The following is a 72089-nucleotide window of genomic DNA, read 5'->3' on the forward strand; positions in this document are numbered from 1 at the left end:
TCCCCCAGTTCTCCCATTATTAGTCCCTTCACCGGGTCCTCTTTCTTGGTCCACACTTTTAACGTTAGAGTGTCCCAACATTCTTATGTCTTTTCTCTTTTGACTTTTCTGCCTACCTGGGGTCATTTTATTCCCTCTCATGGTTTCACCTACCTCCTCACAATGAGAGATTCGTGAACCTCTATCACTGCTTAGGCTCTTCTCCTGAGCTCTAGTCCTTGATATCCAACTTTCTTCTGGATGTTTTTAACCTCAACTTCAAAATATTCATAACTAAGCTCATCTTTCCTCCAAATCTGATTTTTCTTACCTTTCTCCTAACTCAATGGATGATATGACATCTTCCCAGTAACTTAAAATAGAAACTTTGTTATAAATTATCTTAAAATCATTGGTCTCTAATGGCCCTATATCTAAGTTATGTCAGCTCTATTTCCTTTATATTATGTGTGTGTGCATTCCTCCTTTACTTCTCCACTATTATTGCCTTAGTTTAGGTCTTTATCATATTTTGTTGCTCTGTTCCCATAGTTTCTTAATGATTATCCCAATCTCTAATCCATTTTCCATATTGCCATGAAGAGAATAAAGAGCATAGTTCTTTCTAAAAAGCATAATGGATCTTGACTTTCCCTAGCTTTGTCAATTCTCTTTGTCAGTTCTCCATTCACCATAGATAAAGTTAAACATGTTTAGTTTGGCCTAAGAAGCTCTTTGTGATTTGATCTCTTCCTAGAATACATATCTCAGTACGTTGTTTCATGTGGTGCTCTTTCTTTCTGGAAAGGCCCAGTCCAAATCTGTAGTTGCACCCCAGTCATCTTTCAAAATTCAACTCAGTTTTCTACCCATACCCCTTACCCAAGGTAGAATTAAGTGCTCTGAACTTTGTGGATTGTATAGAACAGAGTTTGGAATATATGCTCTGGAACCATGCTTAGGTCTGTATTCTGACTCTGCCGCTTGTGATCTGTCATATTTTGGATATATGTCTTTTATTCCTCAGTGCCTCAGTTTCTTCATCTGTAAAATGGGGATAGTAATTGTATCTACCACATGGCACTATGAGGCTTGAAAGGAAACACTCATTTAAAAGCACTTAGAACAATTCCAAGCAGTTACAGAAGTTTACTCATTATTTTCTGTCTCCATGGTGTTCTGTGTAAACCACTGTGGCACTTTTTTGCCCTCAATTGTTTACACATATGAGTCTCCCTGTGATATTTGAAGATATTTGAGGACAAGGACTATGTATATCTCACCTCTGGGTTCTCAGAGATAAGCACTCTATCTGGCATACAGGAATATTTCCATATACATTTGGGCTTGAATGAGTATGGGAATGAAGGACAGTGGAAAGGCGTATGTACATTTGCATTGTAGGGAAAAATTTGTGCTTCAGTGGAAATCTCTGCTTTGGTTAGAACATTTCTTTCTGGGTTATCTAATTCTGATTTTATGAAAGCACCCAGCCTTTTATCGCCTTTGAATTATTTTACAATTCTGTAAATTATAGATGATTGATAACAGTGCATGATAGTTCTTGTTTTAGGCATGCAAATAAATTCAGCACAGTAGAGACTCAATTGATTCCTGTCCCTCACTATGAAAGCAGCTAACTTTTCCTTCACTTGCATATTCATTTCAATACTCTTGACCTACATATTGTCTTTGGAGTCATCTTTAAGCTGCTTGTAATGTCTTATCAACTCTTTCAATAATGACTAATTAAATACAATCTTCAACACATGCTATTTGATATCTACATGAGCATCATGCCTTTATCTTTTTTTAAAAAAAAATTCTTTAATATTACCCAAAACTTGTCTTGGACGGTTGTCTTCTCTAATGATTATCTTGGATATTTTAAAATATTCTGTGAGATGGTCTGAATAAGACACATTCTAGAGGTAATATGAAACCATCCTTCCTATGGGACATCAAGATTATCATTCAAGGTTAAAAAAACACATGAGTCATTTAGGGCCAAGTTTAAAACTTTTTGTCTAATGAGAGGCCTGACTTCAGGATCTTGGTGCTAAAACTTGCAAAACTTTTCTAACAATTCATCTCCTCCCATGAGGCTGAGAACAAAGACAATTTTTTTAAAAGTATGTAAAGTATCATATGGGGCCCTTATGGGGTTCTGGACATATGGAATCAGAGATGTGGAATAGTCTTGAGGATTATAGAAAGGAAGATTTGGCAGAATAATAAAGGAAGGAAAATTACATCTTGAACGCCCTTTCAATCTTTATCAAATTATAAGTATTATAAAAATCATTTAACCATAAAAGAGTATACCTTAATTGGATCCACTAACTTCTGGGAAATGGCAAGGTATGAATTATAAAAATCTACTAAAGGAAAGCAGGTCAGTTTGGGACTGGCCACGCAGAGAACTCTAATTTGGACTAACTGAAGAAAAGAATGTCTCAGTTAGTGGTATACTTTATTTATGGCAAACTTTGACAAAAAATATAAATTTATGAAGGTCAAGTGTTACAGAGTAAGATTTTAATGGGTCTTGCTTTCATGAAAAAAATCCATCATTTGTAATCAACACATTAATTGTATGCAAATGTATGTGGTTAAAAATCTCAGAAACAACAGGTTTCCTTAATTAAACAATCCGCCTCCTTCCAGTTTGATTACATTATTTGTTTGCTTCACAGAGCAAATGTAAAATCCCTAATTATCAGCATATAAATTAGTGAGGTTTTGTCATAATACAGAAATCCAGAGAATGACTAATCAAAGAAAGAAGAGAAAAAGGATGCTGAATTTCTCATGAGATTTTCTCTGCTTTGTAAAATTTTCTATATATTTCCCTCTTGTTTAAAGATGTAACTGCTGATGCTTATTGAGTGTCTGCTAGGATTTAGATCACTTAGCATTCTGTAGGCTTTTATAGATTGGCTACCAAGTATATAAGGTCAACAGTCATAGCAATTAAAAGAATGATCACTTGCTGAGCATTTACAAAAAGCAGTCCTATTCCAAAGATTTTATATGTAACCCTCTTGTGAAAGAAATAAAACATCTTTCCTCTTCTGAATAATTCCCCCCACACACTCTTTATATGATTGGCTCCTTATTTTTCACATCAGCTAAAATATTACCTCCCAAGAGGTATCTTCAGAGTATCGATAGGTTCTCACGATCATTGAAATTCTCGACACCTTGTCCTTTTCCTTCATGACACTTATCTAATTTTTAAGTTCAAATTGATTTGTTGATTTCCATTGTGTCTACGCCCTGCTAGATTGTAAGCTCTACCAGGGCTGTGACTAGTGACTATCAGATACCCAGAATCTAGCATTTTATAGGCACGTACAATATTTGTTGAATAGACAAAAGAACAAAGTTCTCTGAATTGGTAAGAAGCAAATTCTTACTTTCCAAACTCAGGACTCCGTGAAGGCAAAGCCCATGCTTTTGCCAAGAGCATGTGGTTTGTACCTCCTTCTCTGCAGATCGCTCATGGTCTCCCCCTTTTTTTCCTTTGTCCCTTTACCTTATAGTCTCTCTGATGGGGCCTTCTTGTCTTCCCTGCAAGCTGAGCTGCCTTGGACAATCCTGTTTCTGGGAAAAAAGTTGTTAACTGTTCATTTTTAAAAACATTGTGTTATTCTGATGTCAGTGGACGCTGTTTTCAACCTGCTGTCTGTTAGCTTAATTGAAACCTGCCTTCCTCTTGGGAGGGCTGGGCTGTGCAGGTTGACTTCATGATGGGCAGTGCTAGCATGAAAGCACTCAAAGTGTGTCAGATAGTTAGGAAACTTGGAGGGGATTTTAGTTAAGAGATAAAAGGAATAAAAAGAGGGAAGTTGACAAGTCAAAATGCAGTTTCTGGTTTTGCTTTGCTACTCTCACATTAGGTTAAAATATTACAGCAGATTGAATAAAAAGGAGCACTGGGTTTTGTGACAAAACCACCAGAAAGTCTAAAACGTATCTCTAATTATGGTGATGGTGAGAAAAAGTTGGTGACTTGGGAAACAGTCGTTTCATTGATAAAAGGTGATAGTTTTTCAAAATCACAGCCTCTGCTCTCCATAGAAATTATTTAGGGAGAAAAAAATCACAACATTTATTTACTCATTCATACATTCAATATTCATTAGATATGGATCATAGTATGAGAGACACAAAGTCAAAGAATATAGACCCTAGCTGCTTGCACACTAGTAGAAAGAAAATACAAATAGATAGCTAAATCTAGTAGGGAATGCTTAAATTGAGTCATGGGGGAAATACTGTAAGAGATGAGAAGGAAGAGATCTATTTAAAAAACATGTCATGTAAGAGGTATCATTTGACTTAAGAGTTGAACAGATCTGATTGTATCAGTGATTGCTGTTATGGGGAGAACATTTGAGAAAGGAAGAATGGAAGGAATGAAAGGGTAGATAGAGCTGGTAAAGGCAAAAAAGTCCATATTGGTTAGCATGGATGGTACACATTGCCAAGTCTTAGGAACTAATATTAAAAGGGGAGATTGGGAGACTGGTGCTGAAGGGCCTTGAATGCTCTTCTAAGGAATTTATATTTTGTTTAGGAAATAGAGACCTATTAAAGATATTTTTGTTACACATAAGGAGTTTTTAATTGAATCCTTTTTCTGACTGTCCACCATGAACTGGAGAGATAGAAAATTATTTGGGGGAAAATTCTCCATGGGTCTCTCACACTTCGGCATATCTTCTGAGCAGACATTGAAAGCCTTTATTTCAGATAGCTTTTCAAGAATATCCTTGGAAGATATTGTGATTTCCCTTGTGACAGAGGGAAGATTTTAAAGGGGAAGGAGCCGCTTTAAGAAATCGGAGTTTCTTAATGTGATACACACTTTCTGTGTATTGGGCATCCAATACCTCAGAGTTTCTCAATGTGATACACACTTTCTGTGTATTGGGCATCCACCTGGGCTGCTGGGTATCTCTCCTTTGGAACTTGGGGAACAAAAAGAACCAATACAAACGAGCCTCATAGAGCTATGAGTTATAAAGATGCTCGTTTCTGACCCAGGAATTTCATGTCTTCTGACAACAACCACTAAGCTGCAGCAGGCTAACTTGTTAGTTTGGAAGTCGGGTAAAATCTCAGAGCCTTCACAACTCTTAATAGACTGAAATCTTGATTTCTCAGGAGACAGTTATTGTAGTAATTTAATATTGTACAATTAGGTGTTGGCAGTGGACATGAGGCTAGAAGTTTTCAGAGAGGGAATTAACAAAATGTGTCTGTAAATTGGAAAAAGAATGTCAAGAATAATGGATTTGGGGCCTCAGTTTCCCATGGAATGATGCTTGTCTCACTAAAAAGCAAATGAGATTAAGAGAATGAAAAGACAACACAGAATGGGAGAAAATATTTGCAAAACATGTTAGCTGATAAAAGACTGTCTCCAAAAACTTAGCAATAAGAAAACAAACAACCCAATTAAAAACTGGGCAAAAGATCTGAAAAACACCTCACAAAAGAAGATATACAGATGATAAATAAGGGTATGAAAGAAGATTCAAATCATCTGTTATTAAAGAATTGCACATTAAAACACAGTGAGATACAACTACACACTTATTAGAATGGCCAAAATCCAGAATACTGACAACACCAAATGTGGCAAGGATGTGGAGAATCAGCAAGTCTCATTCATTGCTGGTGAGAACATAAAATCGTAGAGCCACTTTGGAGGACACTTACCAGTTTCTTACAAAACTAAACATACTCTTACTACATGATCCAGAATCTGTGCTCCTTGATATTTAACTAATTCAGTTGAAAACTTCTGTCCATATAAAAACTTGTTCATAAATGTTTATAGCAGCTCTATTCATGTTGCGAAAATTTGGAAGCAATCAAAATGCGCTACAATAGGTTAATGGGTAAATAAACTGGTACATCCACACAATGGAATATTACTTAGTGTTAAAAAGAAATGAGTTATTGAGCCATGAAAAGTCATGGAGGAAACTTAAATGCACATTCCTAAGTGAAAGAGACCAGTCTGAAAAGGGCACTTTAAACTGCTTTTACTCACGACACTTCTGATACCAAATATGTGTTTTTTTCCTCCCTACATCAACCAGTTCTCCAACTTTCCAGACACTAACTACATATGTCCTACAACTCAATTCAATCCTGACACTAACTAGAATGTAGCACAAACCCCAGGGGGTTTGCACTTCTGAGGGACTGGCTATAAATTTGGGGGTTTTCACACTCCCTCTTCAGGTTCTATAATTTGCTAAAGGGACTCACAGAACTTAGAAAAAAACTTTACCTAAAACTACTGACTTGTTATAAAGGATACAACTCAAGAACAGCCAAATGGGAGAGATACATAGGAGAAAGTGGGGGAGCGGGGTTGCTGTACCCCAGAGCTTCCATACCTGCTCTGGTTGTACCACCCTCCCAGCACCTCAAAATGTTCACCAACTCAGAGGCTCCCTGAACACCATCATTTAGGGGTTTTTATGGAGGTCTCATAAGATTGGCATGATGGATTAAATCCTTAGCTGTTGATGATTAATTCAGTGTCCAGCCTCTCTTCCCTCCCAGAGGTAGAAGGGTGGGGCTGAAAGTTGCAGTCATGCCTCGCTCTTTTTGCCAATCAGCTACCCTAACCACCAGTCATGTCATCAGCCTACAAAAGACACTGTTATCCTCCTGGAGGTTCTAAGGGTTTTAGAAATTGTCTGCTAGGAACTGGGAACAAAAGCTAAGTATATATTTCTTATTATGCCACAGATACAAACTGTATAGTTCCAACTCTGCAGCATTTTGAAAAAGGCAAAACCGTAGATACAGTAAAAAAAAAAAAAAAAAAAATCAGTGGTTGCCAGGAGTTGAAGGGGGAGGGAAAGAGGGATGAGTCAGTGGAGCACAGGAGATTTTAGGGCAATGAAACTATTCTGCATGATACTTTAATGGTGGGTATATGTCATAACATTCGTTAATACTCATCGAATGTACAATACAAAGAGTGAACCTTAATGTGAACTATGCACTTTAGTTATTAATGATGTATTAACACATCCATTGTAATAAATGTACCATACTAAAGCAAGATGTTGTTAATAGGGAAACTGTGGCGGTGTCAGGGGTTTTCTCCATTATCTCTATCTTGGTGGCATCACTGTCCACCACGTTGTTCACATTAAGATCTGAGTGGCATCCACAATCCTCTTTCCCTCACCCTCAACATTGACTTAAGGGTGTATCTTGAGATCCAACTGCTTGAAATCCAACTGCTTCTTTTCCTCTACACTCTCGTCCTAAACCAGCCACTAGCATCTTCTGCCTGGATCACTGCATCATTTCACTTTAATTGCCTAAAACCTGCTATATTAATTTGCTAGGGCTACCATACCAAAATACCACAGACTGGATGACTTAAACAGCAAAAATTAACCTTCTTACAATTCTGGAGGTTAGAAGTCTAAGATCAAGATGTTGGCAGGTTGATTTCTTCTGAGGCCTCTCTCCTTGGCTTGTAGGTGGTCTTCTCTTTGTGTCTTCACATGGTCTTTCCACTGTGTGTCTGTGTCCTAATTTTCTCTTCTTATAAGGACATACATCATATTGGATTAGGGCTTACCTTAATGATCTCATTTTACCTTAACTACCTCTTTAAAGAGGTATATCCAAATACAGCCACATTCTTCTTTTTCTTTCTTTCTTGTTTTATTGTGGTAAGAACACTTAACATGAGATCTATTCTCTTAATGAATTTTAAGTGTATAATACATTATTATTGAATGAATATACAATATTGTAAAGCAGATCTCTAGAACTTATTTATCTTTACTGAGACTTTATGCTTATTGATATAAAATTTCCCATCCCCCACCCCCCGCCCTCAGTCCCTGCTAGCCACCAGGCTTTGATTTTATGAATGTGACTATTTTGGATACCTCATATAAGTGGAACCATGCAGTACTTGCCTTTCTTTGTCTAGCTTACTTCACTTAGCAAAATGTCCTCAAAGTTCACCCATGTTGTCATGTATTGCACAATTGCTTTTCTTTTTCAAGGCTAACTAGTATTTCATTTTATGTTTATACCACATTTTCTTTATTTCATTTATTCATCTGATGATCAAAATTTAGGTTGCTTCCACATCCTGGCTATTGTGAATAGTGCTCCAGTGAGCATAGGAGTGAAGATGTCTCAGTGAAATCCTGATTTCAATTCATTTGGATATATACACAGAAGTGGGATTCCTGGTTATATGGTAGTTCTATTTTTAATTTTTTGAGGAGCTCTGATACTGTTTTCCATAATGGCTACACCATTTTCCATTCCTACCAACAGTGTGCAAGGATTCCAATTTCTCCACATCCTCACCAACACCTGTTGTTTTTGTTTTTTTGATAATAGCCATCCTTACAGGTATAAAGTGATATCTCATTGTGGTTTTGATTTGAATTTCCCTATGTTAGTGACCATAAGCATTTTTTTGTATGCTTGTTGGCAATTTGTAAGTCTTCTTTGGAAAAATGTCTATTCAAGTCCTTAGCTCATTTTTAAATTGGATTATTAATTTTTTTGTTATTAAGTCATATAGCTCCAAGTCAGGCAGGGCAGAGATCATTCCTCTGGGGAGCTTCTTCAAGGAGGTGGGGGTGCTGTACACCTGGCTCTACTCTTTTGCTCCCTGGGGGAAGCTGAGAGCTGTTCTTTTTCACTGGCTCACTCTGTGCTGAGCAGGAGATAAGGCTATGATGTGTCTGTGATCCCAAGCTGCTGTTTCCATTTTCCTTTAGGCTACTAGGCTGTGGTGGACCCATCTAACCTCCAAGACTGACTGGACTGAGGTCAAACTGCTGGGGAGGAGCCGGGAACTAGGACATCTCTCTCTGACCATATGACTCTGCACCAGGGGAAGGGACTCCAGGAAGAGGATATCCTGAATCCCTTTACTGGCTACAATAAATCTGTTAATCTGTTTTCATAGTCACCGAGTGTTTAGGAGCCTTTCACTTAGTTTCTAGATGCCTCATAAAGGGAATTTGTGAACTATTGCTTATTTGGTGTGTTTGTGGACAGATGGAAGGTCCGGGGCCTCCTATTCCGACAGCTTGCAGATGTTACTAACATAGCCACATTCTGAGGTATTGAGGGTAAGGGTTTTAACATATGCATTTTGGGGAGGGGTACAATTCAGCCCATAAAGCTTGCCTACACATCCAATGACATGTAAATACACTCCATTCTTTTTCTCTTGGCTTACAACTCTCCACAGCATCTGACCCGAAGAACTGCCTCTGATCTCATCTCAAACACTGCTCCTCATAACTCTTGATGCTACCTACACACCAGCCTTTTTTCTCCAGCATGCCAAGTTTGTGTTCACCTGTGGGCCTTTGTACTCTCTGTTACCTTGGCCTGGAATTCTCTTACCCTAGCTCCTAGCATGGCTTGTGCCTGCTTATCATGCAGGACTCAGCTCGTTTGTTTACAGTATATTAATTTTTAATAATAATAGATATCACTTGAAAGCTTACTTTGCATTAGGCATTATGTTAAACACTTTAGCCCTATTTGATAGAAGCAACATGGATTGTGGTTGAAAGGACATAGTTTGGAGCTAGACTGACTGGGTTCACATCCAGGCTTTACCACATACTATGGGATCTTGGGAAAGTTATTTAACTTTTCTGTGCCTCAATTACCCCATCCCCCCCAGAGACCATTTATTTATAATCCAAATAATTTCAAACCTACAAAAAAGTTGCAAGGACAATATCAAGGATCTCCACATATCCTTGCCCAGAGACCCCCACTCACGTTCATTAATGTGGCCGGTAACATCTTCTGTATAGCAAAGGATCTGATTCAGGGTCATACATTTCACCAAGTTGCTATTTCTCTCTCTAGCCCCTTTGAATAGGGATTAATTCTTCAGTCTTTCCCTAACTTTCATGACCTTAACATTTTAATTGATTTAGGCCAGTTATTTTATAGAATGCCCTTGATTTGGGCTGGTTCAGTTTTTTTTCCTCATGATTTGACCGAGGTGCAGGACCCAGTTTAAATGTCACCTCCTCAGAGTTCCAAAGAATGTGAAATAAGTAGTTCTCTTGGTTACTCTGTAGCATAGGATCCTGCCATTTTTCTCTTCCTGGTGTCTTCTTACATATTTATTTGCTTATTTGTTTGTTTGTAGCTTCAAGTGGGTGGAATATAAGGTCTATAAGAGCAGCCTAATTTTTCTTTTGTGACGCTGTCTCCCAGCACAAATGGAGATGATAATCTGCCAGTCACTGTGCCAGGCAACAGGAATGTAACCGTGAACACAACAGATGCTCTTGTTATCATTAAAAAATATATTAGTCTATTCAGATAACTTGCTGTTTAGTCATTCAATCAATATTTACTGAACACTTACTGTATTCTGAGCCCCAGGGATACAGAAATACAGAAATTGTTCCTGATCTCCTGAAGTTTACATTCCAGAAAGGAAACTGACAATAAGAGAAACAAATGAACATGTGATACAATGAGTGGAGAGGATGAACCATCCAGCTCTGCAGGTGAAGAGGATTCCACAGGGGGGAGAGGAAATGGGAAGGCCCTGAGCTGGGAGCACACTTGGCAAGTCCAAGGACCAGCACGGAGTCCACTGTGCCTGGAGTAGCATAAGGGAGGGAGAAAGTAGGAGGAAATGAGGTCAGTGAGGCAGCCAAGGGCCCATCTTGTGTGGCTTTGGATTTCATTCTAATTGTGACGGGAATTCATTAGAGGGTTCAAAGCCTGCGAGTGACATAATATTTTACTGCACAGAGAATTGCTTTAGGAACTATTTCCTTCTCAGAAAGCTCGTTAGGGGATTGGCTGAGACTCAGTGATTCTCGAGAAACTCGATATTTCTGGCTGATACTTCTTATACATCAGGCGCTGTACTGGTAGCTAGAAATCCTGGAATGTGTTCCCAGATTTGTGCATTCCTTTTTGAGGGGCCTTGGCGAGGCCAATCTTTTTGGCTTAACAATTCCTCTTCACACTCATGTATTCAAGGAAGCGTGAAGAGTGAAGAGGAAAGAGAGCAGAGCACTTACAGGAATTCTCTGGCTCACTGAAGCTTCAAGTATGAACATGGTATAAATACATGAACACGCAGAAAAGGTTTGGGTCTGTTCCACAATTTAAAAAATTCAGAACGCTTTCCTTTGGAATACTTTCTGAAGGTTTAATGATTAGTGTAAGCAGAATTAGAGGTCAATATGACCCCGAGTAAAGTAAAACAATCCTTTGGTTTTGTTTTACCCATAGGCACTTGATGCCCCCCAGAGTAGCTTAATTAAAAATATTTTGACCTCTTCACATGGTTGGCCTAGGCTGAAGCATTTTCTGAATCAATCAGGCTGTTAATAAGAAAGAGAATTACTGGGAAGTTCAGGGAAGGACACATTAATGCCTGAGCATAAATGAAGAAAGGAGCTAGAGGTGATTTTTAGGAGAAATGATGTATTCTATGCCCAGTTTCTGGAAGGATTTCATTTGGATGTTGTATCCTTAAAGACTGCATTTGGAGGGTGTACTCTTCATTTCATATGGATTGAAATTAGGGTGACCCATTCACATGGGATGACAGGAAAGTGCAGCCAGGCCCTCTTGTTTCAGAAACGACAGTCTAGGTGTTAGACCACGGATTTTCTGGGATTTCTGTTTCTTTTGCCTTCCAAGTGCTCAAGGAAAACCTACACAGGACTCTCTGTGCTTAAAAAAATATTCAAACTAAGGTCTGAGTTCTTTTTTACCTGAGTTTATTTGGGATACATTTTGTTGCTTCTTATAAAGGTGTAAAAGGGAAGTTTGGGATTTCCTGATAAATGACCTTTTGTAGTGATTTCCTGTTATTTTATTTTCTCTTGGGAACCAGAATAGCAATGCAATTCATTCCCACTATGTGAGGTTGGAAAAACCTTTCTAATTTGAAATTAGTCACTTGTAAGATCCTAAGCAACATTATGAGTAAAATGTCTATGTTTTTTCCTCACCAGTCATGGGAGAAGCCTGTGTTAAATTCTGTATCACATTTTCTTGGCTCCTTTAGTTTGAGAATCTGGTGTCTGATACAAGCATTAAATATTCCCACTGTATTCTGTTTTTTTATCTTTGTAAATTGTGTGTTGGTGGCCTCCACTTAACTTCCCTACTTCTTAATCACTGTTACCCCAGAGCCTAATCATGCTGGCAGCTAATGTATAGCTTGTGAACTGACCAAAGTCTGATTCAGAAAGAACTCATGGAAAAGCAGTTTCACATTTAAACTTTACCCTTAAAAGCAAACAATCAGGCAAATATTCAGCACAAAAATGGAGTACCCAGTGATCCTGGGCTGGTGACTTCGAAGCTCTCTTTTGTATCCTTCATTCTCTTGTTGAAGATCGTTATCTGTACAAGCGCACACATCCCAATTTGGAGAAAAGAACAACAAGATTGACCTCTGAGAAATCAACTAGTAAAATCTCTAGGAATGGATCAAGAAAGCAGCTGTGTTTAAGTTAAGAATTTTTGAAGTATTTAAAATGAAATGAAAAGGCAATCTTGGAAGCAGGACTGAATTGTAACTACAGTTCGGTAAATGGATACCTAGTCAGCTTTGATGTCCACTTGTCTAGGGATAGACTGTGATCGCTAAAGGGGGCATGGACTGAAGAGAGTACAGGGAAAGCAACCTGGGGGAGGAAGAATAAGGTGGTGAGTCACAACCATACTGAGGGAAAAGAGCATCTTTTGGAGGGTTTAGCTTTTGGATTCCTGGGATGGTTCTAGACTCCCCATCAGCCTATCAAATCTTGGCAATGTGTCTCCTACCTCCTTTACTGAATGTACCGTCCCCTCCCTCCACCAAGAAACCACCTGTGCGTGCTCAGGCTCCTGTGCTGCTTTCTTACAGGAGGAGGATTTTCTTTCTTTTTATTATTATTTTTTAAAATTTTAAAATTAAGGTAGAGTTGATGTACACTGTTATGTTTCAGGGGTGCAGCGTAGTGATTCACAGTTTGAAAAAGTCATATTCCATTTATAGTTATGATAAACTATTAGCTGCAGTCCCTGTGCTGCCCAGTACATCCTTGTCGCTTATTTGTTTTATGTGTAGTAGCTTGTTCTTCTGAAGCCCTTACCTCCACACTGCCCTTTCAGCTTCCCCCTCCCCACTGGTAACCACTAGTTTGTGCTCTAGATCTGTGAGTCTGTTTCTTTACGGGAGAGGATGTTCTGATCTGCTTCTGTGTTATGCTGGGTGGCTTGATGGGTGCATTTCTCATGATAAACTAAGAAACTGACATTCTGGCTCCTGTGAGATGATTTAAGGTAAATCTCTTCTAAGAAGCAGATCACTTGAGGAAAGGCTGGCAAAGCTGAGGGTAGAGGGCTGTCAAACCAAGGACCAGATCCTGGACCCCACCCAGCAGCTGGTTTCTTTCTCATCTTGCTGTAATTATTGTAAATATAAAAGGAGTATAAACACTGTAGTGAGGCCTAATAAGAATTCACAACCACCTCTAATCCATCATGGTCAGAATACACATTTTTAATTACTGCACCATTTTGCCTCCATCTTTACTTTATAAACACTTAACGATAGATTTTTGTGATCCAAAGTCTGTTTCCTTATACATACTTTCGTGTTTTTCTTTCTCTGACCTTTATTGGTTATTAATTTTATGTCCAGGTAAAAGCTGTGACTATTTTAGAATAAAAATATCTATAAAAAGAGGAAGGATGTTGGTATCCATTCTTCATAAACACCACATTGCTACTTCACAATGACAGTTCCAAGCACATTTTTTTTTTGAGCTGGAATTAATACTGCAAGTAGTTATGGTGGTTTCAAAATGTCCTGCAAAGGAGGAGAGGGATAATTCTCATACCAGATGCTTCCCATTCCCAGTGGGAATATGCAGAAGGTTTTTATGAGCCAGGCTCCAGAAGCATGCAGGATAGGAAGCATAGAGCATTGTGTTCACATGAAAGCATAAGAGGAATGTTGGTCTTGGGAATGCTGGAATCGGACTGGAGGACAAGAGCCAAGCTTCTGCTGTAAAGGGGATCATAAAACCCATAAATGAGCAACCTCAATTTTCCAAAAATAAGAAAAAAGGCTTTTGAAAATGAGAAATGCTAAAGAGTACCAGAACTTTCTCTTCACTCTGTTTAGAATGTATGACCTTGTGCACCCACCCACCCACACCTAAGCACAGTTGAGAAACTTCAGCATTATTTTTCTTGCTACTGCTACCAGCCTTTGAGAAAATGAATTGAATATTCACAATGCCATAAAAAGCCCCGTTAGTATAGAGTGACGGTGATAATGGGAGAATTTAGAAGATGAAAGAGAATGTAATCTTATCTTTAACACATAGTTTGACTTTTCAGTACCCCCTTCCACTGACAAATATATTGGGTAACAAGATTTTTGAAGCAAAAATACAAAGAGGAAGTTATCTTCCTCTCTGGAATGTTAACTTCAAGAGAGCAGGAGCAGTTCTGTGCTCTTCACTCCATATTCCCAGGATTCAGAATATCGCAGGTAATCAATACATATTGGTCGAAAGAATGACTAAATAGCAAGTTATCTGAATACACTAATTTATTTTTTAACAATAACAAAGAGCATCTGTTTTTGTTCACATTATAATGATAATTTTCTTTTTATCCTTTTGTTTTGAAAATCTAGTTACTAAAATTTGTATATACAAATGTGTTCATTTGTATTTATATATATATACATATAAAATCCTCCATGAAGGCAGGAATTTTTATCTTATTTTGTAAGTTGCAGTATTTTCAGTTCTCAGTATCATGCATGGGACATAGAAGGCATTCAAAGCTTTTGTTGAATGAATTATTGGTTATATCTTGTAGAGGGAAACACGATATAGTGGTAAAAATATGAATCTTCTACCAATGCCTGCTTTCTGGTTCAAGTCTCAAATGTGGGCCTGATTTGCTTGATGACTGAGAGAAAATGCCGTATTTCACATAGGGTATCTGACAGTTCTATTCACGTCCTTTCCTCTACTCTGAGCACAGGGAATCTCTCCCTCTTTTTTCTGTGCCAGGGTCCCCATATTGCCATCAAAACCTAGTTTAATACGATTGCCTCGTGGAGTCTTCATGACCAATCAGATCTGAATCTTCACCCTGCTTTGCCCTGTGCATTCGCTGCGTGATAATAATTGACATGATGGCAGCATTAGGAAACTTTTATCTAAATATATTGAGACTTTCCTTCAGTTATCATTTCCTGTGATATCCTCTCCTCATTGCCTCCCTTTCCAGACCTGGCCTTTCACTGGGTCTAAGAGTTATTACTGACACTCTCCAGCCCCACTCTCCCCTCCACTGTTAACTATGTTATATGAAAATTTCCCAAGATCTAAGGTGGTAACTGACTCATCTTATAATCGCACTACATAACCCAAGAGATAGTTGATGCAAGTGGACAGAATACTGATCTGATCATCATGAGACCTCATTCCAGAAAGAGCCCTGCCACTAACCAGTCTTATGAGCTTGGGCTCCTCAGTCTCTCTGGGTACCCTTTTCTCATGTATATAATGTGGGTGTTTGTCTCGATCAGTGTTTCTATAATAAGTGCTATAGCACTGATCCAGGTATGTGTCTTTCAAAAATGTGTTCTGGGGTCACAGTGATTTGGGACTTGCTATGTCCTTTGTCACCTTCCTGAGCATTTGCATGTTAAGGTGCTGACACGTCCTGAAATAAAGGGGATATTTTTCTTTACCCAATAACTGACTTTTATTGTAAGGAGAGGAAACATGTTGGTTGTCCCTCAGAAATCCATAAGGGAATCCCAGTTGCACGTCCTAGAAATCTTAGCTGTGATCTCACATCCTTTTATATTCAATGCCAGCTGCTGTGGGTGTAGAGATAAGTCAGGGTCTTGGCCTTTCATGTATTAAAAAATCAGAGGGCGGATACAAAAGTCAGTGTTGTAAAGGATGGCAATTTTAGACTAAAGCTTCATTCAAATTAGAATGGGCATAAGGACTGAGAAGCAAAGAGGTCTGCCCAGAGTAGGGGCAGTGGATAAAGAAGGGGAAATTTCCACAGGTGAGATGCCATTTGAGATGAGCACCAAGGGGTGGTTGCAAGAATTCACTAAGTAGAGGAGGTGGGAAAGGATACTCCAGGCAGAAGAAACAACATGCACAGAGGCATAAAATCCCCAGGTATATTCTAGGCGGGTGAAATACTTTTGTGGTTATGGAATCTGAGAGTGGAGGCTATCTTGGGAGAGAGGAACAGGAGAACGTTCTGGGAGATGAGTAGAGGCCTGTTTGCCATGTGCTTTAAGTGCCATTCTGTGGAGTCTGAAGTTTATCCTTTAAGTAACAGGAAACCATCCTTAGATTGGTTTTTAACCAGGGGAATTACATGATCAATAAGTATTTTATAAAGGGAATTATGGAAAGAAAAGAGACGAAATTCTGGAGTGCTGAGAAAAATGGGAGGGGGAAAAGATTGGCAGGAAAACTAATTATGAATCTATTGAAACGGCTCAAGTAAGAGATGCTAAAAAGCTAAATAATGACAGTGGCAAAAGGATGAGATGGAAGAAACAGATTTGGAGGAAATTTAGGAGCTCAACAGACTCCGGGAAGTGATTGGATATGAGGCAAGAAAGAAAGAAGAATAAAAAATGACCCTGCAGCATTTAGCTGGGGCAAATGTGTGATTATAACATTTACTGAGATAGGAACTTAGAGGAATGGACTATTTCATATAGATTTGAATTGGACTGGGGGTTCTATTACACAGAATAATCTTCCTGTAAAAACACATCCATTGACTTTTATGTTTTAAGGCGCAATAATGATTTAACTAAAGACTATATTCTTTCTAGGGAGATTCAGCATCTACAAAAATATCTATTCCAAACTGAAATTTGGTAGGTGCTTAATACATTCTTAAAAATAGAACCACATTGTAATCTATACGTTTCTTGTGATTTTATCTCTAAATGATAAATAATCATTTCTAGGTCTATAAATCCATTTGTTTTTTATTCAAGCAAAAACTCTCTTCTACCAGCCATAGATAATCCTATATACATTAAAGTCTCAGTAGAAGTTTGTGAAATTATTTCCATTTTCTAGGAGGAAACAGCACAGAGCCCCAACAATTTTAGTGATTAAATATTAAGCCTTTATATTTGAACTAATTCTAAATTTGGTTGTAACATTAGATGTTATTGTCACTATTACATGAAAAATATATTATGTTTAATTATCAGGTAATGGAGTTGTTTCAAAGACACCTTCACTTGTCAGTGAAAATTAGAAAAATATTCTTTTAAATAATCAAATTTTTAAGACGTCCATGCTTGCCTAATGTATAGAACTTCACAACAATTTCAAAGAATTATTTTCCCCAACAATCTTTTGAAGTATTGGGTTCTTTTATTTGGGGGAAAAAGAACTCCCTTTTAGAGGCAGGATGTGGAAACTAGCATGACCCAAACTGTTTACACAAGAGCAGTCTTCACCTCCCTGATTAGGTCAGGGAAATTTGCCTTTACCTGCGCCATCTGCCTTCTATTAGCACTAGAAAGAAACTGTACAATCTATGGTCACTGAACTATGACCACCTTCTCATTCTGAATTTTTTGTCTAAGGGGTCCAGGGAATCCAGAAACTGAGTTAGTGAAGAGGAGTGTTGTAAGGCATAGTTTGTCAGAGGAAGAGAAGCAGAGTGCCCACCTTAAAAACAAACTGAGCTATCTGAATGACTACACGTTAGAAAATGAACACAATAGGGACAGTCAGAGAGTAACTCCTGAGAGTTTCTTTCCTTTTGCATCATAAAGAAATAAAGGTAAAAACTAAATGGTCTTACATTGGACAGGGCAGCCTCTCTCTCCTCACTTCTTCCAGCTGCTGCATTGGAAGCAACTCCATGGAACTGTTTTGAAATAAATTTAGAAGCTTTGGAAGGCAGGTCCATGTAATGGTTGTTCCCACTATTGTGGGGTTAAGGATAAGAGGTTGCTGTGTCTAAGCCTTGGGATTTTGCAGATTTCTACATGCATTTTGTTGCATCTAGAAGAAAGTTTGCACTCTTGAGAAAAGGTAGTGCAAAAATGAGTTGAGACACAATCCCCCTTCATCTCAGAGCAAAACAATCTTATTTTCAAATAGAGGCATAGGAAGTTGGGTTGTGGTATCTGAAATCCAACGATGTCGTATCGCTGTGCCACTCTTTCCCTCCTCTAGCACCACTCCCTTAACTTGGTATCTGTTTACCTTAGGGAAGGCAGTTTTGGAGAAAGGATCATAAATATTCTGGCCCAGGACCCCAGGAGCCATGACAAGCAAAAGAACACACTTGCGTAGAGACAGACCTTGTGATATTTAAATGTGTGGGTTAATTTTTTTTATCCACTTTAATAACTGAATTATCGCCGCCCCCCACCCCCAACTTCTTTGCTTTCTATTTCTGCTCTGAAGTCGTGAGCACAGAAATTCTGCAGGCAAATTACTCCAGAGCCATTGCAGAACAATCCTAGAAGGAACAGTTAAACTCACAGCATCTGGAATCCTGATCCCTTTTCCGACATGGCAGGTGTGAGTGTCTGTATAAAATATTCTATGTTTATCTTCAACTTCGTGTTCTGGGTAAGTGTTTTTCTTGTAATTATCAATTTTATGCAAGAAAGGGGATCTTGATATAAATATTGTAAATGAGAACAGACTCTGCACTAGAGAAATAGGAAGAGGAGGAGGAGGAGAATGTATTTTCCATTTATTTGTTTGGATGTGTTTGTTCTTTCTTTGGCTATTTCAGTAATTGAAAATGAGCCAGTGACTCAAAAAAGTGCACTTCAGGTTCTGTGGGGATAAACATCTCATAAATGTTTTGATATTGTTACAAAACAATCACAGAGGAAAAAAATAACCCCTTAACTAAGAGACAATGCTTCTTAATTGTGTATCATTCAGGCCTCCCTAGTTTAAGGACTCTATGGGAAAAATCTGATTTGATTCCACCTGGAGCCCAACTCCTAAATTTTAACCTTTACATCTGGGTTTGAAACACATGAGTGGTGGGGTGTCATGATAAAGACATAAGAATAGGATCATTTTCAGAGATCCATTACTTAATGATGGAAAGATTAAACTAAGCCACTAGTTTTGTGTCGGAGGTTTTTGATGTGTCATCACCCCATCTTTTAATCAAAAGGGTTTGTGTCTTAGCCAGCTCTTATGTTTCTCTTGAAAGTTTGCAGACATAAGAAATAGCAAATACATTGATAAGCAGCATCTAACACTGGAAAATGGAAAAATGAGGTATGGAAAGGCAAAATGGTAAAGGGATGTTGGATGTTGGGATGTTGGAAAATTGATGTTATTTATAATATAAATGGTGCAATTAAAAGTTGTTCAAAAGTAAGTCAATAGAAATAGCCCAAAATGCTTAAATGAAAAAATTATTTTGTATACTGGATTTAAAAATGGCTTATGCAGTATAAACAGGAGAGGGTTCTGGTTTTTTACCTGGTTATCTTTAGTAAATAGGCGGCTGGTATCTCCATGTTGGCAGATTTCTTTTCTATTGAAATAATGATATTCCTACCTAAGCTTAAGTAAATGAATATAGTCTTATTGTCTGGAATGACTTTCCACTCATTGTCAGTAGCCCTAATGGGTACAAGTGATATATTGGTAAAGTAGATAAGTGAAAATATAAATGAATAAAATAAAATAAGAAAGGTTTGTTCTTTGTACTTCCTGCTTCCCTTAGAAAAATGGGATGCTTTTGCAAAATGGAAAAGAGGGTAATCAACCCCATCACCCAGCCCCAAGAGCCATGAAACCACGGCCAGCCTTTCCCTGTCCATATTCTCATCCACTTTCCCCACCCGATATTATTTTGAAGCAAATTCTGGATATATCATTTTATTTGTAAGTACTTTAGTGTATATCTCTGAAAGACAAATAATTCTTTTTTAAAAAAATGCAACCACAATGTTATTACACCAAAAACTTATTAAGAATTTTTAAATTGATTATCAAGTATCTATCCAGGGTTCAAATTTCCAAATGCGTTACAAATGTTCCTCTTTGAATCCAAATACAAACAAGGTCCACACATTGTGGTTGTTTGGTTGATATATCTTTTATGTCAACTTTCATCTTTAGGTTCTCCATCCATCTTCATCTTTCCCCCACCCTGGAAATTTTATGTACTTGTGTGTTTGGTTTCTCCTATCGCATTTTCCACAATCTGGATTTTGCTACGTGCATACCCATGGTCTAGTTTAATATGTTCCCCTGTCTTCTGTATTATCTCTAATTTAGTAGTTGCACTTGGCAGCTTGATAAGATTCAGGTTATTATTTGGGGGAATGGGGCACAACTAGTTTATAAATGATATTTTGTTCTTTCATCAAGAGGTATATACTGTCTGACCATCTCACTTTTTTTGTTAGTAGCTACTGTTGCTTAAGAAACTAAACCCACCCATGAAATAAATAAATAAATAAAACAACTGTAAAACTAAAAAAAAAAAAAAAAAAAGAAACTAAACCCATCCATTCATTAAGAATTTCAAATTGGTGGCATTCTATTTCTATCATTTTCTTCATTTATTAGCTGGACTACTTTCAATAAGGAGAGATTTGGCATTTACTAATTGATTACCATTAGTGCCTCATTTTTATTTTTTAAGACAGGCAGCATAAATGTTTCTTACTCTTTACTCAACAGATTTCAAAATGATGAGTGTATTTTCTGGTATTATACAACAGTGATAAGCAAGTATTTCTTTAAATGTCCTTATGAAATAATAGATTTAAATACCGTCACAGTTCTTATCCTCGTTGATGTGCAGTTTATTCCATTTTTGGTCAGTGGGAGCATCTTCAAGTTGGCTCCTGAGTCCTTTTGACGTGACCCTAATAACTTTGTTAAGTTCTTCACTATTTGGGATAATAAGCTGTTCCAGGCTTACTTCCTTATTTCCTGCCCCAGACCTAGGGAATCGGCATTCCTCCAAGAAGTCTTGATATCTGTTTTTAAAAAGCGGCAATTCTCTTTTTATGATCAGAATATATATGGGCCATTTAAACAAACCGAAATATAAATATGCTAATAAATGCATGGCTTCTACTTTAATAACATGTCTCAAAGTCTTCAAACTAGTAGCAATCCTCATATTATGAAATAGTCAAAATATATCCTGGTTGTGTAAAAACAGCATACAAAGTGTTGATGGCTATTGTAAATATATCAGAGGTCAGTATTTCATCAAATAGCTAATCAGGGATTTGAAACAGATCTGAATTTTAAACTGAAATGAAAAGGACAGTCTAGGAAAGGGGTATGTTATAGGTTCAGGATTATAAATTTAAGATGAGAGTACAAGGTGAGCAGTAGACATCCGTACCATGCTGTATCCAGACATTGTTACTGCTTTCCCGGAGAGCTCTGATTATTTTATGGTTATCACTCTCTCTGTTTTCCTGATAACGAAGTCTTTCTGATGGTACGGATTTCAGTTAGATACTTCCAACTTCCCTTAAAAGGCCTTGTTCTTCCCATCAGCATAGTAGTGGGACCTACAATCTTTATATGAGACATCTTGAGTAAGAGCAACAGTTGTAAAGACTGATGAGAACTTCTCGGCCATCAGGTGACATCAATATTTTCATTCAAAAGTTAGAGCCGGAGGAGTCTATGAGGTTAGGGAACCATGCCTATTTCTACTCTCCTCTCTATTCCCAACCCAGAGTTCTCAGCGGGAATTTTACAATCCTTCATAGGAAATTAGCAATTTGTCACATTTCTAATGTTTACTTTAGCAAATATTTTACGGTCCCACTGATGTGGTTTTCTTGTAGATATCCATGGCCTTATGTTTTCAAATGCATTCTTTCTGGTGTAACTTTCGAGAAACTAAGCCTTTGCAAAGTAGGGCCAGATGTTGGAATATCTCTTAGATATGCATACAGTCATTTAAGCTAAACATACCAGGTTCTTTTGTGAGAGAACATGAGATATGCCACATAAATATGCAGTGATTTCTATTTGTTAGAATTAGTGATTGAAGAAAAACATATGAAAGTAAAAATCATTCCTAATCACTCATGCTAGAGTTTGATGCAAATTAGAGTGAATTAGAGGTGTGGTAGATAATAGGTAAATCATAGGTACAAAACTTATTTCTCTGAGTCTTGTGTCAAAACAGAAAAACTGCCCACATTTTCTTACCCCCCTCTTAGATAAGTCAGGCTTGGGAGCGCTGTGGATGCTTGGAGTGTCTTAGGAGTCTGGGTAAGCATGGAACATAGGGCCTTTAGCCTACAGATACAGTGGAACCATTACCAGAGGCAGACAGCTGTGGAAAGGCCAGCTCTTTATGAAGGAAAGCAGAGTGAAGTAACATTACCAAACCCAAATGGGGGAAGGTGAGAAGGAACAGCCCAGCTGTAAAGTCAAATGTGTTAGCAATTGAAGGAAGCCAACAGATGAAGAGTTTTGAAGAGAGCAGAAGGAAGTTAGGAACAGAGTTCAGCAAGCTGCACTGCAATGTCATCATTGTATTTTATATGGTACCTGGGACTCTAGATTGGATGTGCCGAGGACAATTAAAAGAGTTGAGGCAGAGCAGACATAACTATGAGATGGGATAAGTGAAACAGGCTGCAATTATATTTCATTCTGATTTATGAAATTCCCCAATATAGACTTAACTATGGCTGAAATGTGTGAACTCTATAAATACCACAGTTGCCTCCACTATGCAGTCATCTTGGGACTTAAACAATGACAAAGGCACTGGAGCCCAGAAGTCAAGAGCTGAAGCTCAGTTCCTTCATCATCAGCAGTACGACCCTGGGGAAATTGGTTAACCTCTCTGTGCTTTACAGTTCCTTATCTGTAAAATGCGGATAGTAGTAGTATCTACTTCATGGGTTTTTGTGACGTTTAGATGGGTTAATACATATAAAGAACTCAGAATAATGCTAAATAAATATTTAAGAAACAGACATTCAGCCATCATTGTACAGGCGTTTTTATGAGACAGCATTGTAAAATCACTCTGCATAGTGTTGAGTGAATTCCAATGCTGGATTTTGAAACAAGGAGGAAATAAGATGGCAAGAATTATGATAAGACAGAAATTCTTCTATCGTAAATTAGAAAAATGGAAAAAAAGTGGATATTAAAGAAACAGACAGACTGAGATTCAAATCTTGAACCTACATTGCTCTGTGGCATGGAACATGGTCCTTGACTTTTCTTTGCCTCAGTCTCTGCACTTGTTAAACGAGGATGGGAATTTTCTGCAGGAGGATCAGTGGCGAAGTTTAACTAAGATACTTTATGAAAGCCTGTGACCAAAGACTGATACAAAATAATAATTCAATTAATGCTATTTTCCCAATTCCAACAATCATATTGCCTTCTAATTTAAAAATATTGGAATCTGGTATGATAGTATTTTAGTCCTACTCTTGTCCTCCTCTGGCCTCGTGGGGCAAGGAATCTGTGGGGCTAGAGGGAGATGCTCACCCTGAGTCTGGCCTCCACTTTGGGTACCTATCTCAACATACAGTCACACTGGGGATTAGGGTTTCAACACATGAATTTAGGAGGCACATAATTCAGTCCACTGCATACTCATAAGCAAACATCAGTTACTTAATTTCTTAGAACGCTGGCTCAGACCAACTGCATCCTAATTTCATGAAAAGCAAGATGTCCCATGAGAGCTGAGTGGCAACAACAATGACTTTCTTCAAAGAGAAACTGGAAAGGGGTAGTTGGGAGTAGGCCTAGTAAGTTCTGCAATATCAGCTAACCTGAGGCCCCGGCATATCAGCTCGTTTCCTTTTACAACCTTATTAACAGAAAGGAGGACATACCTAGATGCTTATTTCTTAATTCGTACTCCAAATTATTTAAAACATTATAAAAAAATCAGGAGCAAACCCTTAAAGCCAAACTGGAGAAAGGGCCCAAAGAACCATTTTGATGGTCAATCTTATAACAATTGGAATAAAACAGGCTAGTATCAATCATGGCTCTAGACTGTTTGCTCTTGATAGTACATCAATTACTTTTTTAAAAATGAGTTAATTAATTAATTAATTTGTTGGCTATGTTGGGTCTTTGTTGCTGCACACGGGCTTTCTCTAGTTGCAGCTAGCGGGGGTTACTCTTCATTGTGGTGCACAGGCTCCCCATTTTGGTGGCTTCTCTTGTTGCAGAGCGTGGGCTCTAGGTGCATGGGCTTCAGTAGTTGTGGTACGTGGGCTCAATAGCTGTGGCTCATGGGCTCCAGAGCTAAGGCTCAGTAGTTGTGGTACACGGGCTTAGTTGCTCCGCAGCATGTGGTATCTTCCTGGGGCAGGGACTGAACCCGTGTCCCCTGCATTGGCAGGCAGATTCTTAACCACTGTGCCACCTAAGAAGTCCTGAAAATCACTTACTTTTAATTAATTTAATTAGCAAATTATGATGCAGTTCTTAAAATTTTCTCATTGATAGTTTCATAAAAATGTCAGATTAAGATGGTAATCATAATAGCTATTCAGATAATGTTATTTTCATTTAAAGCTGAAAGCCACAGTGACTATTAAGATGATCAATGTAAATCTACCTATGAAAGGAGAAGAAAGAGAAAGAAAAATATCAGTGAACAAATTAGAATAACAAAAAATTCCACCGTTATAAAATTACTGAAAATCCCAGAGGGTCTCATTATCATTTGACATAAGTTCTTGCAGGTTTATTTATTAATAAAGAACTGCTAAAATGAGCATTTATCTCCATTTGTAAATGAAATTAGGATTTAGTGAAAAGGAGAAAAATAAGGAGGATGTTCAGGCTCTAAAGTTGTTTTGTCAGAGCTTTGTGTTTTACAGTGTGTTCGTGTGCACAGCTATAAGATAATTAAATTGCATAACTTATTTGGTGATTTGGCAAGAGCTCTTTGGTAAAAAGGTTTGGTTTGCCATTGCATTTATTGTTTTGCAGGAGTTGAAGCATGTGGTAAGGGTGGGGCTAGAATAGGAGTGCTGCTGGATTTTCACCATATGACCATTGATCTCTCTCAGGATTCCAGTTTCTTTACCACAAATGAAGGGTTTGAACCTAGATGACTTTTAAGATCTTTTAGGAAGCATATGGTCAGCTACTCATTGCACTCCCTGTTCCTTTCACAAAGCCCTGACTCCACTTCCGTAGCAAACGTAGTGAGAAGCTGTTAAGTGAAACTGCTGTTTGGGGGTTTTGGGCGTATGGTCCAACCATGCATGAAAGCAATGATACTAAAAGGTCATGGGGTTTGGAGGACTCAGGCATTTCTCTGTTAGAGAACCCTGAGGCCAGAATAGTCTAGAAACTCCTCCAAGGTTTACTGCTGTGTCTGGTATGATACCAAGCTTGTTCTCAACATCTCCATCTAATAATAGATGTTTGATTTTTTTTTTTGAGGACACAACATCTATATCCTAAAAAACAAAACAAAACAAAACAAAAACAAACCTGAAAGACAAGGTTTTTTTCTTACATTAAAGTAAAATGTGTTTCACATTTTACATGTTGGCCTTGGTCCAAATTAAATAATCTGGTAAAGTCATTAAAGGAATTTAAGACTTTAAATACTGTTCCTCATTGTTCCTCTTCTCTGGGTAAGCTTTACTACCTAAAAGAGCTTATTTTTAAAAGAGTTTATCTGGGTACAAAAAGTGTTGTAAACCCTTCTTGCTTAACTTCAGTTTTTGTCAAATGTTCTGCTCTTCCTTGTACCTTCCGACTTCTTGAATCTTGAAGGAATGTTTGGTGATTAATCAGTTATTCCCTTCCTTTTTGGTCTAAGACGGCTTCTCAAAGACAAACCCAGAGGCCCAATAAGGATATTTTGTCTTTAAACAGTTATTACTTATCTTTTGTAATGTTAAAATCTAGCAGAAACACAGAGTTGAGTGAAACATGGAAAACCATCTTTCCCTCCCCTGTAGTGAGGATGACTAGACCTATGAATGGATTGTGGATGGGAAACAGATTATTTTTATCAAACTATCCAATTACAACAGAACATTTTTAGCAATTATCTACACATGAATATACCTCATTTATGTCCTTTAGGTTGTAATGGTAGGATTAAACCATTGTAGCCAGATGGCTAGGGGTGTGTGGAATTAAGAGTTGTAGTTTATTTTAGGCGTACTCTAACATTTTTTTCTTTTCTCCGAAGCTATGTGGTGCCTCAATACTGGCAGTAGCAATTTGGCTACGAGTAAGCAAAGGTGGTTGAGAGGTAAACAAATACAAGTTTCTCCCCTGCAAAGTTGTTTATTTCTCTTATAATGATGAAAATAATGACAGTAATTTCTGTAGCATTTCCTTAAGTGCCTCATGTAATCATTCATGCTGATATGTGATTTTATAATTTAATTAAACTTAATCAGAATTACTCACTATGTGCCTGGCATTGTGCTAAGCATTGATCAATCCTTCTGGAGAACGGAGAAGATGTTAGTCCTCAAATAGGAAGATTGCAATGAAAGAGGAGGTGGCAAGGGGCCAAAGCAGAAATTAGCCTCCGTCGTTATTTGCTGAAGTGCAGCCTGAACTTATCTAGAGGATATAGACCACCTTGCCTCCCCACCAAGAGCAATTTTTGTACAAGGTATTAACAATAATTTGGCTGATTCCCCAGGTAGGGTAGTGATCCAAAAGAAAATCAGGTGAGAAGTTCTCTTCGAGAAGAAGAATTTGAATCTGTGTTTTAAAGGCAGCAAAGTACAAAGATAGTTGGTAATTACTTGGAGCAGTTTGTACTGAGGGTAACCCCTGGTAACAGTGAGAGGCTGGTCACACCGGTGCAAGTCAGCAATCAACTGGCAACACCCAGCTTCCTGACACCAAGATAAGATTCGTGTGATCCCCTTTTCCCCACCACACTCCGTTCCATGGGTGGCAAAGCTGTCACCAAGATTTCCTCAGCTCTGGAGGAAGTTTAGTTCATGCAGTTAGTTCTGGCTCCGGTCTGTGGATTCCACACACACTGTTTCGTACCATAGCGTCACAGATGTTGGAAGAGTGTGTATGTGTGAGGGGGCGAGGGTGTGGGAGGGTTGGTCTGTGAGTTTTACTCAACACGGTGCCTGGCACCATTTCCTGGCTCCCCCGCTTCCATTCTCCCAGCTCCCTTCTTCTCAGGGCTGTTCCACCCACCAAGTTATGATTTTTATCTCACGCAGGGCAGTTGCAGTTATCTTTTTCTTTGTTATCTGGGCTCTTGCCACTATTCAGGCTCACATCTTCTACTGCTAGGGCCCTTTTGAAGTATTTGCCTAAATAAAGTTTCCCTCTCTTAAGAGAAATATTGATTCCCATTTAATAATGATTAAGATATTATTAAAACAGAAATTAAGATAATGCATTTTCCATTATTACTTATGCCACGGTGCACTTAAATGTCATTGGACATAGCCTAGTTGAAAGAAAGATTAAAAGCAAAAGCCAATTGACATGTGTTCGGATTCCTTTCTTAAAAGGAGTGGCTTTTCTGGGCTTTCTCTCTCTCATTCTGTCTCTCCTTTTTCTTCTTTCTTTCCTCCCTTTTTCCTTTCCTTCTCTCCTTCCCCCTCTCTCTTTCTTTCCCCTTTCCTTTTCCTTTCTTTTCTTTTTTCTTCTTTCATTTTATTTTCCTTAAAATTTGCTTTCTACCATTAGAGAACCCGGAGAATCACAGCGGCAATTAGCTGCCTCTTCATTCTGTGCCTCCCCATGGTGAAGGAATTAAGCAGGGGACAGGTGTGGCCAATAGCAGGTAACATCCTAGTCCATCAGGATTTCATTTACTATTTTATATTGATAAATATAACTGTGACTTCTTGACCTCCTTGGGCTCTGGGATTTGAGCCTGAGAAGAGTATTTGAAGATGCACAGGATCATGGAGAGCCTGATATTTGGCTTTGGGACTCACAGTTAAGCACAGAGATTAACAGCTATTGATTTAGAGGGTGCTTTGGCCTTTTTAAGATGTGTATGCAGCCTGTATTTTATTTTATTTTAAAATTTTATTTTATTTCTGTTTGATATGGGAACATTTTATTCCCCCCCAGTGCTTCTGGTAAACAAACTTGGTGTTTAGTCTAAGAAATCACACACATTGAATGTATTAAAGAACTGTTGTCCTTGAAAGGGCGTTACCCCAAATCTGGGGGTAAGAATGAATTAATAGAGCCACACAGCATCTTTAGTTACATTTTGACTCGTGTTCTGTCAGCCTCTAACCCTAAACAAAAGTCAGTATCTTCCAGGACAATTTTAACCAGCTTGACTTACGTGAAATTGGCTTGATTTATTTGTATTCAAAGTCAGTGACAAAGAATAAAAACTGTGCAGAGAACTGAATGTCACTAGCGGAAAAGCAGAAGTTCTAGAAGGAGAAACCTGAGCACAAACACAGAAAATAAGGAGGTCAGGATGTCTTTGTGCACATCTTTTAGCTAAGCTTTTGGTGCTCAAGTGTCTGCTAGGGATGGCTTGTTCCTCCTCAGGAAGAATTCAGCCCTGCATAAGGCAAAGTGTATGCACAGGAAATCCTTGTCCCAGGAAATCCCTTAAAATCCAAAAAGGACCTTGAGCCCTCTTCTTCACGGTTCAGCCATGTCCCTTCCTGTAGAAATTCTCCCCTTGTCCTAAGACACACAGACTGTTCATCCAAGACAACTTTTAAAACTCTGCTGTCTCTCCCCCAGAACAAATAACAGAACTCAGATTTCCCTTTCTTTTCTGAATAAGAATAGCCACTTGTTGGGCTGGACTTGAAACAGTGATCCTCAGGTAGCCCACACATGGCTTTCTGGTCACTCTGGCAGTAGGTCACTCTGCCCAGATCAGAGTGCTTCACCACCTGTCAGATAAGTGCTGACCACACTAGCCAGGTCTCACTGGTAGATACTTGACCTACTGTTTCTTTTTTTTTTTTAATTAATTAGCTAATTAATTAATTAATTTATTGGCTCAGTTGAGTTTTTGTTGCTGCCCATGGGCCTCCTGTAGTTGCAACAAGTGGGGGGCTACTCTTTGTTGCTGTGCACAGCCTTCTCATTGTGGTGGCTTCTCTTGTTGTGGGGCACAGGCTCCAGTAGTTGTGGTGCACGGGCTTGGTTGCTCTGCGGCATGTGGGATCTTCTTGGACCAGGGATCAAACCCGTGTCCCCTGCATTGGCAGGCGGATTCTTAACCACTGCGCCATCAGGGAAGTCCTTGACCTACTGGTTCTATCCCTGGGCTGTCTAACCAAAGTCCTGGTAACTCAGCCGTTGAGGCTTCAACTGTTTCAGCGACCTTAGGGTTTTTCTGCATTGGCCACAGTGTCCTAGTGAAGCAGTCTTTGATGGTGAGTAGATAGATGGGTTACCTGCTTTGTTTTGGGAGGGGTGGGGCGTCATTATTATTTTGACTCAGATGCCATGCCTGTTTGTTAACAAAACTGATTCCTTAGTTCCAAACTTAACAAAAAAACCAAACAGAAAACCTGAAAAAGAAATCTTTCGGACATAACCAAGCTTTCTACATACGTAAATTGAAACATCATCCGTAAGCACAGACTCTGAGAGAAAAAGGAAGCCTTAGGTACCCTTTATTCAGTGGGAAACTGGAGCCCAGTAGGGTTAGCTGACTGTTCCATGGTTAGAAACTTCGTTGTTTATGAAGACCCTGACTGGAGTATAGATTTTGGTTTTTAGTGCTCTTGCAACGTTAGCACATTCCTTCCTCCTGATTGTAAATAAAGGTATTGTCTAGGCTATGAGTTGATTTAAAAAATCTTTAAAAATGTGAAGGTCATGAGTAGTAGCGTGTGTGTGTTTGTTGTTTCATTTTTTATTTTGGTATTTCCTATTGGAGGAGCTGATCTGCAGGCTGTGCAGCAGATTCCAGGAGGTGGTCTCTGAGCTAGTGTAAGACCTAGCGGTCCACCTGGGAATAGCCCAATAGTTAAAGGTCATGAGAGATAGATGGGCTACACATAGCACTCGTATACAACACAGGCACAAGGCTTCACTTTTTATTTGTGATTTACTTCCGGACGAATGTGTAGAGCATGAGATAGGCTGAGGCTAGGTGTTATGAAAGTGATGAAGAGTATGCATGTGGGGGAGAAGAACCAAATTATGCAGGATCGGTAGCCCAACCCATCATAAAGAGCCCTAGGATATTTTCCTCAATATCCCTTTACTAAATAGGCAAAGTAAAGAGTTTTTGGAAGACTTTATAGACTATACTTCCTAGGAACAAGGAGATAGACGATATGGAATAACAGGCGCTAGACTTGTTTTATTTTCTTAGTTTAAATTTTTGTTTGTTTGTTTTGGCAAATGTATAGACCTGTGTAACCACTATTACAATCAAAATGCAAAACATTTTTATTAACTCATAAAATTCCCTCATATCCCATCGCAGTCAGTTCCTTCTTTCCTTCATACTCTGCTTACAGTCCACACTGCTCTGATTTCTATCATCATAGCTTAGATTTACCTATTCTTTTTTTTTTATTCCCCATCTGGATACTTTTTAAAATTGAAATATAGTTTATTTACAATGCTGTGTTAATTTCTGCTGTACAGCAAAGTGATTCAGTTTGAAGAATATATATAGTCTTTTTCAAATATTCTTTTCCATTATGATTGATCACAGAATATTGAATATAGTTCCCTGTGCTATACAGTAAGACCTAGTTGTTTATCCAGTCTATATATAATAGTGTACCTCTGCTGATCCCACGCTCCCAGTCCTTCCCTCCCTCACTCCTCTCCCCCAGCAAGCACAAGTCTGTTCTCTATGTATGTGAGTCTGTTTCTATTTCATAAAAGTTCATTTGTATCATATTTTAGATTCCACGTACAAGTTATATCATATAATATTTGTCTTTCTCTTTCTGACTTACTTCACTTAGTATCATAATCTCTAGGTCCATCCATGTTGCTGCAAATAGCATTATTTCATTCTTTTTGATGGCAGAGTAATATTCCATTGTATGGTATGTATATATATATATATATATATATATACACACACTACATCTTCTTTATCTATTCATCTATTGATGGACATTTAGTTTGTTTCCATGTTTTGACTATTGTAAGTAGTACTGCTATGAGCATAGAGATGCATGTATCTTTTTGAATTATACTTTTGTCCAGATATATGCCCAGGAGTGGGATTGTTGGATCATATGGCAACTCTATTTTTAGTTTTTTGAGGAACCTCCATACCATTTACCATAGTGACTACACCAACTTATATTCCCACCAACAGTGTAGGAAGGTTCCCTTTTCTCCACACCCTCTCCAGCATTTGTTTTTTTGTTTTTTTGTTTTTGTAGACTTTTTAATGATGGCATTCTGACTGGTGTGAGATGGTACTTCACTGTAGTTCTGATTTGCATTTCTCTAATAATTAGCAATGTTGAGCATCTTTTCATGTGTCTATTAGGCATCTATATGTCTTCTTTGAAGAAATGTCTATTTAGGACTTCTGCCCATTTTTTGATTGGGTTGTTTTGTTTTTTTGTTGAGTTGCATGAGCTGTTTGTGTATTTTGGAAATTAAATAAATCCCTTGTCAGTCACATTGTTTCAAATATTTTCTCCCATTCTGTAGATTGTCTTTTCATTTTGTTTATGATTTCCTTTGCTATGCAAAAGCCTGTAAGTTTGATTAGTTCCCATTTGTTTATTTTTGCATAGGCTTACCTATTCTTGAATGCCATATAAGTGGGATCATATAGCAATCACTCTTTTGAATATGGTTTATTTAGCTCAACTTGTTGGTTTTTGAGATTCACTCATATTGTTGAGTCTAGCAGTAGTTTGAGGAACTTAGGCTTTATAATTCAAAGAATTAAACTGCCATAAAAATATGCTTTATGATGCTACTCTTTGGTATAAAACACAAAATATGCAAATCAAAGATCACATTGTGGGTGAAACTACTTGTCCTTCTAAGCTTTTTAGAATAATTGATGTTTTAAAAGCCTTCTATTCAACATCCAATATATCACCTTCAACAAATATAAAATTGGAAACATTATCTGGACAAGTAACACCTCAGTAGTATATAAGCTCCTTGAAGACAGGAATTTTTGCTTATTTACATCACTGAGGTATCTCAAGGTCCTAGAACAGGGCCTAGCAATAGGTACCCAGTAGATGTTTGTTGAATAACAAACATCAAGATAAGGGATTTTCTGTCATTAATCTCTTTTTCATTTTCAGATTCTCAGTCTTGGGGATGCTACCATTAACCCCTATATTGGCATGAATATCTTGATTGTTGTGGGTGCTATTATCATGATTTTGGGTTTCCTGGGATGCTTTGGTGCCATAAAGGAAAACCAGTTCATGATGGTTTTGGTGAGTTTTCCCAACGAATCCCAATACCCAATCTTCAGACCTCTGAGAATTATCTCTCATCCTCATTGTCTGTCAAAAGGACTTGCCAAGATTGATGAAACTCTCTTACTTTTGTTTAGAGGGCTTGGTTGTGGAAGCTTATATATTTATCTTAGATTAGAGGATATGGTGAGAGAAGACAAATTTTAGTCATTCAATCATTCATTCATTCAATTACTTGAGTACCTGCTATGTGCCAGATAGTGTGCTAAAAGGTACACAGATATGAAGACAATTAGAACCTGTTAGAGAAGACTGATGAATAAACAATTACCTACAGTGAAGGTGGCCCAAGAAGAGAACGGCAAGGATAGAGAAGGGAACTATCAAACCAAAAGCAGAAATGAATAAGGTTTGTATGGGTGAGGGTGTGATGAGCTTTCCAGGGAGAGAGCCTGGCAGTACAGTGCGAGCATGTTTGCGGAACTGCAAAGCCTTGTGTGTGACTAGAGAGTGCAAGGGCTATTTTCAATAGACCCACACTTAGATGGGTCTAAGTGTGGACTACAGACAAATCACAGTACATGCTAAGAAAATTGTAAGGGTGTGAGATAATCAAATTTGTCCCTTAGAACGTTTCAAGGATATATTGGTTTGGGATAACCCACAGATATTCACTTTTAACACATATGCAGTAGAAAATAAATAGATGTAGAAAAATATTAGAAAAATTCATCAAGTATTTATTAGATAGAAATATGACATGAGTTTATCAGAGCTCATCTAAACTTTTCTCTAATAAAAGTAGTATTGTGTCAGTCCCTGAACAAATATTTTTTAATTAGTTAATTTATTTATTGGCTGTGTTGGGTCTTCATTGCTGCATGTGGGCTTTGTGGAGAGCAGGGGCTACTCTTTATTGTGATGCTTGGGCTTCTCATTATGGTGGCTTCTCTTGTTATGAAGCATAGGCTCTAGGCACATGGGCTTCAATAGTTGCAATATGTGGGCTCAATAGTTGTGGCTCACGGGCTTAGTTGCTCCACGACACGTAGGCTCTTCCTGGAGCAGGGATCAAACCCGTGTCCCCTGCATTGGCGGGCAGATTCTTAACCACTGTGCCACCAGGGAAGCCCTGAACAAATATTTTTTTAACTGATGATTTATTATGAGGGAAGGTAAAGACCAAGTTTCAATGGGACTCGTTTGCAATTTGGGGAATGTAATTACTTGAGGAGCTTGTTTTTAAAAAAAAACACTAATTTGTGGAATCCTCCAAAATTAGGATTCAGTAGATCTGAAGCAGATTTCAGGACTCTACATTTATAACAAGACCCCAGGTGATTTTGATAATGGTAGAGACGTTGTTATGAAGTTTGTCTTGAGGTTTGAGTTTGTGTTTGATGAAGAAAGAGAAAGATCAGATTCAAATAACTTCATCTAAGTTTTCAAACTTCCCTCCATTCAACATCATACATACCTGCATACATACCTACATACATACCTACAATCCTATCAATCGATTTTAGTTTTAACCATTTTCGTTAATCAGTCTTTGGAGCAAATGTTTCTGAGTAGTAATGGCCCCAACTTTGATTCTTAAGGCAAAGGGTAGAATAAATGAAGAGCATGGTTAATACTCCACCTATAAGAATATCCCAATTGCAGAAGGAAGCACAGTGCCAAAATGTCCCCAGGGGTTACTGAATGTACTGGGGATAATATATACTCCTTTTCTTTTCTTTCAGTTTTTCATAGGATTGATTCTGACCCTTCTCCTGTAGGTGGTGGCAGGTATCCTAGGAGCTACTAACAAATCTAAGGTGTGTACATGTATGATACTTGATAATTTTGGAAAAGTCTGAAAAATGGACATGCTGCCTTCTAGCATGAATGATTTAGCAATGCTTTTCATTTTTCAGACTGAACGTGCTCTGAATGAGACTCTCCAGAATAATGCACGTCTTTTGAGTACAACAAATGAAGGTGGAAAAATATTCCAGAAAGCCTTTTCTGAAATTCAAGAAGAGGTAATTAGAACTTGTAGGTTATTTGGAGAGTTGGTCAAATTCTCTGTTTACTTAATTTTTAACAGGCGTATTCCTTAAAGATTGAAAAATGTGTCCCCTTTGCAGATGTTAACTGATTATTCTGTCAATACAATAAGAAGAATCCAGGAACATTTCTATTTTTTTCCAGCTTCTTAAGAATTTCTGAGGCAGTTTAGGATAGAGATTAAGAAGATATGTTTATGACAGATTAAGCCTCTATTGAGCCAAGTCAATAATTGTTTTAATATTTACCATTTAGAAAGATAGTGTGTTTGGGGTGCTTGGAGTTTCTCTCTCTCTCTCTCTCTCTCACTCTCTCTCTCACTCCTTCTCTGCCTTGATGCCTGCCCTTCTCTCAAAAAAATGATTGTAACTATCATTTATTGCTGCTTAGTATGTATCAGATTTACATTCAGCAGTTCATTTAATTCTCACAACAATTCTATGAGGGGAATAATATTATTATCCTCATATGCTTATTAGACAGATGAGGGGATTATGAGTTAGAGAGGTCTGACAGCTAATAAGTGATGGGGTTGGAATTTGAATGCAGATCTGTCTGACTCATTAATTCTTTTTAATTAGTACACTAGCTCCTCTCTTATAAATGTGTGTGTGTGTGTGTGTGTGTATTTACTTTGGCTACTTCACTGTCTTCAGGGTAAAGTCAAAATTTGGGCAGGTACTGAAGGTATTTTGCTATCTGGCTCCTACCTAATATTTTAACTTTACTAAACACTACTCTATGAAGAAAGCACTTTAGTCCAGCCAGGTTTGTCTACTCAGGATCTCTTAAACAATTCTGCCTTCCTGCCTTTGCATCATTTCTCATCCTTGTAACGTATTGGGTTGGCCAAAAAGTGCCTTCGGTTTTTCAGTAAAAATAAAAGACACATTTTAAATTTTCACCAAGAACTTTATTGAACAATGTATTCACCCTTTTGTTCCACTCCCTTCTGGCATTTTTCAGGCAACTTCATAATTCCACCTTTCCAAAACTTTTTATCTTTTTGAGCAAAAAACTGTTCCACATGCCTTTTACAATCTTCCAAGGAACTGAAATTTTTTTCTTTAAGAGAATTTTGCAAAGAGCGAAATAAATGGAAATCTGAAGGTGAATCTTGAAGGTCTGGTGAATATGGCGGATGAATCAGTACTTCCCAGCCAAGCTGTAACAGTTTTTGCCTGGTCATCAAAGAAACATGCAGTCTTGCTTTATCCCGATGGAAGATTATGCATTTTCTGTTTACTAATTCCAGACACTTTTCATCGAGTGCTGCTTTCAGTTGGTCTAATTGAGAGCAGTACTTGTTGGAATTAATGGTTTGGTTTTCTGGAAGGAGCTTGTAATAGAGGACTCCCTTCCCATCCCACCATATACATAAACAACATCACCTTCTTTGGATGAAGACTGGCCTTTGGTGTGGTTGGTGGTGGTTCGTTTCGTTTGCCCCACAATCTCTTTTGTTCCACATTATCATACAGTATCCACTTTTCATCACCCCTCACAAGTTGTTTTGAAAATAGAACGTTTTCATTACATTTAGGTAGAGAATCGCATGCAGAAATATGGTCAAGAAGGTTTTTTGTGCTTAACTTATGTGGAACCCAAATATCAAAACGGTTAACAAAACTAAGCTGGTGCAAATGATTTACAACGCTTGATTTGGATATTTTGAGTCGGTCGGCTCTCTTCCGAGTGGTATAATGTTGATTGTTCTCAATTAATGTCATGATTCGATCACTATCAACTTCAACTGGTCTACCCGACCGTGGAGCATCGTCCAGCGAGAAATATCCAGCACAAAACTTCACAAACCACTTTTGACACGTTTGATCAGTCACAGCACCTTCTCCACACACTACACAAATCTTTTTTTTTGCATTTCAGTTGCATTTTTACCTATCTTGAAATAATAAAGCATAATATGCCGAAAATGTTGCTTTTTTTCTTCTGTCTTCAATATTAAAAGGGCTACACAAAAATTCACAAATTTTGATAAGTTTTTTTAAAATGCAGGCCAATATGACAGCTCTCAGAACACAATCTAACAAAATTGTTTTGAATGAAGTTAAAGACAACTAAGTGCTACTAGATCCATCTTACAGAAAAAAAACTAAACAAATCTCTTGGCCAACCGAATACTTACTACTATTCTTACTTTACAAATGCTACACGTACTTCGAGGTTGACTAAAGTATTACTCTGGGCAACTCTTCCCAACCACACCTTCTTTACCCAGAATTCCCATTATATTAACTATATGTAGCATTTGTTTCACATATGTCATAGACATTCTCAGAAACTTAGAGGGGAGCTGGATTTTACACGACATTTAACCTGACTTCTCATTAATTGAAGTATTTTGTATTTATATTCATCCACCCTCTAATTAAATATTGAAGAGCTGAAAGTTTGCCCATCCCATCCCATCCCAGTCCCACTACATCTAAGTCTGATGATTTATGTGTTCTTTCTTAATTTGAAACAAAATCTTCCTCCTTAGAATTTATTTCATTGAGTGCTGGTTCTTCCTTCTGGAATTTCAGAGGAAAAAGAAAATCTGCTTCTACCTATTGCAACTTTTTCTTTGCAAATGGTTTCTTGTATGACTTCTAAGAGCTTTGATTTTCAAGTTGAAACATCTTTGGTTTCTTGAACTGTTTATCAGATGACATTTTTTTCCAGAGCATTCCCCAGTTCCTATTTGGAGAGACTCCAGCTTGTAAAAATTCTGCTCAAAGCATCATTTCCAGGAGCTGAAACCTGATATGAGTTAGTCCGGTTTAACTTCCTCTATGTTGTGCTTTCCTCACTCCCCAGGGCTGCGTTCCTTGATTCTCTCTCCTCCAGGATCATTCCCACTTTAGAGTCCAGACTAATCCAGGTTTAAAAGCAACTCAGTTTCTCCACTGGGTGAGACCAAGCATTCTTGGTCTTCCCTGCTTGCTGAGCTAGGACAAAATGTACTACAGGTAACCACTGGGTCTCTGGGTTGGGTCCTGAGTCACACTTGCTGCATGTTGTCCTTGGTATCCAAGGCCTGAGTGCCAACCATGGGGTTCTAAATGTTCTCTTTGTTGTGGCACAATTCTGAATTCCTTCTGCTCTTGTGCACAGGTTCTGTGCCTGAATCTCCTTGGGTTCATAGGACTACGGTTCTCTTTTATTGTCTATTCTGGTTTTGTTTGTTTGTTTTAAAATACATATCTGGACTTCCCTGGTGGTCCAGTGGTTAAGACTCTGCACTTCCACTGCAGGCGGTACGGGTTCGTTCCCTGGTCCTAGTTGGGAAGCTAAGTTCCCACATGCCAACCGGTGTGACTCCCCAAAAGACCACAAAAAACAAACAAAAAATAATAAAATATATATCCACCAGGATTTTTTTTTCTTTTTTTCAGTAATGCTTCTTTGGAAAAAGAATCCTACCCCAAACTCTAACTGAGTGACCTGGGACCCCACCACACGTAGATAATTTGTAGATACTAAATGGCTTTCTTTTTGATTTTCAGGGAATTCCCACATGAATTCTCTGCTAACATACTAATGGAATGTGCCCTTCTTGGATTCCTGGTGATGACTGTTTGTCTAGAGGTTGTTGTATTATTCACTGAACAGTGCCTTGCTCACCCAACTGCTATCACACTTTCAACACATCCTGACCAACTTCTTCCCCAACTGCTTCCACATCTGGTCTGGTGACTAGATGTTATACCAAGTTTAGCCTTTCCACCTCCTGCTCTGTCTTCCGTAAGTGTGTCTCTGTGCCTCCCTAAGGAATACTGTATTCCAAAAATGGAGTGATCTGTGAGTGTATGTAGTGGGACTTGTATTCTTTTTGATCTGGCATGTGTGTATCAATTAATATTCAAGATTATTTAATCAGAAAGAGTGAACAATTAATCATGTCTACCATGGAAATAAGAAAGGTTGTTTCAAGATTACTCTCTTTGCTAGTATTGATTGACCTTGGGACCATCTGAAATCTCCAGCTCTTTGTCATTTGAATATCTCATGAGTCATACATTTGTGCAAGTTGATCTTTGAAAAAAGCACAAGACTTTATATCTGCCACAGTTGAACCTATTAGTTTGAGTCCATTGTTTGAACTATCTTTGAAACTTCATTCTATTCTCTGATGTATTAATCATCACTCCCAGCTCTATATCAACTACAGAGTTGAAAACATACTTTCCATAACATTATCTAAAGTATTGATATTAATGTTGAGCAGATCATGTTCATGACCACTTCATATCTTCATATGGATATTCTATTTTTACCTTTACAACAAATCTATGAATTAGGTACTATCATTAGCAACTATTATTATCTGTATTTTACAGATGAAGAAACTGTGGCACAGAGAGGTTTAAATAACATGGGTAACATGGTCACACAGCCAGGAATTAAAGTCCTGTCAATATCCTAGCAATGCAATGCATCCGGGCCTTATAAAACCACCCAATCTTGGTTCTATTTTCTTCAGCAATTTTTTTTCAACCTTCCTACATGAAAAGTTTTCTCTCTAATTAGAGCAAATAGGACAAGCTGAGAGAGAATGACCTCTCTCTTTCATCTAATGATATTATGCACCATTACTCTGAGTCATTGGGCTTATCGCTTTCTTGTTTTTCTTCCCCAAAACATGACCACATTAGTTATCTATTTTATACATGGTATCAATAGTGTATATATGTTAATCCCAATCTCCCAATTCCTCCCCCCGCACCTTCTCCCCTTGGTATCCACACATTTGTTCTCTACTTCTGTGTCTCTATTTCTGCTTTGCAAATAAGATCATCTGTACCATTTTTCTAGATTCCACACATATGCGTTAATATATGACATTTGTTTTTCTCTTTCTGGCTTACTTCATTCTGTATGACACTCTCTGGGTTCTGTATAAGATAGATAACTAATGAGAACATACTGTATAGCACAGGAAACTCTACCTAATGCACTGTGGTGACCTAAACAGGTAGAAAATCCAAAGAAGAGGGGATATATTTATATGTATAGCTGATCTATTTTGCTGTACAGTAGAAACTAACACAACATTGTAAAGCAACTATATTCCAATAAAAATTAATAATAATAATAAAAAAACATGACCACAACTTCCCTTAGTATTTCCCCATGTTTGGGTTTATTCTGAGCCTTCACCTTCCTGACATGATTCTAAGAGTTTCAATCTTCATTTTCACTCCTTTGCTGTTTTACAGACGTGCATGTAAAATTCAGTTTCATGGAAGGCCCACTAAGCATTTTTCTGGCCTTTGAGATGCCTCTTATTCTTTTCCCCCCTCTCCTCCAAAAGTGACCAAAGGTCATGAGACAGAAATTTCACTTTTTAAACCTCTCATCTTTTTTGAGCAAAAGTTCTTTAAAGAGAACTTGACTCTCTCATGAACTTTCTGGAAGCTTCTTTTCTAAGATGTAAGAAGCATAAATCTGATTCTGCCCCTCTCTTTTGTCATTAAAAATTAGAAGGTGAGTTTTTTATATTCTTGCCAATTTCTTCAGACTTTTGCATCTGAAACTCTATGGCCAAAATGGGAGATTCCTTCCTTTTTTTTTCTACATTCAGGGAGGTAGGTGAGGTGACTTAATATTCTGGTATAAGAAACATCTTAATAGTTGTTTCAGAAGAATGTGATTCAATGTATTGACAATGTTTTCATCTCCTCTACTGACTATTTTTCATATCTACTTTTCATCAAACAGTTAAAATGTTGTGGTTTGATCAAGGGAGCTTCTGATTGGGGAAATAATTTTCAATACTATTACAAGTCATGTGAATGTCCAAGTGCATCAGATTCTTCTTGTACAAAATATAATGGAAAAACTATTTACAAACAGGTGAGAAAAAATCAAATTTGCCACAGTAAGTGGTTCTGTTATTTTTTTTCACAATGAAATTCTCTACAAAATATTAAATTGCAGCAATTGCAATGGGAATTATGATATAAAAGTCCCAGGAATTTCCCAAATGAAAAAGAAATCCTTATTTAAAGATAAAAGCAGATATAAAAAAATGAAAGTATTTTATTTCTTCAATGAGTCTGGCATCATTTTAAAATCTCAATGTTAATAGATCAAAGAAATATTCTACTGCAAGGGGAGGCAAAGTACAAGCTAACAGATGAAAGTTTATTTTGTTCTCTCTTTGGTGACTTTAGTCATTATTTTTCTCTGTTATTTCTATTTTAGCATAAGTTTTAGAAATCTGTATTTTCACTTTAATTTTCAAAAGCTTTCTTTTTCTAATCAAGGATTCTCTTTCTCAAGTAATTGTACTGGGTATAAAGAAATAACTTGGGCTCCAGAGGTTTCAACTCTGGATGTTCAGTGTATCTACCCATTTGCCTAATTATGGCTCCAATTGAGAAGTTGCCTCATGCCTTTAAAGTCAATTGACAAACTTGGGTTAGACTTTCATGTGTTGTAGATGACATATTTATGTCACTTGTGGATGTTAATATGTAGATGCCATGTTTCTTATTATTGCTTAATTCATTAAATATTTATTGACTACTTCCTGTGTGCTGGCCTTTTACCAGCTACTGGAGATCCATTCCTGAATAGGGTGCAATGTCTGCACTCGTGGAGTGAATGCTCTAATAGGGACGAGAGAAAGATAATTAGGCAACTTCAATCCAATGAACTATTGGTATTTCTTGGATAGGGCAGGCACAAGATAAGATGGGACCCCATCTAATTTAGACTTTGGGGTTGAAGATATGGCTTCCTGGAGGACATGATACCTGTCTCTTACCATGGGGCTTTACATAAATTGTTCCTTCTGCCTGGAAGGAATGTGTACAATAATGACAGTTGATATTGATGTTTCATTTATTTGCTGTTATTCTTCAGTGCCTACTGTGTGTCAGAAAGACCCTTGCTGGAATCAGACATGCTTCTGGACGTCTAGGAGATTATAGCCTAGCTGAGAGAGAGATACATGAAAGCTATTATAGTTCAATGAGTTAATTTCTGTAATATCTTAAGATTATTTTCAATCTAGCATTGGTTGGTAATGGCTACTGAGGTTAATGATATATTAGAAAATAGGAAGTATCTCTGGGGAGACTTCTAACCTGTTGAGTATCACATCCCTTTTATTAATTTTATCAAAATTAAGGAGACCGTTCTGAAGGGAAATTGCTGTTACTGGTATTTAAAGTAACACATAGGGGAGAGGTTATCTACCAGATTACAGAGCTACCATGTCTTTTTATCATTAAGGTAATATCACTAAAGTTTTTGATTATTAACTTTTATATTTCTCCCTGCTTGCCTCCTCTCTACATAATTTTAGTGACACAATATCCACAAGGAGGAGAGGAAATAAATATGGTGTAAACAAATGCAATTTCCACTTAGGATGTTGAGGAAATTAGTAAATGAAATTGCAGATTGCTATCTGTGTCCTGTTAAAGATTCAACTCAAAGATGTTTCTCCTCAGAAATAGATTTTGAAAAGCCCTAGTATTATCCTGAAAAATAATAGATATTCACTCCAAATTCATACATAATTCAGCAGAAGATAGGCTTATAGCTGCACCATTTTCCCAAAAGGAAGATCATAAATTCATAAAACACTTCCATCTGCCTTGTGTCATTTATAAGAAGTCTGGAAAAATAAGAAATCTGGAATGGCCATAATTCACATTTCTTTTTTTTCCCTCCCTTTTGCCAAGATAACCTGGTTATCTAGAGGGGAATGGGGAAGAACATTTCTAAAATATAATGAATGTGATTCATTAGATACCATTAATCTCATAGGTAATCTTAAATGATGTAATAATTTCCTCTGTTTACCACTTTGGATCAGATGAGAATGGAGAAACACATTACATTTAGGAATGAAAGGGAAAAGACTGTCTTAGCCTCACGGAGAACTTCTATTTTATTTAACAAATAGCAATATTTTGTTAGCCCTTTGCTATGATATGACTATCATAGGGATGATATATTTTCTGGCAAAACAGACAATACCACTCACGTTGTAGATTATTTTGCCATCTTTAAAATTTCCATATAATTTACAATTGTTGAAATTAATTTCTAAATTCTCTTTTTTTGTCTAAAATAAGAGCAAAACAGTAGACATAATGATTCTTTTTTCCTTTTTAAGGTAAAAACAACCCTGACACATATTAAAGGATTTTTGGGAAAAAACAAAAAAAACAAAAAAAAACCCTTGTTTTAAAAATAAAAATCTATGCTGTAATTAGTTGAAACCTCAACCAGGAAACCCTCTGCTGCATGTTACAAACCAAAAAAATACACAGTCAAGGTGATAACAGCTCTAAAATGAACAAACAAAAATTAGGATAAAATGAGTTATTTATAACTAAGTAGCCTTAGATTCAGCAATTAGGTAGTTGAAGCAAAACTTTGTTCTCCAAAAGCTTCTTAATGTATGAAGCACCACAACAGTTATAATCTTTTTGGAGGGGGCAGGAGCTTGGAGTGGCAGGAATAATCCAATTCTGTTCTGTTGAGTATGTTCCTTGATAGCAATATAAAAAGTCAACCCAATGAATAAAAATTTGTACTGTAAGAAAATAAGGTCAAAATTTGACTAAAGGAAATTTTTTATGTTTTGTTTTTAACAGTCATGCTTTTCTTTGATAAGCGACTTGTTTTCAAGACGTCTTTCCATAGTTATTGGACTAGCATTTGCACTGGCAGCTATTGAGGTATAGTATTATCTTGCATTATTGATTCCCTTGTTTGTTCATTAATTTTTCTAACAAATATTTACGAAGAGCCAAATAAAAACCAGGTGCTTCAGAAAAGCACTGGGTACCCAGTGCCCAAGGAAGGCCCAGCATCTGCCACTATTGGCCTTGGGTCTGGGGAGGAGATTATGGTCTTAGGAATTCAGCAGGGCTGAAGCTATTATTTCTGAATGATTTCTCTCCTAGGGGAAAAAGTAGAATTAATTTCCACAGAGTTCTTAGTCCTAGATATCATTTTTCTCATTGAAAACTAGCTCAAGGGTTAATGTTTCCTAAAGTTAGAAAAGACATCAAACAAAATGAAACACAAGCTTTACAATTTTTTATCTCTCTTTCTGATTTTGAAACAGAAAATAAAAACTGAGCTCTAGAGTGTGGAAGACTGTGTTCCTGCTATTCCATTCTAGAGAAATCTGACAAGTTCTAAAAACTAGACACTTGACTGATTTTCTCACTGTGAGGACTATGGACTCACTTGGAGAAGTTTTTAAGGAAGCTCTCTCTTCTTGAGATTTCTGCATTTACTCTCATCAGTTTGATTATTGACTTTGAAGAAAAATCTTATATAGGATTTTTATCTTGTTAGACTCTCCTTGCATGGTTTTTTCAGAACCTGAAGAATTTTTTTTTTTTTAATGTGGCCTGAAATTCTTTGCAAAAAGATGAAATAAAACTGTGTGGGGGAAATGTTTTTGGAATCATCCCAGATCTTGCTAATTTAGGTATCAAGTGAGTCAGATTCAGTCACAACCCCACTTCAGGGCATTGGCAAGGATCCTAACCATGTGAGGTGTCTCTCTAGTTAATGCTGCTGCAGGCGGGTTTGCTCAGCTAAGCGACTTCTGCTTCACGCTCATGAAATGTTGTACAGTGTTTTCCTTGGGTTTTCTGGTAGCTTTTACCTCTTATTATGCCACATCACTGTAAGAGAGGAATTTTAGTTGAGATCAAAGCTATTTAGTGTCCTAAGTGATCATTTAGGTTACTGGTGGAATTTCTCAGCCAACCATAAGAGAAAGGATTGGAACTATGAGTAGCAAATTGGGCTGTTACACACGACCTCTTTGTAGACCAGATGAATAGGTCCAGATATGAAGCATTCTCTATTGGGAGATGTGGCTGTCTTTCTTTATGTCCGATATATGACCAGAGTCAAATGGTGCTGTGTATTAGGTCTGTTTCTCTCAATTCTGCTCTTTGTAAAATGCCCTTTGTTTCTCTCCTTTCTATTTTGGGTTTATGCTAGTTTAGAAATATGAGTTCATGGCTGTGGACGTAAATGAGCAGGCACACATATATACTCACACATCCATAAACTAAAACACACACATATGTTGGTAGAGCAGACCTAAATGAGCAAGCTTTGCATGAGGTATTCAAGGTAAGTGTAAATGTAAGTGTCAAATTCCATCTTAGACTCAAATTCAGACAATTCACTTTGGCTACAACCCACAGATGCTTTTAAGAAGCTTCTCAAAAGCAAAGCCAGGGGAAAAAAGGACATAATCAACTGGGAAGATTGATGTCTCTCATATCATAGCCAAAGATATTGCCAAGAATCTAAAGATATCTGATGGAAAATAAGATTACAAAAGGAATAGCATTTTAGTATTTTATGAAATTGGTATCCTCCATGTGTTTGTTATATATTTAGATATTCTATAGGTTGTTCTAAAGATATGTGTGTGTGTATGTGTATAAATACCTTACTAAAAACATTTCATAGAGGAATTTATAGGTACGGAATTTACATGGTAATATCACAAAATATAACCATTTTGAGCTATGCCAGTTAAACTAAGTGTGATTTCTAGACTTTATGTAGATATGGTAAATAGTTGGTTCAAAGAATTGCTTGAAATTTTTTTTCGTTCACTCTCTCAATAGAAAACCTGCCCTCGCTCTGGGGTTTGAAAAGAAAAAAAAAATCATTTTATATTTCCTCTCATTTTTGCTTAAAAAATTTGCTTTGAAAATAGTCTTTTGATAACCATCCTATAACATATCCAAAAAATGTCCATCCGTCTGTTTTACAGTCTTAATACTAGTTGCCGAACACTTAGGCCCGTCTACATTCTCTGTTTCCCAACTTCGAATTCAAGAAAACATAAAGATATATTGAGAGAAAAATCCCTCTAATAAATATTTTGAAGAAGGAAACAGAAGCAAATATCTCCCTGCAGAAAATACATTTAAACTATCTCCATAGAAAAATATCCTATGAAAAAACCACCCTCTGACCTTTACACCTTTGGCGTTAGTCTGTTAGGCACAGGCTCTGATAGAACAGCCAATAGTTACAGTCAAGGCTCTGTTAAGAACATATACCTGAGGGATTCTTCTCAGATAGGATGCTAGAAGTCTATGCAAAATGCTTTATTTTGTAAGAAAATTTTCTATAGACATTGGAATTCTCATTATTCCAAATTAAGCAGACTATCATATCTTTCCTTATTTGACTGTAGCAACTTACAAGCACAAAAAATGATCAGCATTTTCTCTCCTCACTTTAATTAAGGGAAAAAAAAAAAAAAAACCATTGACACCTATAGTTACCACTTTGTAAGATGAAAATTATCCTGACAGGAGGTCCCAGGAATGCAGCAGTTAAAAAGAGAGAAAAAATAATTTTACAACATTTTTTTAGATGGCTTCAGATATGGGAGCTCATGCACATTGCTTAGCAAGTATATCCTGAGTCTTAGCATACATTACTGTAGGATGAATCTCTTTTAATTATTACCTATTTTTACGAATGATACATTTTCTTTTCAAAGGCAGAGAAGTGGAAGAAAGTGTGATATTAACTGTCTGTTCTGCTGATGCATGGTGGGCTTCTGTTTCAACAATGTGACAGTAAAAGACAATAGCTGCCTTAGCCACTGTTTTGCCCTTTTTCTTTATTCTTTCTGGATATTCATCTCCCAGACTTGAGGCTGGGGACCAAAACAAAAGACTAAATTGTCATTCTAAAGAATGACTTTTAGAACATTCTGAATGAAAGTCATTATTTATGCAGAGAATTTGTGTCAATTGTTTTTTAAAGATTTTTTTGATGGGGACCATTTTTAAAGTCTTTATTGAATTTGTTACAATACTGCTTCTGTTTTATGCTTTGGCTTTTTGGCTGTGAGGCATGTGGGATCCTAGCCCCCTAACCAGGGATCGAACCCGCACCCCCTGCATTGGAAGGCAAAGTCTTAACCACTGGACCACCAGGAAGGTCCCTCAACATTTTTTTTTTTCTGAAGGAAAAAATATTGGGCAACAAGTCTCATTTGTGATGCATTTCCAGGAAAGAATTAGTAAGCAGGACATCTCAGATACAGTAGGAGCACTGGAGATGACTCAGCATAAATGGCATCTCACCCCCTCCATCTCCCCTCAGAGGAGGCTGGTGGAGAGGAAACTTTTTATCTGCAATACACACAGGTCCTCTCTGTCATTTCTACATCAAAGCCACAGCATGCCACTCACCAACCTCAGAGCCAATTAGGGCAAGTGTTGAGGTCCCTCATTCTTGGGAGAGCCCCTTAATGAGATGGAAATTATGCCCCAGGTTTTCAGCTGTACATTTTCGCTTCAAAGGAAATTCCTGAACGATGCCATTCCCCTTAGATTTAGAAGCTTTTTAAGAAAAAAAGTTATTTTTTTTCATTCTTCTTGTCGATGCCTAAAAATATGGCAAGAGAAATTCTAGACTCCCTGATTTTTATGTGGATGATCTAAACCAGATGATTATAAGCCTTTCATAGAAGCAATAGGTACCTGTAGCCCCAGAGACCTGAGTGTCCCAGAGTTCCAGGCCCAGGCCCTACAGAAGGGTATGTGTATCCCAAAAGGGTGGGTTACTCCAGTGGTAGCTGCTACTGCACAATCAAATAAGGCTAGCTAGAGGCAGATTGCTAGCTGAAAACCCTGATTAAAACACAAAAAACTCAGAGAGCTTTCTCATTGTTAGTCTCTAATTTCCCAGTAAGAGAGATGATTTAGATAAATAACATTAGAATTGTCAGTAGCCGGAATCTTTTCATATATAATGTTCTTTTTATTTATAACATCTCTAGTGTTTTACCTTAAATCCCATGTTAATCCTGTTATTTTATTTTCTAGGTTCTTGGTCTGATATTTTCAATTGTCCTGTACTGCCAGATGAGGAAACAATAAATCTGTGGATGAATGTGTCAAGTCATCATCGGTCAAACCCCTTTAAAATTTTGCTTTGGATTTGTAACTTTAAATATATGAGTGCTGCATCAAGAGCAGCTGCCCTATTAAAATGTGTCAATTAGCTAGATCACAGAGCTCTTCCGGTCATATTGAACATATTTAAGATTTCAGGGACACAAGGAAATTATATGAATGTGCATGTTCCCTCAAAATAAAAGTAACATTCTTTACATTGGTGCTTTTTTCCTGTCTGATCTCTGTGTTCAGGTGGCACTGTCCTTCAAATGTGCGTTTAGAGCCACCCAGTGGAATAATCGTCTCTAGGTAACAGGGCCATTGTTAGTTAAGGCAGTGCATCTAGGCTTTTCAGAAGCAACACTCTCTCTTGTGTAATGTACCAACCACTGGTAATAGGAGCAAAATAAGCCTCATGTTGGAAGATTGAGAGTGGCTCAGCTAAAAGAGTCACCGTCTCTTGTCTATTTATGCCAGTGTCTGCTGGTGGTGTTTGTTTTTCTCTCTATCATGAGGACAAGAAGATCTGAACGCTGCCTTTCCAGCCATTGAATCTCTGGTACGTCTCTGGGGCTTCCTCTGGGACATAGTTATAGTGCTTTTATCTTTTTAGTTTTTACGGACATTTTTACATTGTACTTTATATTGAGGCATAAGATACACACAATAATGTGAACAAATCTGAAGCATTCACTACCTGGATAAGCACTGTCCAGAGCGAGATACAGAACATTTCCAGCACACCAAATGCCTCCTCATGTTCACCACCCCCGCCCCGGGGCCTGCTCCAGTTGCCTCTCACCGACTTGCCAGAGCAGACTATACGTACACATATACATCTCTTCCCAACTTCGTGCTCAGTGACATCACATTGGTAACTTCAAATCCACCATCCTGGGAGTATGTAAGTATTTACATCATGGAAACTGGCAAATTCTATAAAATCAGGGTTTGTTTTTTGTTTGTTTGTTTGTTTGTTTTTTGAGTGATGGTTGCTGAACAATTACCAATATACCACTACCCTTCTCAGCCAATACCTCCCCAAAGGTAACCATTCTTCGGATTTCTATGACCATAGATTTATTTTTCTCCTTCTTGAACTTTCTATAAAAAGAAAGTAAAGTCTGCACTCTAGCTTCTTTTGATCAACATTTTGTCTGTGAGATTCATATATATTGTTTTGTGTCACTTTGGTTTATTCTCATTACTAAGTAGTATCCCATGGTATATGAATATATCACAATGTATTCATCTATCCTCTTGTTGATGGGCATTGGGTTTGCTTCCAATTTGGTGCTATTGTGAGTAAAGCTGCTATAAACATTTTTTATGCCTTTTGGTACATATATGTAATCATTTCTAGATAGAGATGCAGGAGTGGAATTGCTTTCTATACATATGCTATAATTTGATTTCATAGGGTCTGTCTATGAGAAATTTTGCAAGTGGCTATACTAATCTATACTCATAGTAGAAAAGTATGGTAGACTCAGTCTTCTCTTCTGAGCAGGAGGAAAAGGATGTAGATGAAGTAGATCAGAGTAACCAGCGTGGAGTAGGGACTTGGGGGGGGGGCCCTGGGTTGGGTTAGACAACCCGATTCTCTGCTCCCCTATTGATGACAGATATAACCACCCTTTTCTGAGCACGCCATCTCCCAGGAACTATACCAGAAACTACTTTTATTATTTGTTTCTTCTCACCACATCCATATGAAGTAGATACTATTACTGTCCTCATTTTGTAGGTGAGAAAATAGAGGCTTAGAGAAGATAGGTAATTTGCCCAGAGCCAGACCATTAGTAATTGGCAGAACTGGAATTCAGACTTTGACAACTGCCTCTCAAACCCTATCTGTGAATAATGCTCTATTTGGCTTTCCCATAAATGTCTATTGGTAAACGTGCCATATTTTATTATGATTACCCGTTTGTGTGTTTTCCTCTGTGAGTATACTGCAACTCCTTGAAGGCATCGATTGTTTTTATTTGTCTTTATGTCCCTAGTACATATCCCAGTGCTTGGCACATAATAGGCACTCAATAAATTGTAGCTAAAAATAATATTTAGATTTATTGAGAGCTTACTATATACCTAAAAATATTCTAAGTACTTTGCATAGAGTAATTCATTTAATCCAGAACAACCCTCTTAGGTTAGTACTATTATTAGACCAATTTTATAGGGGAGGATACCAGGGCCTTTTCTAGGGTCACACAACTGATAAGTAGAGGAGATGTGATTCAGTCTCAGTGACTCAAAACTTGTGCTCCTTATGTTATATCATTTCCCCCTCCCTTACAGTGCTGTTGGGAGAAATGGTTTAGGAAATGAATATGAACATGCCTTTTGCATGGTCAGGCCCATATTAAAATAGTTCGTGGTAAATATTTTATGTTATCAATGATATAAAGAACTGTGTCAGGCAGGGTAGGCAGAAAAACAAAACCTCTCTAGCTATTTCAGACAATGGAAATGTAATACAGGGAGCTGCTGTTTTAGTTAGCTCAAGCTGCCATAACAAAATATGATAGACTGGGTGGCTTAAACAACGGAAATTAATTTTCTCACAGTTCTGGAGGCTGGAAGTCCAAGGTCAGGGTCCTGGCACATTCAGTTCCTGGTGAGAGCTCCCTTCCTAGCTTGTGGATGGCCACCTGCTTGCTCTGTTCTCACATGACAGCGAGAGAGAGTGAGCTCTCTAGTGTCTCATCTTAAAAGGACACTAACCCTATCAGATCTGGGCTCCACACTTATGACCTCATTTAACTTTAATTATTTCCCTATTCCAAATACAGCCACACTGAGGGTTAGGGCCCAAACATATGAACTTGGGATTGGGGGAGACACAATTTATTTCATAGCAACTGCTTGCACAAGTAGGTGATGGAAGAAGTAAGAAATCAAATGGAATGGCAAGGTAAACCAGAGATGAGCGACAGTAGGAAGATGCTACCACTTGTAGGCCTGGAGCGACAGAGAAAATGTTACCAGAACCCAGGATCTAAGGCCACCTGGTGGAAGTTGGAAGCATGGCAGGAACACAGAAGAAGGACTGTCTAGCAGGAGCAGGAGCCAGGAAGGTGACTCCGCGGCTACTGTCAGAACAGAGAAATGGAAAAATGCCCTGGTTTTTTCCCTCTTCCCCCCTCCAATCTTTTGCCAGTGCCTTCCATTGGCTGACGTCACCCCGATGCCAGCAAACAAGGGAGCCTGGGAAATGTAGTTTCCTCTGATGCAAAGCAAAGCTGAGATAGGCAAGGATTGGACTAAGCAGACTGGGAAGACTGCCATAGCAATTGGAGATTTAGAGAGCAAGCACACAAGTGCTGAACCTTTTGATTAAAGGGTATGAAAACTGTGGAAAGTATCACGAAGATTTAAAATTTTCATGTGAAATTCTATGAAGTTTCCTGGATTCTTTCTGTTCTGATGAACATTCAATGCATTTTAGAGATGAAGAGGGTTTTAGAGCAGTTGTTCTTAATTCTTAACTGGGGGCCGTGTACTCCTCGGGGGATATTTGGCAATGTCTGAAAACATCTTTTTTTGTCACGACTATGGTGGTGGTGTCACTGGCATCTAGTGGCGGAAGCGAGGGCTTCTGCTAAGCATCCTGCCATGTATCTCTTTATCTGGCGTGTCTAATTGGTCCCCCTGCCTTGTTGATGCCTCTGTTGTATCTTCTTTCTTCCTCTTCCCCTTGTCACAGCCCCAGTTCAGGTCACCTGTCATTCCTCTCTGAGATCATTGCTATAATCTCTTGATGAGTTTTTCTACTTTTTACTGTCTTTGAATCCATTCCCCATTGTGCCACAGGAATGATATTTCTAAAATGTAGATGTTATCATGTTACATTACTTGCTCACAAGTTTGGAATTGACTATAAGGCTCTTAGTAAAAACTAATCCCCTTCTTCCCTGCTCATCTCCAGACACTCTTCCACTAGCACCCCATGAGCCTTCACTTTCTGTTCTTCTGTTATCTCTTCATATCTTTGCCATGATGCTCTCTATGCCTGGAATGACCTTAGTAATCGTTTGGTTGGATTCCTTCAAGTTCTGGTGCAAATGTCAGTGAAACTTTTTCTGGATCCATCAGGACTGAATTAATTTTTTCCATTCATCTGCATTTTTCTATAGCACTTTAGATTCAAATATCACTTATGCTAATGTATTTTGCCAAGTTTTATTGTTGCCTCCATTTTATCATAAGCTTCTTGAGTATTCCTGAGCTCCTGAATTGAACTTGTTCCCTAGATCCTGGCAAGGTACCTAGAATATATTAGAAGCTCAATAAGTATATATTGTCACTAATAGCATTTCATCCATTTGAAGAAAGTTATCCATTCTTAGTTTATAAAGATTTTTCATAGATTATCAAGATTCTTATTTATAATTATAATAAAAACATTTAATACATATAGTATTATATATATTATATGTCAGGTAATGATCTAAGGAATTCACATATATTAACTCATTCAATTCTGGCAACAATTCCATTATTAAAATTATTATCCTCATTTTATAGATAAGGAAACTGAGCCACAAGGAGGTTGAGTAAATTGCCCGAAATTAATGGAGCCAGTCAAATCCAACTACCCCGACTCTACTGCTTACATTCTTAACCACAGCACTATAGCATATGTCTTGGAAAAGAAGCTGACTTATTAAAGAAACAGAGTTTTAGGTTCTTTTCAGAGTAGCTAAATTGCTGAGGGTAATACCGGAACATCAGAGTGTGTTGACATATTGCCGTAAACCCAAATTGAGTGGTCTTCTTTCCTTCAGCTTTGTACACAGCCCCATCATAACATGTATCACTCTGTATTTCAAGGCTTTGTCTCCATGCCTGCTGCTTTTATCTTATTGGGAACAACTGAGGGAAGAAATGGGTCTTTTTTACCTTTTTGTACTTCCCACACGTAGTATGGTACCTTCTGACAGATGCTTATACCAACCAAAGTTTATTAAATGAAAGAATAAGAAATAGACATTAAAATCGCCACATCCATAAGTGAAAGTTGACAGGTCCTATGATGTACAATCAATTAACTTGACTCCCGAAGATACCGGAAGATGAAAACATCTTGTCCTTTTTCCTGAGAAGAGTTTGTTTAGTTACCACTTTGATCTCCTCTTTCTATTACAATAGGTGGTGATTAAGAGCTATAGAATCTGGAATCAGATTTGTTCAAGTTCCAATCACGGTTTCACTGTCTAGTCATTGAGTGATCTTGGCCATGTTACATACTTTCTTTGTGCCTCATCTGAAAACCAAGGATGAAAAGAAATCTCTATAAGGCTGTTGTGAGATTAAATCAGGTAATCACTGCAGGCAAAATATTTAGAACGTATACTACAGTTGGTAGCAATAAGTGTTAGTAGCTATAATATCATCATCATTATAAGAACTGAGTAGACCTAGCATTAGCATTTAAATACTCACTTCTCAAGTTTTGGTTTTGATTATGAAGCTTCTTCACACTGCAAAGAAAGTTTGGGGCTATCAAGGAATTCATCTTCAAAGATCTGAATTTTTGAGATGGATTTTTGACACTAGCTCCTCCACAGAGTGATAAGTCTGCTCAGAATCTCTTTCCAAGACTGCTATCCAGCGATCATGTTAAGTTACGGAACCAAAAAGTCAGGGAAGGAATAATGAGCCGGGAACTGAGCCGCGGGGAATGACAGACAGTAAATGAAAAGGGATGTAATCCAGGAATCATCGCGATGTTGAACAGCGCACATCGAGTGGAGAGAAAACTCGGTCTGCTTGGCCGGTGAGGTGAGACCTGAATAAGTCATGTCTATTTACTGCAATCTGAGCATCGGTTGTGGCAAAGCCAAGAGCAATAACTAACCGAGGCGAACATGACATTGCACCTGGCTCAGGATATCTCCAAGAGTGATTTGTGACATTGTTTCAAGTGATTCCAATAGAACATGTTGTTCTCTGCAGAAACTGTGATTCTGGAAAACAGGTTAGGGGTCATGGCAAAATTCGAAATGGAATGGTCAGGAATGTTATAAACATGCAAGAAATCATTAATAAGTTCATTACTGGAAGCCGTAATAACTGGCAATTGAACCTCTTTTTTTAATAACCAAAAACAATGCTTAATCTAGAGACAGGCAAGTCAAGAAAACTAAGCCCGGTAAATCCTCAGAAATAAAATGAGTATCAAATGTGCTTAATGAGCATTTGGATGTGGTGAACACTTGTTGACCTGGGAAAAGCAAAGTCTCATGGGTCTGGAAGCTGGAGTCGTCAGGCTGTGGGCCTGGCTTTGTGTGATGCTGGCTAAACCCCCAATACCTTTTTTATCCTCGTTAATTATCCCTTAGCGGTTTAAAATTCTGGACTTTGGAAAGTACTTTCCAAAGAGCTAAAGATCTGAAAATCCTTAGATAGAAAGAGCACATTTCTGATGGAAGAACCAACTTTCCTGGGAAGCATCCAGCCATAAGAAAGTCTAAAAATATCTTGGAAACAGCATACATTTGAGGCACATAAAACAGAAATTCTATTTCCCTACTGCTCAGATTACTCTTATATGTAATTATTCTATACATTTACAGTTGGTAGTAATGTGTGTCCTGGTTAAAGGACAGAGAAACTTGTACTTTTTAGTTCAGAGAAGGGGAAAAAGAAAGAACAATGTTGGGATTACGAGACTACTAAATCTCCAAAGAAAAATAGCTGTTCAAATAAGCTTTTCTAAAATGCCTGGATTGAACTGCAGTGTTGGATTACCTGTTGTGAAAAAAAACGTTGGTAAAATAATTAAAATTCTTTGGGAAAATTACCCAGTCTTCCTAGGAAAAGGAAAGACCACATAATGTAGAGGAGGAAATTGGGGCAGGCACCAACATCTATTTAGCAGAAGCCAGCTATTTGCCAGGTTCAAAGCTAGGCACTTTACACACTGTATTCCAAGTTGATATCTTGATACCAATGCCTGGCTTCTATCCCTAGAGGTTTTGGATTAATTGATGATTACATAAGCAGTGTAGTGGAGAATCATGTCTTTAGAGGAGTCCAGTGAGAAACAGTTTCTGCTCCCCAGTACCTTTTTTTTTTTGTGCTGTTGAATTTCATAAATTTTCTCAAGCATGTTCCCTCAGAGGGCCTGTGTGCCACCTACAATAACAGGATCACCTTGAAACACACCCAGGAATTCTTAAATATTTTCCGTTCTTGAGCCTGTGGACTAACTCCATAAATTCAACATTAGGCCATCCATGGATTCCATCTCAGACTTATTTCAGAGTGGAATTTGGGGCAGCTGATCAAGTTCTGTCTTCCTAAAGACTGGTTCTAATAATTCACAGCTATTATCTCCCCAGTGTTCTGGAGCACGTAAGGGACTCAAGAGTCTTGCATTGAAAGCAGCAAACATTATTCTGTGTTCTATTGTCTACTGTGGCATGACTGTCATTTTTCAGACTTGAATCTTTGCCTCAGGTGGGCCTGTGTAGTAAGATGCAGCAGCCTGTGTTATAACGCCTCCACTGTTCTGCTTAGGATGGGCTAATGGCACACACCTTTCCTGAGATTTGAACTGTACCTCCTCACCCCACCCCAGGTCCTCCCACCCACATACCTTTGCTGAGGCCTCCACAGTCCAGCGATTTGTATGAAGCTGCCCACATGCACAGTCCTGCCTCTGTGAAACAGCCCCTAGCTTGTGGACAAAACTGCCGAAGGTAGTAATCACCTGCCAAGGTCACATGGCAGCAGTTAAATTCCAATCACACCGTGGTAAAAACCCTCTTGGCACACTGTAGGGAAAGCTTTATGAGCTGCCACAGGGGCATTCCCTCCCCGCACGTTCAAGTCCATGGTCCACGAATCCAAGTCCTGTAAGAATACTCTTAATGTGCTATTTGGGTCTATAAATTTTACTCCCAAGTTTATTTCTCATTGCTCAAAACACATACACCAAAAGCTGGGTTTGAGATAACACTTCCCAAACTATAAAATCCAGCCATGAAGTGAGCTATCTGAGACACATGCTGGTTTCCAAAGGGGAAGAGGAGGAATTAACCTAAGGAGGCCTGGTTAATCATCTCCAATTTAGCATCAGATAAATCACTCTATCTTCCCTGTGGAGGAGAGGACTGTAGGATAGCTTGGTGTTGAGGAGGGGCTGGGAAGGGCATGCTGAGAGCCCTCCAGAGTTAAGCTAACTGAGCTGCCTGAATATGGAAGAAATATCAGATATAGGGAAAGAAGAACTTCTCCCTAACAAAGCCCATTTGAAAGAATATCTTTACTTATTTTTAAATTTTATTTATTTATCGAGGCTTAGGTTCTTTTTTTCCAGTTTTATTGAGATATAATTGACATACAGAACTATATAAGCTGAAAGAATATTGGTTTTAAAATTGTATTATTTTAGGGCTTCCCTGGTGGTGCAGTGGTTAAGAATCCACCTGCCAAAGCAGGGGACACGGGTTCGAGCCCTGCTCCAGGAATATGGCACATGCCGCGGAGCAACTAAGCCTGTGGACCACAGCTACTGAGCCCATGTGCCACAACTACTGAAGCCCGCATGCCTAGAGCCTGTGCTCCACAACAAGAGAAGCCACCGAAGTGAGAAGCTTGTACACCGCAACAAAGAGCAGTCCCCGCTCTCCGCAACTAGAGAAAGCCTTTGTGCAGCAATGAAGACCCAACACAGCCAATAAATAAATAAATAAATAAATAAATAAATAAATAAACTGTATTATTGTAGCATCTACTTGAATAATGGTATATATTAAAAAACAATAAACTACAAGTGTGAGATTTTTAGAATAAGCCTACAAATTCTCTACTACTCCTTCCTCCAAAGGTAAAGCCCAGTTCTGCACCCCTGGATTGTGGGGACTTAGTGACTCACTTCTATTGAACAGGAAGTTATGAAAGTGACAGTGCGTGACTTCTGAACTCAGGTTGTAAAAAGTACTGTGGCTTCCTCCATACCCTTGGACCACTATCTGGAGGAAGCCAGATGCCAGGTTGAGAGGACACTCAAGGAGCTGTCTGGAGAGATCTGTGTGGTGAGGAACTGAGGCCTCCTGCCAACAGCCTGTGAGTGAACCATCTTAGAAGCAGATCCCTTGGCCCCAGTTAAACCTTTAGATGACTACAGCCCCCTTTCTACAGCTTGACTCTCTTGATGGGAGATCCTGAGCCAGAATTACCTAGCTAAGCCTTTCTCCAATTTCTGGCCCAAAGAAATTATATAATATGATAATTATTTATTGCTGTTTTAAGTCACTGACTTTTAAGTGCTTTGTTAGCTGAAAAATCAGTAAGTGTACAGATCAAAGAATTTTCAGAAATTGAGCACCTTGGGACTCAGACGGGGAAACAGAACACTACTCCACTACTTCCATTATTTCAGAAGTCCCTTTTCTGTTTCTTTCTAGTTATTCCCTCTCCTCTGAGTAGTGACTTCTAACAGCATACTTCTTTTTCCCCTTTTTTTGTACTTGATGTAAATAGAATCTATCAGTATATACTGCTTTGTGTCTGGCTTTTATCATTCCACGTTATGTTTATAAAATTTAGCCACACTTTTTAGCGTAGTTGCAGGGGATTAATTTTCATTGCTATATAGTTTTCCATTGTGTACATATAAATTATTGACTATTTATCAAAAAGCCTATATTGTTTATTAAATTTATTTAATAATTTTTATAGCTACATTTAGAAATAAAATTTTATGTTCAGCAGTGTAGCTGCCTGTAATCACCACTTTCTTTCCCATCTGGAGAGAGAGATGTTTGCTGTTGGTTTTAGATTCAGACAGACCTGACTTGGATATTTAGTTTGGTTGGTTCTTTTGTGTGTATATGTGTGCTTTTGATCAAGTTAATGAAAGATACACATGTATATTAATCTATGCATAAATATAAATAGTAAACAAATGTATATACATATATTTAATCTACAAAGGGAATAAAGAAAAAAATGATATCCCCATAGACACAAAGAAATTTCTTAAGTTTAAATACCCTTTCATGAAAAAACAGGACATAATTAATAAAATAGAAATCTATGGATATTGCCTTAGCACATTCCCCCAATTCAATATCTTAATGAATGCTTAAGAAAATCAATGCTAGAACTAATATACTCAATAAAAAAATTTGCAAAGGAAGCAGAATATAAAATGTAAGCATAGAGAAACCAGTAGTCTTCATATTAACAAACAATACATGGTTAAAAGATACAGTGGAAGACTGCATTTATAGTAGAAATAAAAATGATAAAATATTTAAGAATAAATTTCACATAAAATGTTCAAAATCTATATGAAGAAAACTTGCTTGAAAAACACAAAATAGGACTTGAACAAATGGAAAGATAACTCTTGTTTCTTGGAGTGGAGGACTCAACATCATAATTATGTCAATTATTTTGTTAATGTACACATTTAATGTAAGCTGAACATGAATATCTTAAAGCATTTTCTTCTGGAGCTAGACAAATCAAGTCTAAAATTCATATGCAAAAAATAAGTATGCAGGAATAGCAAGGAAAACTAAGAGTAACAATGAAAACAACTGATATTATGATATGAATAGAATAAATAAACCCAAGCCTATCTGGCTATTTAGTTTATGGTAAAGGTGGCATCTCAAATCACTGTGGGGAAAAATGAGTTTTAGTAAATAATGTTGGAGAAACTGGACAGCATTTGATAAAAGATAAAACTGTATCTACACTTCACACCACAGCATAATAAACTCTAAGTGAATCATAAAAAAGAAAGCATAAAAGCAGCAAAAAGAAACATTATAAATTCTTTAATAATCTAGAAGTAAAGAAACTTTTAAAAACTATCTCATAAAATACAGAAGCAATCAAAATTAATATATCTAATTATATAACAGTAAAGAATTTTTGCATGAGATATACCCATATTGTTATCTGTATAAGAAATTATATAGTAAATCATTATTAAACAAAGTCAAAAGATGAAGAATAAGCTGGGAGAAAATATTTGCTACTCAGAGTGTTAATTTTCATCATATATAAAGAGCTGTTCACAATCAAGAGGAAAAAGACCAAGCACCCAATAGAAAAGTGGGCAAAATCATAAAGATAGTTCATAGAAAAAAAAGGCAAATAACGTTGAAAGTGAGAGAACTATAAATTAGAACTGCTCTGAGATATCATTCCTTACCTCTCAGGCTGACAAACATCCAAAAGCTTGATGATGTGTTCTGTTGGCAGAACTGTAGAAAACAGGCCTTTTTATATAACACTGGTGGGGTTGCAAAATGGTCCAACTGCTACAGAAAGGAACTTGGAAGCACCTGACAACACTACATTTCTGAATAACCTTTGACCCCACAATCTCAATATTTAGGAATCTACCTTGTAGGTACCCCTCCACAAAAGTGAAACAACAAGCACAAAGCTTATTCATTAGTGTTATTTGCGACAGCAAAAGATTGGGAGTGACCCAGTGTCCAAAAAAAGAGGATGAGTTAAGGAAACTATGGTCCACGTATGAGGTACTACGCAGCTGTATAAAAGAACGAGAAGACCTCTCTGAGCTGATTCCAGGCTACGAACTGATTTCCAGGCTATATTGTTATGAGGAAAAAAAATCAACAAGTATTTGCAGTATCATACTCTTGTGTGTAAGAAATTAGGAATAATAGGGACATTGTATATATTTAGTCATTTGTGTGAAAGAGGACCAAAGGATAAAATAGAGACTAATGAAAATGGTTACCTACAGAGGGAGAATGGAAGCGAAGTGATAGGGATGAGGATGGGCATTGCTCTGAACGTATTCCCTCAAAATTATATTCTTTTTCTGTGAAAAAGAATAGATACGTATGTATTTAATCGAATCACTTTGCAGTACATCTGAAACTAACACAACACTGTTAATCAACTCTGCTCCAATATAAAATAAAAAATTTATAAAAAGTATATTCTTTTGGCTTTTTAAGATGGTTTTGAACTATGTCTCTTTTCTTTGTACATGGATATATGTTATATAATTTCTTAGAGGAATTTTAGTTTTGAAAATACTTTTGAGTAGAACTATTTTATAGGTCAATAATTAAAGTGAAACTAATTTATAGGTTTATAAATAAATGTTTAAAAACTATAATTTTTTTTCTCAATGCCCCTTTCATTTCATGCTGAAATGTGTCCTGCTTAAAATATTAAATTATGTGGTCACCTTATTTCTACAATTCTTACTTTGTATGTGTGTGTGTATATTTTTTTGCTTTCTCAACAGAGCCTCCATGTGTTTTAATCTCGTACAATTTCCTGCTTTTAACTCCTTGAGCTGTACTATAAAACCTCAGATTCATCTTCCAATTCAAAAGTCTTTCCCTATGCCCTCTCCCTATGTTGTCCCATAAAAAATAAAATTAAAAATCCTGGAACACCAAAGTATTTTTTCCTCTTCCTTTAAAATATGTAAAATGTATACTTTCTAAAATATAAAGTTATATAATTAGCCAAGTATTCAAAAATGGTAGCTAGAAACCATACTTTTAAATGGAAGTCTTTTTTAAGATATTATATTCTTGCTGAATTGCATGGAGAGAGTTTATTTGCTACCTCAATGAGCAATTGTCTTCCAAGAACAGTCATTTTATGACTGTTTAGAGTTATTTATAAAGCAAAGTTACAGGTCAAGTAAAAATTTCCACAAACTGTTCTATCATGGTTCATTTATTACCATCCTCTAGGAACTTGACCCTTTGAGAGGGGATAAAAAGCTCAGGAAATAAGAATAATTCCATTTATTCCCTTAGTAATCTTATCAATGGGTGGCGTCAGATAAAAAGAAAAGCTAATATTTTTCAGAATTGAAACATTACGCTCTGACTCACAACGGAAATCCAGGACTATAGGGATCATCTTGGACATAACTGTGAAGTCAGAAGTACCATTCTTCTGTACCATTCTACATTCTCTTTCAGAAAGCTTTCTCCAATGCCCTCTTTTCTGCTGCTCCCCCTACCCTGTAGCCAAATACTTAGAACCTATGTCTGATGTTTCAACCTTATGTGCATTTTTTGCTTTTAATTGACTGCTACTCTTTAAGGTGTTAGAAAATAAAGCTGAGAGCTCTACAATATGAAAGGAATACTTGATTGAAACCTAAACAAATGAATGTTCGGTATTTTTGGCAACAGGCTTAAAAGGAGGTATTTTAGGAAGACATGCCCACATTACTTAAGTAACATATTGGCTTTCTACTTACTTATTCATAAGTTAAATAATAAGTTAATGACTAATAAACATAGTAAATAAATGTAAGTAAATGTATCCTCACTGCGCAGCCAGCTAAAATTAGTCTGAATAGATATCTTGCTTAATTATCATCCTAAAGTATAATTAGGATAAAAATAGAATCAAGATAGGCTGGAGGCGTACTCTTCTCATGATCACAATAATACACATCTTAAACATTTATTTTAAATAAAGTTGAAAGTGCTTTTAAGGGTATAATGGAGTAAATATTTAACTCCATTTTGCAAAGTTTAGAAAGATGATGCTGTCATGACGTCATTTAATGAACATATAATCTGAACAATCCTTGGCAAAGAGAGGATGTTAGACTATGAGCATATAAAGCCTCAGCTGGGAAGAGTCATCACTTGGATTCTTTTTATCCTCCTATTGCTGAGTGAATGCCCTGGCTGGGAAGCAGTCAGTTATCAAGATGGGAAACGTGCGGTGTGCCCTGAAAGTGAGCTCTGTCTAGTAGCTGAGGAAGTCCTGTGCAGTCTCCTCTGAACACTGGAAGCTCACTAAGTGCGCTGGTGCTGGAGTAATTCATCCAAACGTGACCCAGAGGAATGATGACTATAAAACAGCAGGCATACCACTCTGCTGATCTGAGACAAAGGCAGTAATAAAAGCAAGTGCCCAATAGTTTCTACTGTCTTGTTCCCCAAACTTATGGTGTGTTCTGTCCTTGGACTTGATTTCATTTTAATGATATTCTCCAAGGGGGCAGCCAAAATGATCTTTCAAAAATATAAACCAGATCATGTCACTCCTCAGCTTAACCCTCCCCACTCCCATCCCATGCCTTTCCGTCGCACCTGGAGTAAAATCCAAAGTCCTTCAAGGTTCTCCATGATCTGGCTCCTGCACTCTGTCCAACATCACCTGTGACCTTTGACGACTGTCCTCCAGCCACTCTGGATATTTTTTTCTGAATCCCCAGTGCTTAGAATAGTCCCCGGAAGTAGGTGGTAGTCAATACATTACCTTGTTGAATAACTGAATCAATGAATGGTTCAGAGTAACTGTTAACAAAATCGGCTACACATTTGAATCACCAAGAAAACTTTAAAAAATAAAGACTTCTGAAACCCACACCTAGAGTTTCTGGTTTAATTTCTGCTATGGAGAGAGGCATAGGTATTTTTTAAAGAGTTTCTTAGGTAATATTGATATACAGGTAGAGATGAGAAACGGTGATCTGGAGAAAAAGATAATTGTTAATAAATTACTAACGTGGCTTGTTCAGAAGCTGAACTCTCCATCTGTCACTATCATATAACCCTATATATTCTCAAAAAATAAATATTTCCCTATTTATTGTTATGAGAGTCTGCTAGATTTCAAGTTACTGGTAGACACCAGCTGTTATGATACAATAAACCTTAGTTTAATTTTGTTTGCTCTGTGCTAGAATCACTAGGTTAGGTTCCCGGAAATTTCTGACATGGAAAAGGAAGGGCCATTTGAATCTGTTTCATACACTACAGCTTTGCTGATTAAAAATATCTGGGTCTCAGCCAAGAGTGTCGTCATGTTGGCTACATGACTGTTGCAAACAAACCCCAGCACCCAGGCAGATCTGAAGTTCAAAGCTTATTTAGACTGGGAACACTTATTAAAGAAAATGTCATTTGCGCTCAGAATAATGGCTTGTAAGTCTTCCAGCATTATTTTTCACCTAATCGGATTCGTCTTCTATAGAGCAAACTCAAAGGAGGAAATCTGAAAATTTTGGCCTGGTACGTACACAGAGACCAGATGGCCGACAGGTACCGAGCTGGTTTTTGTAGTGGGGTACACTGAATGAAAAAGACAAGTCTCTTTAAGACGACAATAAATTTCCCAAATGGCCTGTGTGAAATCTTTAAAGGTTGAAGATAAAGGTTTTGGGTTACGTTGTCCTTAATATGAAAGGGGGATAAACGGAGCCAGGTGGGCTTCTATTTCAGGCCTGGGCAGAAATGTCTTCTGAAACTGTGAACATCATAAAAGAAACTGGATGGAGTTTGGAAGCAGTAAATTACTGGGGAGTCTACATTGGAAGCACACACTTGTGCTATCTCTTTTCAAGGATCCTTTTGAAGGTGAGGCGCTGAGGTCTCAATTAGAGAGGATCAACCCTCAAGAGATTCTTTTAACTATTGGAAATGGAGAAATCGTTTCTTTTCTAGACAGGAAGACACTAGAATAATGTGAATTTTTCTTTTCCTTTTTCTCTTCTCACACTCAAATCCTTGTTCCACTACAGGTCCACGATCCATGAGCCTCCGTATTTATTTATTGATTTATTTGTCTGCCTCGGGTCTTAGTTGCGGCTCATGGGATCATCACACGGGATCTTCGTTGTGGCATGTGGGATCTTTTCTTGAGGCACGCAGGCTCCGTAGTGCGTGGGCTCAGTAGATGCAGTGTGCCAGCTTAGCTGCCCTGCGGCATGTGGCATCTTAGTTCTCTGACCAGGGATCAAACCCGCATCCCCTGTACTGGAAGGCGGATTCTTAACCACTGGGCCACCAGGAAACGAAAAATTCTTGGAAGTGAGTTTTTGTTTTCCTAATTCATTTGAGGACAAAACTTGTCCTGAGTTGATGTGAGGCTGTTAACAATCTTTACTTATTCTACTGAGTGTGAATATTCATGTTTCACAGAAGTCATAATCATGTGATTGACTGGGTATTTCCTCAGACTTCCCAGGGGACCTGGGGATGCTGCATGTGGTACTCAGTATGTGATCCTTACCACCTTTCCAAGATCTGAAAAATATGAATCCCAAAGTATATCTGGCTTATGTTAGGAATATGCTCAAACTTGTAATTTGCATGAATTAAAATGCTCCCTAAGGTTTGTGGATCAGAGATGCCACACCTGGTACTTTTTTTTTGTACCATGCCAAAATGTGGCAGTAGTTATGACTGTTCACAGGGAAACACACCCCTGAGGTAGTCTGAACAGAGTAGGAAGACTCTTTCACATGTTAAATGGTTCTTAATTCACAAAATAGAGGGCAACACCTAGCAATGCATCGTGAAGGTTCTTTTTAGCACTCCAGAGTTGGTAAAGGTGGAGTCTAATATGAAGTTCTTACCTTGTAAAAAAATTATTATTCTTTTGGCAGCCTTCAAGCAAAACCCTGAGTGATGATTATGATAAGGTTTATGTAAACATCTCAGAGATAAAAGAATTGGTCAGTTGAACTGGGTTTGAGCTGGGCTTGGGTAATTATTCTGGACTGATATGTAACAGATTTATTTGGACTAGATTTATGAGTTCCTTTCCTATGAAGTGGTCAAAGTTGGAAAAAACTGAGTGGATTGCTTTGATTTTGCCTATTTGGAGTCAGGCAATTTTATATGCCTGAAAACAATTAATAAGAATTTCACCTAATTCAGAGGCCTTAATATGAAGAAAACATGCACTCACATACACACTCAATTCCATAAATGGAATTTTTGAATGGATTAAGTTCAGTTGTGTCAATAATATCTGAGACAAGAACAAACAGTGACTTTTTTTTTATTCTGGCCCATTGGTTGGTTAGATTATTGACAGTTGGTGGTTGACCATTGTGGGTGACAGATCCCCAAAAATCTAAGCAGGAAACTGCATTTTATAAGAAGAAGATTATTGGGCTCAGGACCTCTTCAGGGCGTGTTCGTTGTTAGGATGTCCACTACAAAGAATTTTTTTTTTTTTAATGTAATGTGTTGAAAACTACAGTAAGCTTACAGATGTTATAGATTTCTTCGCCTATGCCCCAACTGCAATCTCGCAAAGCATCGTCTTGAATTACTGCTCCTTTGGAAGAATATAGACATCCTAAAACCTTTTGAACTGGAAAGGTTTTTGGAGATCACTTACCAATCTCTACATTTTACAGGTGAGGAAATCAAGAGTGTTTATCATCTTGCCTGTTATGTACTGAGATGATGAAACCCCAGGAAATGAAGTGAATTTCATTGTAACTATATGTTCTTATAGTCTACTTGAAACCCAGTTTAGAAAGCTCTCTGTTTTTAGGCATCATGGAGGAGGAAGACTTAGTAATTAATTAAATACGTTTATTATGGGAAAGTTTCCCATATCCCATAGTATGCCTAGAATGTGGTAATCATTAAAAGTATACAGTTTATAATTTCATCTTTTTGGAGAATGCAGAAGGCCCTGTAGGACCATATTTGCTGTATTTTGCCAAGTCCTTTGACTTACGTGATCTTTTTTAAGATTCCCCCAACCTTTAGTAGTGGATAAGATAGATATTATTATTATTATCTAGGTTTTGCAGGTGAGGAAATGATACGTCAGTAAGGCTATTGACTTTAAATGGTTTGCTGAGAGTTAGGATTTGAACCCAATTTTTGTATTTCGAAACCATGTGATCCGTTCACTTTACCATTCTTTCGAGTGACAGATGGGCTAGGAAAGAGAACACTCTACTTTTAGATCAATTGGATGTTGGCTTTTTCTCTCAACATTATATGCATATAATAAGGATTTAGTAGGCTTTTGACCCACTCCCTAACCTGTCCCAGACTTTGTTCAAGACAGTGATCAACTATCTGGCAACGAGAAGCCAAAAGCCTGAGAATCTATCTGAGATTTCTCAACCTCAGTTCTCCGATGTTAGAGCTGAGTCTACTTAGCTTATGTTTTCTACATGAATGATTTTTATTTTTCTTATCCTAGTTCCTGGCATTTTTAAAAATTCTTTTTCTATATTATACACACACACATTTAATTTTGGAATAATTTTAGATTTAGATATTTAGATGTAAAAGTTGTAGACAGTAGAGAGAGTTCCCATACACACTTCACCCAGCTTCCTCAATGTTAACATCTTATATAACCATGATACATTGATCAAAACGAAAAAAGTGACATTGGTATTAAACTATTCACTAAACTATAGACTTTATTCAGATTTCACCAGTTTCTCCACTAATGTTCTTTTTCTGTTCTAGGATCCAATCCAGGATATCAAATTGCATTTATGACTCATGTCTTCTTAGTAACTTCTAATCTGTGTTTTTCAGTGTTTCCTTGTTTTTTATGACCTTGATGCTTTTAAAGAATATTCTGTAAAATTTCCTTTAATTTGGGTCTGACCAATGTTTTCTAATGGTTAGACTAGGGTAATGTATTCTGGGGAAGAATACCAGAAGTGAAGTGCCCTTCTCACATCAGGGGCTGCATAATGGCAAAATGGCTCCACACTGGTGATGTTGACCTTGATCACATTGTGAAAACGGTGTCTGCCAGGTTTCTCCACTGTGAAGTTTCTATTTTTTCCCCCTTCCATACTTTGTTCTTTGAAAACAAGTCACTAAGTTCAGCCCACACTCAAGGGGAGAGAAATTAATACTCCACATCTGGAGAGAGGAGTATCAAAGAATTTGTGGACATATGTTAAAACCACCACAGTAATTAATATATATTTGGGGGGAGTTACATTGAGGCTATTCAAACATCCTGTTTCTCCTAAAAGTTTCACCCACTAATTTTAGCATTCATCCATGGATCTTGCCTGCAGCAATTATACTCTGGTGCTCTTATGGTGGCTTTCTATTTCCCTCAATCCTTTTACGTTTATTATTTTGAATTCTTCTACAACGCATATATTTTGTCTTTTATTTATTGTATCAATTATTTATTTATATCAGTACAGACTTAGAGCTATCTATTCTATTCTTTGACGTATTATCCAATCCCATCATTATTTATTTGTTGCTCAAATTGTTCTAACTTTGGCCATTAGGAGCTACTAGAATGCAGTGTTTACAGCTCTTTTTGTCTTTACCATTACAGTTTCCTGACAATATGTTGAAGCTGAGTTTTCTCCTTGTCTCATCCTTCCTGGGTCCACATTGTTAAGCATATTTTCTTTTCTGGGAACTTCATTCTCCGTCTCTCTGGCCTGAATATGCTTAATTGCGGTATCCATTTCCTGGGCTGATGCTCAGCTCTGGAGTCAGACGCCTGTTCATCTTGAATCAAGAGGCATCATTCCTGGTGTGACTGAGGCAGAGAACGGGTTCTGTGATTGTGCACTGTCCCTGCTCCATTGTTCACGGTGGAGATATTTACAGATGATAGAAGATAACGGAAACCTAGCCTCACTATCTTTACATTTTAGATACTTTTGATGAAAATAGTTCTAAAATATATCATGGATTTTCCAAAGCAAAATGAACACAATAGATCTTTTCTATATCTCAAGATAGTACCAAGAATATTTTTTTTAAATTCCATTTTTATGAAGAAATGTCCTCAAGAACATTTGATATGTATAATGCTGTTTGTACTTGTAACCTGAATGTCCCCCGGATCTCACAAGATAGTAGATCTTAAATGAGGTCATCCTAACCATTTGTGTCCAAGTCTGCTGAATCAATAGTCCCCATTTGTCAACTGACAGGGTCCCAGCTCTTTCCTTCAAGGGAGGGCTATCTTTCATAGCATTCACACCCCTCCCAGCTTCTTCATCCTTCTGCTCTAGCTGCTCTCATTTTCTCTTGTGCTATTTGCTGTGGATCTGCTCATTGCCTGTACTTCCTACGCAGGTCTGTTTACTAATTCATCCCTCAAAACCATCATTTATTAAATCATTTATTAAACACCTGCTATTCGCCAGGCACTTTTCTATAGACTCAGGCTTCACAGTAAACAAAATAGACAGAAACCCCTGCTCTCCTGGAGTATTCAGATCAGGGGACGCAGGCAATAGGTGACATGAATTTCCTTGGGGATGCTCTCTCGGCTACTACTGCTCTAAGTACCTTACAGGTCCACGGACCTCTGGATCTCAGGCTCTTAACTCTCTGTCTTTGAGTAGCATCCACTTCTTGGTGTTTCTATAACAGAGCTGCTAGGACTTCTGAATTTATATTTATAAATTTTCAGGGATGGGATGGGAGGGATCAGATGCAGCTCTCATGCTCTATCCCAGAAAAACTGCTTCTTATCAACACATCATGTTCTGTTTCTAAACCTCCTTTTAAAATAATGGCGATTTTTCCATCAAGGGTCCCATGCAACTTGAACTCTGTGACCATCCCTCTTTTGTTCTGTCTCACAAGGCTGCATGTGTCCAATCTGCAATTATGTACAGAGCCTTTGTTCTTCCCATGACATACTTTTGCACAATTAAAATCTTGGAAATCTGTTAGATACCAGTGATGGCATCATCTAAATTCATGCAAAGTGTATCTGAACCTCAGCTTTGCCCCAGCTGTCAAAGATACGCATTGAATAGTGAATGTCTCCTATAAACTGCCTGTGTCTAGGAGTTCCTGTTTTTTTTTAAATTTATTCTGGGTTGGCAAACTGTATTATTAATGCTGTTAGACTTCTATATAAGGTAAGAGTAAATAGTCTTAGGGAAGGCTTAGGAATTTCTCTTTAAGAAACGTGCATGAAATTAGAATCTTGGTTTTGAATTGTTCAGAGACTTGCTTTTTGGTTTTCCTTTCCCTTTCTTCCCTCTGGTTCTGATTCTGTTCTTTGTAAGCAGAGTTTCCAGTAAGTGAACTATACTGAGTAAATAATTCATATGGCATATTTCAAAACATTGGCATCAGGTATTGAGTGAAGGCCCAGGATTAGAACTTCAAACGTTTTGGGGCTTTTGTCTAGGTTTTCTGGGGACTGTGATTCTAGGGCAAGTCCTTGAGTCTCTCTGTCTTCATATTTAAACTTGGCGTGACAACTTCCTTCAGAACTTTCAGGTGTGACCATTTCTACTTTCTAATTTTAACTTCAAGGGCATCAGATGGTTAATCTTCCAAATCTACTGAAGGGAACACTTTACTGTAAAGAAACTAAGTGGCAAATCTGGGATCTCAGGGAGGCCAGCTGATTCCAAATCTCCTGTTCTTTACATTACTCTTAACAGGGACAAAAATATGTATTCTGATATATATTACTGTAGTATTAGAAAAATAAGCAAATTAACCTTTGAAAAATTTGAAAGGAAGGTATTATTTTATCAAAGATAATGACCTATATTTCTTTGTTACACATAAAGTATGGCTGGCAATCAGGATTTTTTTTGCCTGTTGGCTCCCATCCTATGAGGCATGAGGAGAAACGGGTTTAATACAATGGTGTAGAAAAAGTGGCTGAATGAAAGTTGAATCTCACTTTAGTCTAACAAACAGAGCCATATTTATAAACTTTACAATGTTTGTTTTCATATTTGTGTAGTCCTTGACTTTTATATTCTAGATTAAATACAGAGAAGCAAAGAGGGGCAAGAAAAGGAGAGAGAGACAGAGACAGAGAGAATGCTGTGAGGAAAAACTGCTCAAGAAAAAAAAATTTTTAAGCTCAATTATGTCGGCTCACAAGGTTTATATCATTTCGACATGCTTTGAGTATCTAAATTGAAACAGAGCTAGAAATTGTTTGATGTTCAGCCATCACTAAATTTAACCTGTTTTTTGCATTATGCATGTTGCCTTGTTGCTTTACCAGTACTTTGCGTCCCTGGGGACAGTTTCTCATCTTGAGGATTTCTTCTCCTGCGGTTAGGAAAACAAATGTGCCTCTGTTGTTGAAGGGTTCTGTGGGATTTAAGGCCCATGAACATGACAGACCAGGGTATGAGCGCCCTTGAAAGAGCATCTTACCCTTCTCATCTGCACTACAAAAAAAATTTCATTTCATTCCTTCACTTAAAATTAGGCAATTTCAAAACTCTGTTTCTCGAAGTATGACAAATTAGTATTGTGTTCAGTATGGTGGTGGATAAAGGATAAACACAGAAATGCATATTTATGGGAAACACTACAATCATCAACTGACTCCTATTAATTTGGTTAAGTTTACTAACAAGTAAACCCTCTACATCTTCACCAGAGACTGCGTTGCTCTGACCGTCCTCGAAACACTTCTTATTCAGGAGGGATCTGAACATGGATTTGAAGACAGGATCCAGGGGAATGTGCTTCCTGTGACCTTCCCAAATCTGCCCTCAGGCAGATGTTCCATCCTGTCCTCTGGAACTCTTTGCCCTCTGTGGTTTGCCCTAGGACCTTGACCTTCAGGCAGAGCTTTGAGATCTTTTCCATCTGACTTATTCTCTCTGTGCAGGTGTGATGGTGGAGTAGGGTGGGCATTGTTTTAAATAATTCAGTGTTGTTTCATGTGGTTAATTATTATTGTCCTGTTTCTTCTAATGCATTTTCATTAACATTTTATTGTAGCCCAAGGCTAGTTAAAGTCCAGGAGACACTTTTATAAACCCACACCCCTTCTCTTCCAGTTCTCCATCTGCACTCACTAACTGGTTCACTATGGGTCACTTGCAGAACCTGCAAGTAATGAAGATTTTAGGACAGCTGACTTTATTTTTAGTGGAATAGGAGCTAAACTTTGATCAATAAAACAGCCACAAAAGAAAAAAAAAATGCATGAGGTTCTTTTTTTTCTCAGCTTTTTCAGTGAGGAAATACAAGCATAATCATGTTGAAATTCTCCCTCTTTTTTTTTTTTTTAAAACATAGCAGGCTGAGAGGCTTGTGACCCTGAGCCCTGGAAATTAGATAAGCTTTCTCTCTATTCTCTTAGATTTCCAACAGTGGTTGGGTTCACACAATACAAGCAAACTGATAACTCTGTAAAGAAATGTAGGAAACTTGAAAGAAACAGAGCGGGTGAGCTGGAGCCTGGATCAGGTAGAAAAGGTACTGGAAGATCTTTGTATTTAAGGCCTAGGAACTCTCCCATCTGGTGGCCCAGCCTCATGTTGGACCCCTTTCCAAACTCCCCACTCCTTTTCTAATCCTTTTCTACCTCTTTCTCATCTCACTTCTCCTAGAGCCCATTTACAGCACTAGAACTTGATGTGATGCTTCCACTATGCATGTAATTGTTTAGACTAGTAAACACCTGATTTTGTTTATTTTCCTGAAACTCCTCTGTTGAAATTCACTTGCCCACGGGACTCTACTCATGGTTCCCATTTTGTTTCCTGCCTCTGCTAACCATAATGTCCAGAGTTTTTAATACTAGTAACCTCACCCAGGCTTATATTCCTGAACACATGCTTTACATGATAGTTTAGCTTTGATCTTCTTTAGGACCATCCCTCCATGATAATCTGGCTAGAGTGGCTCAGATGAAAGAGCCAATTGCCGTGGATGGACACTCTCCATCTGAAGCACCTTGGGGCTGCCCACACAGTCCCAGAAACCTCTTTCCCACAGTATTCGGCCCTTCTTGTCCATGGGAAGGACCGGACTCTTGCAGAAATGACTTAATTAAATAGATGACCTCTCTTCTTGGTCCTGTTATGGTTAAGCAGTCACTTTTTGAGAAGTGGTGAGAGCTGATCCTGCTTATCTTCTTACATCCTTTCCTTCCTACTGAGTTTATTGGTGTCCTCCTTAACAACTTAGTGTTAACGGAAGCCTTCACTAAGATTCACCAATGAGTACTAACAAATATTGGGCACTAACACACATTTTATTTGTAGTTCGAAGTATTATGACAGGTGAAGTGGGGGAGAAAAGAAATTATTTGGAAGTAAATATTTACCTTGGCCCTTCCTGCTCTGAAAAAGCTTAACATCTAATTGGCAAGATAGCTTAAGTAGAATTTGCTAAAAACTGAACATGTTGTAGTGATTAAAAATGAAACTGGAGTTTGGAGAAGGGAGAGCAGATCCCTTGGGGTGGCTTGGTCCAGAAGTTCTTCATGAAGGAGTCTGGGACTTAAACTGGCCATTGGAGAATGTGGAGAGTTCCAACAAGAGGGGAGAGTTTTGTAAAGATGTATTTTTTAGATGTGTTTCTATGTCCAGTGTCCATTTTCCTATATGCTTCTACTTTATATCCATATATCCATTGCATTATTATAGGTTGACATTGACCATAGGTTCCAGGAGATAAACAATAATTTTTCTTTCACTCTTTTAATAATAAATATAATTGGTGAAAACAATAAATAATGAAATTGTAGTTTCTAGCTATCTTGTGTAACATTTGAAGTAAGTGTTCTGGAATTTGTATTTTAATATTTTTTAAATTTTAAAAAAAAGCAACAAAAATGTATCTTTGGAAAGTATAGAAAATTTACAAAGAGGAAAATAAAATGTCTGTAATCTCTCCAGGGAGATAAACAAAAAAACTTTTGCTTGAAATAGAGTTGATTTACAATATTATATTCGTTTTAGGTGTACAACATAGTGAGTCATTTTTATAGATTTACTCTATTTAAAGTTATTATACAATATTGGTTATATTCCCTGTGCTGTACAATATATCCTCATAGCTTATTTCTTTTATACATTGTAGTTTGTGCTGCTTAACTCCCTCCCCCACCTTACCCCTCTCCACGTCCGCCTCCCGATTGGTAACCACGAGTTTGTTCTCTGTATCTGTGAGTCTGTTTGGGGGGGTTTTTGGGCCAGGTCGTGCAGATCTCAGTTC

The 72089-nt window shown here is 37.7% G+C and overlaps 1 protein-coding gene across 1 annotated transcript; it reads left to right on the forward strand.

The window, feature by feature from the left end:
* The first annotated feature begins 18602 nt into the window (after positions 1-18602).
* TSPAN8 (tetraspanin 8) lies at positions 18603-47486 on the forward strand. Its single transcript, XM_057743433.1, is given in 8 exon segments — positions 18603-18662; positions 26251-26313; positions 32288-32425; positions 34153-34227; positions 34327-34434; positions 40184-40318; positions 43081-43164; positions 47320-47486. Coding segments are annotated over 8 exon segments (717 nt in total). The 3' UTR covers positions 47374-47486.
* The last annotated feature ends 24603 nt before the right edge of the window (positions 47487-72089 follow it).

Source organism: Hippopotamus amphibius, chromosome 7 (genome assembly GCF_030028045.1).
Source record: "Hippopotamus amphibius kiboko isolate mHipAmp2 chromosome 7, mHipAmp2.hap2, whole genome shotgun sequence".
Taxonomy (NCBI): domain Eukaryota; kingdom Metazoa; phylum Chordata; class Mammalia; order Artiodactyla; family Hippopotamidae; genus Hippopotamus; species Hippopotamus amphibius.